We start from the raw sequence: 72,089 nt of genomic DNA, 5'->3' as shown, positions 1-72,089 counted from the left end.
AGGGTTGCTCACCACTTGGTAGGATTTTTTAAACTTAGGCGAGTACTGGACTGCAGCTAAGCCCCCGAGTGGGAGGGTTGCTCACCACTCGGTAGGATTTTTTTAAACTTAGGCGAGTACTGGACTGCAGCTAAGCCCCCGAGTGGGAGGGTTTCTCACCACTCGGTAGGATTTTTAAACTTAGGCAAATCAGGTTCGCAGCTAAACCCCCGAATGGGAGGCATGCTCTCCACTCGGTGGGATTTTAATTGTTGGAACTTAGGCGAATCGGATTCGCGACTAAGCCATCCACTGGGGGATTTTGGACACATGTGTAAGAAATAACAATCATTTAGGAGACTGCAAAACCTTGTATTTGATAAACAAACTGAAAGGTACTTCTTATTACATCTCGACAGTCTGAATGATTAAGTGTTAAAGTGGCGGAGAAGCTCCGCATTCCAGGCGCGTGGCTCGTCTTTCTTGTGTTCCACATCGTACATGTGATATGCACGTGGAGCACTTTGGTGATGATGAAGGGGCCTTCCCAGGCAGGAGCGAGCTTGCGTGGACGTTGCTGGTCCACTCGGAGAACCAGGTCTCCTTCCTGAAATGCTCGACCCCTGACGTTTCTGGCGTGAAAACGCCACAGATCTTGTTGATAGATGGTCGACCGGATCAACGCCATCTCTCTTTGCTCTTCCAGAAGGTCTACAGCATCTTGACGGGCTTGGTCTGCTTCGGCTTCTGAGAAGAGTTCCACTCGCGGGGCATTATGAAGCAAATCAGACGGTAGCATGGCCTCGGCTCCATAAACCAGGAAGAAGGGGGTCCGGCCACTCGACCGATTTGGCGTTGTCCTCAGGCCCCACAGTAGTGATGGTAACTCATCTACCCAGGCATCGGCCACATGCTTGAGATCTTGCATTAACCCAGGCTTCAACCCTTGGAGGATTAGACCATTTGCTCTTGTTCGTTCGACTGCGGGTGAGCGACTGAAGCATAATCGACCCGAGTGCCTTGGGAAGCACAGAAATCTCTGAACTCATCTGAATCAAAGTTTGAACCATTGTCTATGCTGATGCTATGCGGGACTCCAAACCTAAATGTTAACCCCCTGACGAAGCTGACGGTAGTGCTCGAATAGAGGCTTTTGATGGGCTTGGCTTCAATCCATTTAGTGAACTTGTCGACTGCAACAAGTAGGTGAGTGAAACCACTTCTGCCAGTCCTCAAGGGTCCAACCATATCCATCCCCCACACGGCAAATGGCCAGACGAGTGGAATGGTCTTCAGGGCTGAAGCGGGCTTGTGACACATGTTGGAGTAGAACTAGCAACCCTCACACTTGTCGACTATTTCCTTTGCCATTTCATTTGCTCGCGGCCAGTAAAAACTTGCTTGGTATGCTTTGGCCACTATTTTCCGTGAGGACACATGGTGACCACAAGTCCCCGAGTGGATATCATTGAGAATCATTCGACCTTCTTCTGGGGTAATGCATCGCTGAGCAACTCCAGTCACACTTTCTCTGTATAGTCAACCGCTTATCACGGTGAAGGCTTTGGATCGACGGATGATCTGTCGCGCTTCATCTTCGTCTTCTGGCAGCTCTTTCCTGAGAATATATGCGATGTACGATACAGTCCAATTAGGAATGACGGCCAAAACTTTCATGACTAGGTCGACCACAGCTGGGACTTCAACTTCAGTCGGATCAGTGGAACTCTTAGGTTGCGGGGGCTCTCGTGAAGGGACCTTCCTGGACTGATGGTGTGTGAAGATGCTCTAAGAACACATTGCTGGGAATGGGATCTCGCTTAGAACCTATCTTAGCCAGGTCATCTGCTTCCTGGTTCTTCAGTCGGGGAATATGGTGGAGCTCTAGACCTTCAAACTTCTTTTCTAACTTTCTAACTGCATTGCAATAGCCAGTCATAGTCGGGCTTTTGACATCCCACTCTTTCATCACTTGATTAACCACCAAATCCGAGTTGCCGAAGACCATTAGGCGACGGACGCCGAGTGAAATGGCCATTCTCAACCCATACAAAAGAGCTTCGTACTCAGCCTCATTATTGGAGTAATCAAAGTGAATCTGAAAGACATAGCTAAGTTTGTCGCCTCGCGGGGATACCAGAACAACTCCAGCACCAGAACCGCTCAACATTTTGGACCCATCAAAGAACATAGTCCAATGTTCCGACTGGACTTGAGTCGGTTGTTGTTGTTCAATCCACTCGATGAGGAAATCTGCTATTGCTTGGGATTTGATTGCTTTCTTTGCCTCAAACTTTATATCCAATGGAAAGAGTTCAATCGCCCACTTTGACACTCGACCAGTTGCATCTCTGTTGTTCAGAATTTCTGACAATGGAGCGTCGCTGACGACAGTCATGGAGTGATCTGAGAAATAATGTGCCACCTTCTTTGCAGTCAAGTAAATTCCATAGACCAACTTTTGGTAATGCAGATACCTCTGCTTGGATGGAGTTAAGACTTCAGAAATATAGTACACCGGGCGCTGAACTTTATAGGTTTTACCTTCTTCTTCCCGCTCGACCGTGAGTACTGTACTGACAACTTGTCCAGTGGCTGCAATATAAAGCAGAAAAGGCTCCTTGCTAACTGGAGCAGCGAGCACCGGCTGGGTGGAAAGCAGGGTTTTGAGCTCTGCAAACGCTGCATCAGCTTCAGGAGTCCACTCAAACTTATCAGATTTCTTCATCAATCGGTAAAGAGGTAATGCCTTTTCACCGAGACGAGAGATGAACCGACTCAAGGAGGCCAAACAACCAGTAAGCTTCTGGACATCGTGTATGCGCACAGGGAGTGTCGTGGGTTTGTCACGGCAAATGTCCTCGTGAAAGGACTTAGTTGTGGAGCCATCGCAACGGGTTAGCTTAAAGGGGATAAACCGGACAAGGGGACACGGGAGTTTATACTAGTCCGGCCCCTTCGATGAAGGTAAAAGCCTACGTCTAGTTGTGATTGGTATTGCTAGGGTTTCGAAGGCCAGGGAGCGAATCCGCTTTGTCTGGCTTTCGAGTTGTTGTTGTCTGTCCCTAAACCGCGACCGGGTCATCCCTTTATATACATAGGTTGACACCCGTCGGGCTACAGAGTCCCGAAGCCGGTTTATAAACGTATCCGGTTTGGCCTCTCTCTTTCTATCTTACTATACAAGTTACATGACTAGGCCGGTTTACATTTACATACTGTAACTCGCCTTTGGGCCCTCCGTAAAGCGCTAGCATCTTTACATCTTCATGAGCTTCTAATCTTCAAAGAGCCAACCCGGCTACATAAGGCCGGTTTACCTCCAGTAGTAATATCCCCAACATTAGGCCCCAGATTGGTTTGAACTTGTTCATGTCAATCTTCCACACTTTAGAAAAAATCTTCTCTCTTGTCTTCATTTTTGATCTTGTAAACCGCCGTGACGTCATACTTCAAAATTACGATAAACCGTCGTGACGTCATCCATCCATTGATATCGGAGATTTCCTTCATTTAATATATATCCAGTTATCGAGGCGACACCTTTTTTAACTTATCCATTTTTTGGACTCCTCAATTCCCGCACTTGCCATTTTTCACTTCGCCTTATAAATAGGACCGAGGGGTCATTTTCACTGTTTCCCCCCGTGCCTCTTCGCATCGTCTTCCTCGCGCCGCTTAACCTCTGGAACTCCGCCGCCACTGTCGACCGTCGTTTCTGCTCCGACCTCGGCCGCTGCATCGTCCTGAACGCACCAGAGAATTGGGGCGCCCTTCCGCTTCCTCACTAGCTCCGGTAAGTTCTCTGCTTTTTTCACCATAGATCTGTTCTAGGGTTTTGATATTCCTCGCAGTTCTTCCAAAGTTCATCAGTGCTATTCTTCCATGTTCTTCTTTTAATAGATGGACACTTCATGCTTGATACATCTCTTACCGTAGCTTACCTACCATGATCATCACAAATCTTTATGCGCAAAGAACTGATCTGTCTGTCAAAAATTGCTTCAGTTCTGCACCCCTTCAAGATCCAATTATTTTTGCTTTTCTGTCTTATCTCTAGATCCGAAAGTTTTATACATCACTGTGAGATCTATTTCTCCTCACACCAATATAAGCGATTTGACATTGGATAAATAGTCTATGCCATTAGCCCTCTGATAAACCGGAAGAGCATGTTACCTTCATAATTACGCTCTGGTTTAATAGTGTCTGATCAATCCTGCGCTAGCATTACCTTCTTTCTCATTATACTAGTCTCCGGGTTGTACCATTTATTATATTAGTACGTTTCTTACTCCCTTGTCTCTTGTGTATGATCATGCATAATTTATAAACCGGCCTTTCATTTTCAGTTTGTTCGCTTTGCAATGGCCAAACAATTCACTGCCTACAATTGGGCTTGTTCCCAGGTTACTAAGGCTCAACTGGATGAGATGGTTAGCATCGGCTCTCTGCCTAAGAAAACTGAGATCAAATGGCGAGCCCCAGGAACTGAGAATCCTCCAACCCCAAGACAAGGCGAAGTGGTAATCTTTGTTGACCATATAGGCTGTGGTTTCAAACCGCCAGGGTCAAAATTTTATCAAGATGTGCTTGCCAGCTTCCAACTGCATCCACAAGATATTGGTCCCAATTCAGTCTCCAACTTATGCAATTTTCAAGTCTTCTGTGAAGCCTATTTACAGGAAGAACCAACTGCAGAATTGTTCCGGGATTTCTTTCACTTAAACCGGCGCACAGAATTTGTGAATGGCCCGAATATAGAGCTTGGTGGTGTCTCCATTCAAAAGCGGAAAGAAGTGGAATTTCCTCATGCCAAACACCATAGCCACCCAAAGGAATGGAACCAAACATGGTTCTATTGCAGAGACACTTCGCGTGAAGATGAGAATCCCCTTCCCGGCTTCCGAGATCATAGATTATCCAATACTCACCCAATGCCACAATGCCTGAGCTCCTCAGAAAGGGCAAAATACGCTCCTCAAATCGCCAAGCTCCGGGCATTTATGGCAAACGGTTTAACAGGTGTGGATTTTGTACGCTATTGGATATCCTGGAGTATCTTGCTGCTAAGCCGGCGTCCCGGTTTAATGTGCTAATATACCGGTGAGGTTGACGATCCTCAACGCCACTGCAACATCCAATTATCTAAGGAAGAAGTTACTGAAGGGGTAAAGAAAATTCTGAATGAATCAGAACTGGTCTGTAGTCAAACCGGTCTGAATCCCTTCTACACCAAGAACAAACCGCCTGCTGTAAGCATTACACTTCCTCTTCATCTCTAATATCTTTGACTTATACAAGCTGTAACCCTTCTTCTTTATATGTATAGGGTGATGACCCTTTCTGGAAACGAAAATCCATAGAGAAAGCGGCAAAGACAACTGGAGATAAAGTGGCCAAACCAACCCGCCCGAAGACCAAAGCCGTAAAACGGACATCAAAGCGGAAAACGGCTGACCGGATTGCTATGGAACTTGATGATGATACTGATGACCCAGAAGCTGAGGTAGAACTTGACTCACTTGGCTCTCTTTTTATGCATCTTGTTAACAATGATCTTCCTCAGGAGGAGGCCGAAGCTAGTCAGGCTGAGGACGTAGAGGTAATTACCCTTCCCTCCGGTTCAGACTCTATGCCAACACAAAAAACTCGCCAAACAATCCAGAAAGTAAGCTTTTCTCATCCTCTTGCTCACTTGGATCCAACATTTATTTTGAAGACTCAACAGCATGAGGCTCGCCGGATAACTCGGCACAGTGGCCAACAGGTCACCTCTACCGGTTTACCTGATACTCCGGTTCGGAAGCGCCGGTCTGAGGTCTCTCCTACTTATGACCATTCTTACCCCAAGGCAGGTTATTTCAGACAACCTCTTAATCTGTCCGATTCAAATTATCAGGTGACACCTCCTTCCTCTTCTGGTGAATCGACAGCAACTCAACTCCCCCCTTTGAAAACCGTGGCTGGGTGAGTTACGAAAAACCTTTCCTTTCAATGCGCCCTACATCTTTTGAACAGGATGTTAACCCTTTTTATTCCGTTTGCAGGGCCAAATCCAGACCCAGCAAGAAAGCTCGGGTCACCAATCCGCCAGAAGACCCTGTTGCTGAAGAAGAAGAACCAAGAGTTGAACCGGAGCAAACAGGTGAACCGGAAGGCCTCCATCCTGAAACAACTTTTGATGATCCGCCCCTTGACGGCCAACATACTGACGAACCCACAGATGTTGAGCCTGCCGCCCCTAATGCTGAACCGGCAGAACCAAACCAGGCTAATCCAATGGAAGACACTGAAATTCCATCATCATCCGCCCAAAATCCTGAAGGCCAAGGCGATGATGTTATTATTACTCGAGCAGGCCACAGTTCTCCTGGTCATCCCATCATTTTGGCTCAGCATAGTGCCAAAGAAGAGCAAATTTCCAGGGATAAAGGTAAATGGAGCAGCGACTTATCAAACTATGCTCATCTTAACGCTGATGAGCTTCCGGCTTCTTGAACCATCTGCACTCAAACCGGGAGTATGAAGCCGGTTTGGTGAATTTGATGAAAGAACGATATGAGGTAAATTCTTCTCCCTTGCACATTGATTTATAGCTGAAATACTATTCCAAGTAGCCCCCAAGAGCCGTTTTATGATTGTCAATCATAAACCGGGTCTTTGTAACACTTTAAGCATCCCATCATTAATCCTTGCCAAGGCGTGTCTTCAATCATAGATAAAACTCATGTTTGAAAAATTAGATAACATTCTGTAGCATAGCCCCCAAAGGCCGGTTTAACTTGGCAAGTTAATCCGGTTTTTATTCCACACCGTCAGTTTAGAACAAACGTACGTTAGCCCCCAAGTGTCAAGGATAATGCTTGCATTGTTCTGGAGACTTGCATAGAAGGTAGTATTTGAGAGCAAATAAGCATTAGCCCCCAAGTATTAAGTGGATAACTTATTATATGCTTTATACTTAGTGCCTATATATGTTGTTTTGTTGAAGATACCTTCAATGTTGCAGGCTGAACTGAGAAGCAAAGATGCCAAAAACTCTGACTTGCAAAAAAATGTGAAGTCGCAACAAGCCGAAGCTGCAAAAGCCAAAGAGGAGCTGACCCAAGACCTGGCCGGAACAGAAAAATTGAAAGAATCCTTCAATCAAGATCGTGCTACATGGGAAACCGAAAAAGCCGGTTTGACCAAAAGAGCCGTAGATTGCGAGGAAGCCCTGAAACCGGTGGCTGAAGAACTAGCCGGTTTGAAGCGCCAAATCAACGCTATGACCTCTGCTATCTTTGGTAAGTATCTGCTTATGTATGTTGCATCAGTCAATGAAACTTAAAAGTGACCACGATGTTGAAAAAAATCTTTGGCAGGAACTCGGATCACTCATCTTGGTGCAGATATGCGGATGAAGCTCAAAGCGGCATACACATTGGTTGAGCAGCTATACTCTGGATCTCAGCGAGCCATTAGTACAGCAGCTTATAACAAACCGGCGCCAACGTTGATTAAGGAAACCCTTGAGAAGCTGGGCATGTTACCGGTGCGTATTGCCGAGTTGAAAAGAGCTGCTGCAAGAGCCGGAGCATTAACTGCCCTTATTCAAGCCAAGGCCTGGATTCCAGATCTTGAAGCAAAGGATATCATTAAAGGGTATCCAGGCGTGAAAGAAGACGGTTCAAACTTTGACAATGATGATCTTCGGCGGTTGACCAAACAAATGCGGCCAGCGGCCAGCAAATTAGCTGAAGACACCGATATGTCCCATTTTCAACCATTTTATGATGCAGAAGGGAAAAGACAGCCGGCCGAGATCCATGAAGTCGAAGAACTTGTGCCTCCGATTCGTAAGCACACTTATGCCCCTGATATTAACCCTTCTGATCTTATCCATGAAGAAGCAGTATTCCAAGCTTTAACCGGAATCGACTGGTCAACGGCTGATTTCCAGGGGCTGGGGCGGGATGAAGAAGTGTGTACACCAACTGATCCGCAACCGTCAAACGCCGTGATGAAGAGTCCTGATCCGGTCGCCGGTTTATATGGCTACTGTGAAAAACAATGGCACTGTTGAGCCGCTTTAAAGCTTCATGTAATAGGATAGCTGAAACTTTGTTTATCTGTCATGCCATCGAGCATGCTTCATAGCCCTTTGTGACAATCTGTGCCGCCCTTCAGGATATATTTTATGCATAGTCTATGATGACTTGCCTTCCTGGGTACAAAGAACTTAAAAGTGTCTAGCGGTTTACCGCTAAACATGTCATAATATCCAAGAAGTATATAGTACTTGAGCTGAATAATCAAGTGTTTGTACAAAAAATAATGTACAGAACATACCTCATTGAGTGAGCAAACGTGTATACAACAAAGGTGTTTAACACCAACCCGATACGTTTCTTCATAATGCTGGTCTATCTATTAAACCGGACCGGTATACCTACCGGATTTTCTTCATAACACTGGTGATTTAGTCAAACCATACTGGGTTAGTGACCACCAGTTTATAACTGATCATGAGCCAACAGCTGGTGGTTGGAAAGCACGCCGGATCAAGGATGCCGGTTTATCAAAAAATACTTATGATTGTCAACAAACAAAATTCAAATAGGAAAATATGCGAGGCTTTTTATGAGCTGCCAGGCGCCAAATCGAGGCTTTTCATGGGCTGCTAGGCCTCTGAGTTAAACCATTTAACAAAGCCTTTTAAGATGGGCCTCCAATTAACCAATCACCGTTTTAACTATGACAAGTCCAGGGTCTGTAAAAGATTGACTTGTCAAACGTTCGATGGGTCATGCCAGGATTACCTGGATAGGAGTGACTTACTTGATGAAGGTAGGTTAACCCGGGGTTTTAGGTGAATACACCAGGCTTCCAGGCCGTGGCTTGATAGCCAATTACGAGGGTCCTTTCAAACTCTTTGTTGCTTTGCAAAAAAGAGCCCCCAAGTAACTTTGTGAGCGATGCTCAGCGTGTGCCTATGTTTGAGTTTGTACAGTGTACAATACTCTCTTTGGCTCCACAAATTTTTCCTTGTGTAGCTGAAATGCCTATCAAGAGGTGTAGCTGTGGTTCAAACATGACCAAGCCCCCTAGTGATTTTCTTTATCTTTATGCAGTTGCTAAATCCGGTTTAACAAAGACTCCGCTTTGCCTGTTAACTTGTAAAAGCACACATATGATATAAGAAAGAACAGATACCCTGCTTATAACGGAGGCTCTGGTTTTTTATATGGTATATACACTGTCATAAATATGTACAGGTGAAAAAGCCTATGGCTTCAAGTATAGTAAGGCCGAAGGAGAGCTATGTTCCATGGCCGCTTTGTCTCCTCCTCCGATTGACGTGAGTCTTCATGCTCTCGAACATCAATGAGGTAGTAGGATCCGTTGTGCAGATTTTTGCTGACCACAGAGGGTCCTTCCTAAGGGGGGGATAACTTATGCATATCAGTCTGATCCTGGATGAGCCGGAGCACCAAATCACCTTCTTGAAAGGTTCTAGTTTTAACCCGGCGGCTATGATAACGTCGAAGATCTTGTTGATAAATCGCCGAACGTGCTGCTGCAAGATCCCGCTCTTCATCCAACAGGTCCAGAGAATCCTGACGTGCCTTCTCATTATCGGCTTCAACATAAGCTGCCACACGGGGCGAATCGTGACGGATGTCACTAGGAAGAACCGCCTCTGCTCCATAAACCATGAAGAAAGGCGTGTAACCCGTAGACCTATTGGGTGTGGTGTTGATGCTCCATAACACAGAAGGTAGCTCCTCAACCCAACAACCCGGCGTCCTCTTTAAGGGAACCATAAGCCTTGGTTTGATACCCCGCAGAATTTCTTGATTTGCCCTTTCCGCTTAACCATTAGGTTGGGGGTGAGCCACTGATGCTAGATCAAGCCGGATGTGCTCACGTTGACAGAATTCTTCCATCTCTCCTTTTGACAAGTTAGTGCCATTATCTGTTATAATGCTATGTGGAAAGCCAAACTGGAATATCACCTTTTTGATGAATTGAACCGCTGTGGCTGCATTACACTTGCTGACTGGCTCTGCCTCTACCCATTTAGTGAATTTATCAACTGCTACTAACAGATGGGTCTTCTCGTCTTTGGAGCGCTTGAAGGGTCCAACCATATCCAGCCACCAAGTGGCAAACGGCCACATAATTGGAATCATCCGCAACTCTTGAGCCGGAACGTGCGCACGGCGGGCAAACTTTTGACATCCATCACATCTTTTGACTAAATCCTCCGCATCAGCATGCGCCGTCAACCAGTAAAAACCGTGGCGAAAAGCTTTAGCAACCAACGACTTTGAACCGGCGTGATGACTGCAATCCCCTTCATGAATTTCTCGCAAAATCTCACAACCTTCTTGAGGAGAAACGCATCATTGAATCGCTCCTGAAACACTGTAACGATGTAACTCCCCGTTGAGTATGGTCATGGACTTGGAACGCCGGATTATCTGTCGAGCCAACGTTTCCTCAGCTGGTAACTCGCCCCGGTTCATGTAATCCAGATATGGGATCGTCCAATCCGGTATGGCATGCAAAGCTGCCACCAATTGAGCCTCCGGATCAGGAACAACCAAATCTTCTTCGGTTGGTATTTTGACTAACGGATTGTGCAACACATCAAGAAAGACATTGGGCGGAACCGGTTTACGTTGGGAACCAAGACGACTTAAAGAGTCCGCCGCTTCATTCTTCCGCCGGTCTATATGGTCCACCTGATAACCTTTAAAGTGACCAGCCACTGTGTCCACCTCTCGCCGATATGCAGCCATGAGTGGGTCCTTTGAATCCCAAGTGCTAGACACTTGCTGAGCCACTAGATCTGAATCGCCGAAGCACTTAACCCGGCTCGAATTCACCTCTTTAGCCATCCGAAGACCGTGGAGTAAAGCCTCATATTTAGCTGCATTGTTAGTACAAGGGAACATTAAACAGAGGACATAACAAAACTTATCACCTCGTGGGGAAGTTAATACGACTCCAGCCCCCGAACCCTCTAGCTGTCTGGACCCATCAAAATGAATAGTCCAATATGTATTATCTGGTTTCTCCTCAGGTGCCTGTAACTCCGTCCAATCGTTAATGAAATCTACGAGTGCCTGGGACTTGATCGTCGTGCGGGGTATATATCTGAGCCCGTGGGGTCCAAGCTCAATGGCCCACTTGGCAATCCGGCCAGTTGCCTCTCTGTTTTGAATGATGTCACCCAGAGGAGCTGAACTGACTACTGTGATAGGATGGCCCTGAAAATAGTGTTTGAGCTTCCGTCTTGCCATAAACACCCCATACACCAGTTTCTGCCAATGCGGATACCTCTGCTTTGACTCAATGAGCATCTCACTGATATAATAAACCGGCCGTTGAACCGGATACTCTTTGCCAGGCTCTTTGCGCTCTACCACAATGGCTACGCTGACAGCCCAAGCATTAGCAGCCACATATAATAATAAGGGCTCTTTATCGATCGGTGCTGCCAGCACGGGCGGTTCCACGAGCTGTTTCTTCAGATCTTCAAACGCCTTATCAGGTGCTTCACTCCAGATAAAGTTATCCGTTTTCTTGAGCATCTGATATAAGGGAATGGCCTTCTCTCCAAGGCAGCTGATAAACCGGCTCAAGGCTGTAATTCGGCCGGCCAGACGTTGCACATCGTTAATACACGCCGGTTTAGCCAAGGACGTAATCGCTGCAATCTTTTCCGGATTAGCCTCAATGCCTCTGTTTGAAACCAGAAAGCCTAAGAGCTTGCATGCTGGGACACCGAAAACACACTTCTCCGGATTGAGCATCATCTTGTAGACCCGGAGATTGTCAAAAGTTTCCCGTAGATCATCTATCAAAGTCTCCTTCTTTCTGGATTTGACCACAATATCATCTACAAACGCGTGGACATTGCGCCCAATTTGCTTATGAAGGCAATTCTGAACACATCGCTGGTAAGTTGCCTGGGCACTCTTGAGTCCAAAGGGCATGGAAACATAGCAGAAGGCTCCAAAGGGAGTTATAAAGGATGTCTTCTCCTAGTCCTTAACTGCCATTTTGATCTGATGATAACCAGAGTAAGCATCCAAAAAACACAAACGGTCACAACCCGCCGTAGCATCAATTATCAGATCAATGCGAGGGAGAGCAAAGGGGTCTGCAGGGCAAGCCTTGTTTAAATCTGTGTTGTCCACACACATGCGCCAAGTGCCGTTTTTCTTAAGAACCAGCACCAGATTGGCTAACCACTCTGGATGAAAAACTTCAACAATAAACCCAGCAGCCAACAAACGGGTGACCTCTTCACCTATAGCCTTGCGCCTTTCCTCGTTGAAGCGGCGGAGGAACTGTCGGCCTGGTTTGAATTTCGGATCAATGTTGAGTGTGTGCTCAGCGAGTTCTCTCGGTACACCTAGCATGTCAGAAGGTTTCCATGCAAAGATGTCCCGATTCTCACGGATGAACTCGATGAGTGCGCTTTCCTATTTGGGATCCAGGTTAGCGCTGATGCTGAACTGTTTGGATGAATCGCCAGGGACAAAAGTCAACCATCTTAGTGTCTGTAGCTGATTTGAACTTCAATGCTGGATCATGTTCCGTGGTTGGCTTTTTTAAGGAGGTCATGTCTGCCGGATCAACTTGCTCCTTATAGAATGTTAACTCCTCCGTGGCACAAACCGACTCAGCATAAGCCGCATCGCCTTCTTCACACTCCAAAGCAATCTTTCTACTTCCATGTACTGTGATAGTCCCCTTATGACCTGGCATTTTAAGCTGCAGGTAAACATAACATGGCCTTGCCATAAACTTAGCATAAACCGGCCGCCCAAACAGAGCGTGGTACGGACTTTTGATCTTCACCACCTCAAATGTCACCGTTTCTGACCTTGAATCATAGTCATCTCCAAAAGCTACCTCCAAAGCTATCTTACCAACAGGATATGCAAACTTACCAGGCACCACACCATGAAATACCGTATTCGACGGTTTAAGATCCTTATCTGTCAACCCCATACGGCAGAATGTATCATAATACAAAATATTGTTACTACTTCCCCCATCCATGAGCACTTTAGTGAACTTGTATCCCCCAACTTGAGGGGCTACCACCAAGGCCAAATGACCTGGATTATCAACCCGGGGTGGGTGATCCTCTCTGCTCCACAAAATAGGTTGCTCCGACCAGTGTAAATACTGAGGTACTGCCGGCTCAACAGAGTTGACTACCCTTTTGTGAAGCTTCTGATCACGTTTGCACAAACTAGTAGTGAAGACATGATATTGCCTGCTGTTCAGCTGTTTGGGATTGCTCTGATAACCCGACTGCTGATGCTGCTGTTGACTCCCCTGATGGTTATAACCTCCCTGCTTGCCTTGGTGTCCTTGATTGACATGTCCGGTTTGATTGCCTGGAAACCCTGAACCGGAACCACCGTCTCCGTAACCCGGCCCGTGGAAACCTCCTGAACCGTCGGGCAGGCCGTTGTCATATTGGAACATATTGGAATTCTTGAAATCCCGCATGATATAACAATCTTTCCAGAGATGTGATGCCGGTTTCTCCTTTGATCCATGCTTTGGACATGGCCGATTTAACAAACGCTCCAAATTGTTGCCTGGACCTCCACCCCTCTGGGGCTGCTTGCCTTTACGACGCTGGCCATTCTCCTGCGCGTTGGTATTTGCGACAAAGTCCAAACCACTGTCGGCCTTGCACTTACCAGCGTTTCCATGGCCTGCCGGATTGTGTTGCTGGCCTTTGGCATTGCCGGTCTTCTTACCCTTCTCCGGTTTGTCCTCCTCTGAATCTAGATCCTTGGTATTATCTGAATCGGCGTATTTAACCAAAGCAGCCATGAGTGTTGGCATTTCGTTGCAGTGACATTTGAGCCTTCCCAACTTCTGTTTCAATGGTTTGAACCGGCAATTACCCTCTAACGTTAACACTGCGGTGTCTGCGTTGATATGATCTAACGAATGCAAAATCGCCGAGACCCGTTTGACCCAATGGGTCGTGGACTCCCCTTCCTCTTGGACACAAGCGGCCAGATCTACAATTGACATCGGCTGCTTACACGTATCCTTGAAGTTCTGGATAAACCGGTGCTTCAATTCGGCCCATGATCCAATAGAGTTGGTCGGCAAGCTCTTCAACCAAGTGCGAGCTGTTCCTTCCAACATCATGGTGAAATATTTAGCACACACCGCCTCGTCCACATCTAACATCTCCATTGCCATCTTATAGCTCTCCACCCACGCCTCTGGCTGCAAATCGGCGGTATAATTTGGTACCTTACGAGGTCCCTTGAAATCCTTGGGTAGTCGCACATTACGCAAAGCAGGAGATAAACACGGTACCCCTAAGGAACTGAACATCGCCCCTGGCTCCACGGAGGCGGTGGGGTGAACCGGAGTATGCTGTCGTGCCTCGTGTCGAGCTGTCAACTCGGCCTCTCGACGTGCGCGGCCATGATCCACAACATCTTGCGCATTAGCACCTCCCCCAGCCGGGTTGTTCCCTCGTGGCGAATTTCGGCGGCGTGCACTACTGGACACGGCCGGTTCATCTTCCACGTGTCTGCTATAATTCCGGCTTGGGCGGGGAGTGGAGTGAATCCTCTCATGGCTGTGTGAATATGCTTGCTGTTGATTTAGTGCTGTCTGAAGGAGATCCCTGGCCTGACGTGTTTCCGCTGCAACTGGTGACTCGCTGTCGGTTGGGAGGGCCACCAGGCGTGACGCAGCAGCCACAATGTTGTCCAACAGGTTGGAATAATGCCCGGGCGGCGTTGATGGTACAACATTGTTCCGGCGAGGCAGGTCCGTCGTGCGCGGCTGAACCGGCGCTCCTGCTCCCGGCGCCCCCGCCTGGTTTAGTGTGGGTTGGTTACCAGCTCCTGCACCTGGCGTGTTGAAAAGATTCTGCGGCTCATAAATCAACGGGAGACGTGATCGGTACCTTCTTCTCATGACTTCCTCTGAAGCATTCTGATCCAGTCTAATCCGGTAAGCCTGTGCTTCCAACTCGGCCCGCTCCGTAGCCATCCTGGCGTTCTCTGCTGCCAGGTCCGCCTTGGCCTGGGCTATCTGATCTTTCACCTTTGCAATCTTCGCATCGTGCTGATCCGTGGCTGCTGCGTCTACCTCCGCGGACATCAATGTTGCCAGAGCGTCGAACAAATCAGATAAGACTTGGGCCGGAGGTGGCGCCGAGCTTCCTGCCCCTGCTGGTGTGGCCGTTGTTGAACCGGAGAGCATTGCTGCGGCGGTAGATGAATGAGGAGCCGATTGTGTGCCGGCCATGAAGATGGCGGCCCGGTTTGGCAGACTGGGGGAATCCGGAATACTGTTGCCCTCGGATCCTCCCTCAATCCGGCCGTCCTGCAACTGGTAAAGCGATTCGGTTTCTCCAGAAGACTCGTCATCAGAGAAGACTACGGTTTCTCCTTCGGACACCGGTCCGTCCTCGTGCCCTGATCCATGGATGACACCTACGAAAACATGCCTTGCCTCGGGCTGAACCGGCGAAGGACTTGCACGCCGAGCCGTTTCGCTGATGTCGGTGCAGATGTCCGGCTCGGGGGTCGGTTCGCCGATCTTGCCGATGAAGACGTGAATCCCACCAAAGGGGACCCGGTACCCGTATTCGATTGAATCGGCCTCGGGACCCCATCCTGCGTTGTCGATGTAGAGCTTGCCGCGGCGACTCTTCGTCATCCGGCCCACAGCGTATCCCTTAAGTCCATCGAAGCTGCCCTTCAAGAACTCGAAACCATCGTGCGACTGCCCCACGGTGGGCGCCAACTGTCGTGGGTTTGTCATGGCAAATGTCCTCGTGAAAGGACTTAGTTGTGGAGCCATCGCAACGGGTTAGCTTAAAGGGGTTAAATCGGACAAGGGGACACGGGAGTTTATACTAGTTCGGCCCCTTCGATGAAGGTAAAAGCCTACGTCTAGTTGTTATTGGTATTGCTAGGGTTTTGAAGGCCAGGGAGCGAATCCGCTTTGTCTGGCTTTCGAGTTGTTGTTGTCTGTTCCTAAACCGCGGCCGGGTCGTCCCTTTATATACATAGGTTGACGCCCGCCGGGCTACAGAGTCCCGAAGCCAGTTTATAAATGTATCCGGTTCGGCCTCTCTCTTTCTATCTTACTATACAAGTTACATGACTAGGCCGGTTTACATTTACATACTGTAACTCGCCTTTGGGCCCTCCGTAAAGCGCTAGCATCTTTACATCTTCATGAGCTTCTAATCTTCAAAGAGCCAACCCGGCTACATAAGGCCGGTTTACCTCCAGTAGTAATATCCCCAACAGGGAGCTTCATTCGGAGTATTGCACCGACTTTCTCTGGGTTCGCGTCGATACCTCGTTCGAAAACAAGGAAACCGAGTAACTTGCCACCTGGAACTCCAAATATACACTTCGACGGATTAAGCTTGATAACATATCTTCTCAGATTGGCAAATGTTTCAGCGAGGTCAGTCAGTAGGTCGGAACCTTTACGTGACTTAACCATGATGTCATCCATGTACGCCTCCACATTTCGACTAATTTGAGTGAGCAGGCATTTCTGTATCATGCGCATGAATGTGGCGCCAGCATTCTTGAGACCAAAGGGCATGGTAACATAGCAAAAGCACCCGAATGGGGTGACAAAGGCTGTCTTTATTACATCGGGCCCATACAGTCGGATCTGATGATACCCGAAATATGCGTCCAGAAAGGACAGTCGCTCACATCCCGCAGTCGAGTCGACTATTTGATCGATGCGGGGTAGAGGAAAATGATCCTTCGGGCAGGCCTGATTGATATGCTTGAAGTCAATACACATACGGAGTGAATCATCCTTTTTGGGAACCATGACGACATTGGCGAGCCACTCGGAGTGGTAGATCTCTTGGCTGAACTCGGCTGCCAGAAGTCGAGCCACTTCTTCGCCAATCGCCTTTCGCTTCTCCACGACGGACCATCGGAGATACTCTTTCACAGGTTTAACTTTTGGGTCGACTCGCAAACGGTGCTCAGCCAGCTCTTTGGGTACACCTGGCATGTTAGAAGGTTTCCATGCAAAGATGTCCCAGTTCTCACGGAGGAACTGGATGAGCGCTTCTTCCTATTTGTTGTCGAGTGTTGTTGATATATGAGTCGGAGCAGCATTGGGATCAGTCGGGTGAATATGAACTGACTTTGTTTCACCAGTCGACTTAAATGCAGTCTCTGAAGCAGGCTTCTTAGCTCTCAACAAATCACTCGGATCTGCTGTCTTCTTATATTCTTCCATTTCAATTGCTGCCATCTGTTCATCGGCAATCTTTGAGCCGTTCTGAAAGCACTCTTCTGCTCGCTGCCGATTACCAGTGACTGTAATCACGCCCCTAGGGCCAGGCATCTTGATCTTGAGATACACATAACATGGTCGAGCCATGAAATGGGCATACGCAGTTCTGCCCAGGATAGCATGATAGGCACTGTGAAAATCCACGACTTCAAATGTCAACTTTTCCTTCCGGTAATTCTTTGAATCACCGAAAGCCATGTCAAGGGTGATCTGGCCGAGTGAATCTGCCTTCTTCCCTGGTATAACTCCGTGAAACCGGATGTTACTCTCACTGAGCTTCGACATCGGAATGCCCATCCCACGGAGGGTCTCAGCATACAAGATGTTCAATCCGCTGCCACCATCCATCAAAACTTTGGTCAGTCGGGTGCCTCCAACGACCGGGTCGACTACCAACGCTTGCCTCCCAGGGGTGGCAACATGCGGTGGGTGATCTGACTGGTCGAATGTAATAGGAGTCTTTGACCATTTCAGATACATCGGAGTTGCCGGAGCAACCATGTTCACTTCCCTGTTGATGACTTTCAGTCGACTTTTGCTTTCAACATCAGCAAAAACCACCAAAGTGGAATTCATATTGGGAAAACCGTCATCATCCTCTTCATTGTCCTCATCTTTATCAAACTCTTTTTCCTTCTCACTGGTTGCTTTTCTCTGAACTGTTGTATAAGGACTCGGCAATGCCGAGTGGTATGCTTAGGATAGATGAGATTTCCCTCTTCATCCTTCTTGATGTGAATGTGACATGGTAAATCCAACACATCGTTACCGGCTGCATCTTTCACCTTCTTAGGGGTCCAGGGCCCTTTGGATTTTCCTTTAGCTTTTCCTTGGGTTGCGACTGCAACCTCTCTAGGTGCTGCAGGCTCTGCTTTGCGCTTCTGCTTCCGATTGGAATTTCCTCCTCCGGTGTCCTGGCCGACCGGTTTACTCTTGCCACTGCGGAGTCGGTCTTCTTCTTCGCCATTGGCGCACCGAGTGGCTATCTCCATCATTCGAGTCAAAGACATGTCTCCTGTCCGACCGAATTTCAGGTTAAGCTCCCGATACCGAACACCCTCCTTAAAGGCGCAAACTGCTTGATGATGAGACACATTCTCTACAGTGTGGTGTAAAGTGGTCCATCTCTGGGTGTAATCCCTCAAAGTTTCATTCGGCTTTTGCACGCAGTGCTGCAATTCTGTCAATCCTGCCGGCCGTTTGCACGTGCCCTCAAACATTCTGACAAACACTCGGGCCAACTCTTCCCAGCTGAAAATACTGCCTGTAGCCAACTGATTCAACCAAGCTCTAGCTGATCCTTCAAGCATCAGGGGAAGATGCTTCATGGCAACTTCATCATTTCCTCCATTGATCTGCACAGCCACTCGATAATCTTCAAGCCAGGTGTCAGGCTTTGATTCACCAGTAAACTTACTGACCCTAGTCGCCAACCTGAAGTTGGGAGGGATCTCTGCAGCTCTGATGGCTCTGCTAAAACACTCGGGACCAGAAACATGAACCCTGTTTCCAGTCGGGCGATCTCTATCTTGCCCTTCCCTTTGTGCTCGATTCATGTCCACTAGACCTTGCATCAAAATTGACCTTGCGTCAAACCCTGGCTCTCTTGGGTCGACCGGCCTTATCCGCTCTTTGCTGTACGGGCTCCTATCATCATAATGCCGGGGCACGTATGATTCGCCCCTCGAAGGGGGTGTAGGCACTCGACAGCGGCCATCGCGGTCGAGCCGACGATCTTGTTGCTCATGATTCTGACCCAAATACTGCCCTTGACGATGCCCACATCCCTCACGCCGCGGAGGCGATCTTGGGCTGTGAGCCGACTGGACGGTATCAGCCACCATAGATCTGCTATGGATCCTGTTGCGCGACTGAGAAACTGCCGTATTTCGCTCTCCTGCTGCTCAGAGCAGCGCTCTGATCTGCATTAAACCTCTACCAGCTTCTGACTGGGACGGCTGAATAGATTCTGCTATACGGGCCGCAGCAGTGAGATTCTGAATCGGAGTGCGGTATACCTATGGTTCCGGTGGAAATAATTGCCGCTATCGTCGACTGGACTCGGGGATCTGCCGCTGAGCACGTTCATTGAGTGAACGCTGAAGATTCTCCAGTCGAGTGCGCTCAGCCAAAGTGGCTAAATGCACTGCCTCCAAGGCCCGAGCCTCGGAGGTCTCTCCAACAACGGGCGTGTGTAGGGCCTCCATATTGCGGTGGTGAAGTTCCTCCCTCTACTGAGAAGAGAGAGTTTCGGGACGATACTCTTCATGAATACACGACGGCTCGCCGCCGCCATCATTGCTGCCGTTGCGACGCATGCCAGGCGGGCTGTGGGGCGTGTCGATCATCAGGACTTCTCTCGCGGGGTCGCTGCTGTCGCACTAGGACAAGGTCTTGATGGAGCCAGTCGACGGGTCGAACAGGCCATAGATAGATTCGTCAGGCTCAATTGCCGCGACTTGAGGGGTGCCCGACTGACGTGCCACTGCGTGCTTCACCCACCGTTGAAGCCGCGACTGACCGGATCGCTTGCAACGGCGAGCAGCGGGGAGCGAAGGTACTGTGTGAGCCGACCGATACTGGGTCGACGGCTGCCGCAGTAGGACACCGCGAACGCACGCACAAAAGTGCATCGCTCCACGGACAGAGAGCACCTCGACGTCGAGAGGAGCTTCCTGAAGCCAAGCGGAGTCGTCGGCGATGAAGACGAGCGCGCCGAGACGGATCTCACGGCCCTCAGCCAAACCTCCGCTGGAAACCATGATAAAAGAGTCGGAGAAAATTGCAACCTCACCGGAAATTCGCTAAGACACCTGCCCCATGGTGGGCGCCAACTGTCGTAGTTCTAAATCTGACAGTAAAGTAGGGGGATGGGAATGTAGAGGCAAGATCCTAGCTTCGGTGAGATTGTGCACGCAAGATGTACGAGTTCAGGCCCTTCGCGGAGGAAGTAACAGCCCTACGTTTCGGTGCCCGGAGGCTCGGTCGACTGGAATATGCGTGAAGTTATAGGGGGTGCGAACCCTTGTGCCAGAGCAGGAGGGTGGCTTATATAGAGTGCGCCGGACCCCTTCAGCCCTCAGTTACACAGGGTTTAAGGTACATAAAGATGGGCGTTACTGATAACGCCAGCAATAAAGATACATAAATGACTATTAAGTCTATAGGGTAACGCCTGATCGTTGCCATACAGAGTGACTTTAGATCGTCTATCCGTCGAGTTAGTACTCCCTGGTCGAGTGAACTTGAATCTTTCGAGTGGAATGTTTATGGTCGAGTGAATGATGATATCCCTCGAATGCTTCTGACTTTAGGTCAATGTCCTTGGGGAGGGTGTCTAGGTCAGGCCTATGACCCCATCTTAGGTACATGTAGTCGTCAGTGGCCACCACAGAGACGGCGGCGCAGCGGCTGCGCCGCCTCAAAGGGAAGCTTGCCAAGATCGGTGAAAAGTGGACTCTCGGTGAGACTAACGTTGCCGTCGTCGTCGCCGCCACCAACGCTGCTGGTAAGGGCAAGGACAAGGTTGTCCGACCATCATTGGCGTTGGCCGCAGCGGGCCTCCACACGGCGCAGGAGGAAGCAGAGCGGCTTCTTCGCGAGGGCCAGCCAGTGGCCAAGCAGGGGTGCCACGGGCCCGCGCCCTTCAGCCGCTAGAAGAACCACTCCGGCGACGACGACAATGCACGAACGGCGATGGAGGTCCCACTGGCCAGGCCGACCACGCGTATGAGGTCATCGTCTGCTACAAGACGGTGTATTTTTTTAGGTTTTAGTTGAACGGATTAAATATCGTTCGCTTTATGTCAACTATTTCTGAACTTTAATGAATTCCGTCATGTTTGCATGAAATCTATTTGGTACATTTAAACTTACTTTGAAATATATGCGGACATCATTGAATGGTCGGGTGCCACATCATTGTCCGCGGACACGCCTGGATGCGTCCACAGGCAAATATACTGTGCTGTTTTACTGGTTCCGTTGAAGATTTCCTTATTATTTCTTTTTGAATCGAAGATGTCTTTAATTCACATGGTATATTTTCGCTTCTTCCTCAAGCTAATTTAGCTTTGTTTTCTATTGACAAGAGGCAAAGTTAGGCCCAGTTCTAGAATTAGTTTCGTCTGAGTGAATGTAGTACCACTTGCAAGTTGCCTACATCTAAGAAAAGATCTTGGATCGATCGCATTGTAACATCAATCATGGTGTTTTTTCTCTTCATGGTTTGCGCAAAAAAACTTGTGTTGCACGAAGTAGAGGACCAGCGATCTTTGGACCTCTTGGGGCCAGGAGGCTGGCCAACAATTATGCCATGCCATGCAAGTGTGCCAGCGTTGGAAACAATAATAAAGGGGCTCCTTTATATCCATCGATCTTATTCGAGAACATTCTGTAATACGGTTTCCATGTTAAAACGTAGTTGTAAGGGCATCTAAGGAGACCCTCAAAGCTTCGGTATATGTCTAGATTGTAGCATTTGAATAATATGTATCAACTTTTGTCATTCAATGGAGACATCCATTGATCAGCAAGATGGTCTGGATGTCTGGTAAATCGAAGACAAACATGTGGGAACTACACGAGTGTCCGGATATCTACTTGACCAACAACAAGTCATCATGTGGTTTTTTTCTCTCTCCACACATGCAAAGTCTTCTCTCCTCTCTCTCCTCTCAACAAGACAAATAAAGATTAACTTGTGAAAAGGATTGGACGACTCTTTCTCATATCATGTCCATGGGCCATGTCCAGACATAAAAACAGACATATACAAGAGCCATTTGTGTGTCAGTTTTGAAGATGCCCTATCAACGATGCTCCATCAACAGACGAATTGGTTTTCCTCTGGTTTGCAGGTCTGAAATACTACAGGGTAGGACGAAGGTAGTGAGCAAGCAGACAGCGTGATGGAGCATACTGCGTACACATATACCCCACCTAACTAAACGCCGGGTACACCCAATTATTCGTCTCCCTCGTCCGAGTTCATGCATCTGACAAGATTGTAGGTCTCCTCTTCCTGAGTCTATCATTGCGCCACGTACACCAATTAAGCTCCGTCATGGATTGGTAGATCGGCGACAGGGTAGGCAGAGTCAGACATTATCATTTTGCCCAGAAGAACCATACAATGACACTTCTTTCATTTTTTTAGTCTACATATAAAATTTGGTTAAAGTCAAAGTTTGTTAACTTTGACTAAGTTTATAGAAAAATATATTAAGATTCAAAATATGAAATCAATATTGTTAGATGCATCATGAAATTAATTTCCATACCATATAGATTTAGTATTGTAGATGTTGATATTTTTTCTATAAAATTGGTCAAACTTTACAAAATTTGACTTTGATCAAATCTTATATGCAGACTAAAAAGAAACTGAGAAAGTACACACATGGGAGGATGGGGGGGAGGGGGGGCTATAGTGTAAAAAATGCACTTTGGATCTGTACAGAAGAGCGTCATGGCAACTGTTGCCTACATCTCATTTCCGGTTGGTATTAACATGGTGTACAGAACAAAATTTAGAACGCATCGTAATGACACTGCTACTGGAAGATCGGAAAGAGAAGGCCTGTCAAGTGCCGGCCATCAGCGTAGCGTCCAGTGCAACACGAGCCAAACAGGAGGGCGGTCTGCAACTTGATCGGTCTTGTGCTGATCCGAACGCCGGCCGTGGATGATTCGTCGGCACGGCCAGACCACCTGCCCGAACCCGGATTGAACACGCCTTTCACCTTTGGCCAGGGCAGCACTGCAGCAGTGAAGGGGACGAGGGCATCCTGGGAGCTTGGGACCCGAGTACCTGATGAATCGTTACGAGCCCCTATCCTTTGTCGCGCCTTCACTGAAAGAAATATGTCCTAGAGGCAATAATAAAGTTATTATTTATTTTCTTATATCATGATAAATGTTTATTATTCATGCTAGAATTGTATTAACCGGAAACATAATACATGTGTGAATACATAGACAAACATAGTGTCACTAGTATGCCTCTACTTGACTAGCTCGTTGATCAAAGATGGTTATGTTTCCTAACCATAGGCATGAGTTGTCATTTGATTAACGGAATCACATCATTAGGAGAATGATGTGATTGACTTGACCCATTCCGTTAGCATAGCACTTGATCGTTTAGTTTGTTGCTATTGCTTTCTTCATGACTTATACATGTTCCTATGACTATGAGATTATGCAACTCCCGTTTATCGGAGGAACACTTTGTGTGCCACCAAACGTCGCAACGTAACTGGGTGATTATAAAGGTGCTCTACAGGTGTCTCCGAAGGTACTTGTTGGGTTGGCGTATTTCGAGATTAGGATTTGTCACTCCGATTGTCGGAGAGGTATCTCTGGGCCCTCTCGGTAATGCACATCACATAAGCCTTGCAAGCACTGCAACTAATAAGTTAGTTGCGGGATGATGTATTACGGAACGAGTAAAGAGACTTGCCGGTAACGAGATTGAATTAGGTATTGAGATACCGACGATCAAATCTCAGGCAAGTAACATACCGATGACAAAAGGAACAACGTATGTTGTTATGTGGTCTGAACGATAAAAGATCTTCGTAGAATATGTGGGAGCCAATATGAGCATCTAGGTTCCGCTATTGGTTATTGACCGGAGACGTGTCTCGGTCATGTCTACATTGTTCTCGAACCCGTAGGGTCCGCACGCTTAACGTTACGATGACAGTTTCATTATGAGTTTATATATTTTGATGTACCGAAGGTTGTTCGGAGTCTCGGATATGATCACGGACATGACGAGGAGTCTCGAAGTGGTCGAGACATAAAGATCGATATATTGGACGGCTATATTCGGACACCGGAAGTGTTTCGGGTGATTTCGGAGAAAACCGGAGTGCCGGAAGGGTTACCGGAACCCCCCGGGAAAGTATTGGGCCTTAGTGGGCCTGAGGGGAGAGAGAGGGCAGCAGCCCAGGAGGTGGCGCGCCCCCTCCCATGGGGAGTCCGAATTGGACTAGGGGAGGGGGGCGCGGCCCCTCTTTCCCTCTCCCTCTCTTTCCTTCCCCCTTCCCTCTTCCTAGTTAGACTAGGAAAGGGGAGTCCTACTCCTACTAGGAGGAGGACTCCCCCTCCTTGGCGCGCCTCAAGGGCCGGCCAGCCTCCCCCCTTGCTCCTTTATATACAGGGGCAGGGGGGCACCTCTAGACACACAAGTTGATCTTCATGATCGTTCTCTTAGCCGTGTGCGGTGCCCCCCTCCACCATAATCCTCGATAATATTGTAGCGGTGCTTAGGCGAAGCCCTGCGACGGTAGAACATCAAGATCGTCACCACGCCGTCGTGCTGACGGAACTCTTCCCCGACACTTTGTTGGATCGGAGTCCGGGGATCGTCATCGAGCTGAACGTGTGCTAGAACTCGGAGGTGTCGTAGTTTCGGTGCTTGATCGGTCGGGCCGTGAAGACGTACGACTATATCAACCGCGTTGTGCTAACGCTTCCACTTCCGGTCTACGAGGGTACGTAGACAACACTCTCCCCTCTTGTTGCATGTGCGTAGGAATTTTTTTGAAATTACTACGTTCCCCAACAGTGGCATCCGAGCCTAAGTTTTATGCGTTGATGTTGTGCACGAGTAGAACACAAGTGAGTTGTGGGCGATATAAGTCATACTGCTTACCGGCATGTCATACTTTGGTTCGGCGGTATTGTTGGATGAAGCGGCCCGGACCGACATTACACGTACGCTTACGCGAGACTGGTTCTACCGACGTGCTTTGCACACAGGTGGCTGGCGGGTGTCAGTTTCTCCAACTTTAGTTGAACCAAGTGTGGCTACGCCCGGTCCTTGCGAAGGTTAAAACAGCACCAACTTGACAAACTATCGTTGTGGTTTTGATGCGTAGGTAAGAACGGTTCTTGCTAAGCCCGTAGCAGCCACGTAAAACTTGCAACAACAAAGTAGAGGACGTCTAACTTGTTTTTGCAGGGCATGTTTTGATGTGATATGGTCAAGAAATGATGCTAAATTTTATTGTATGAGATGATCATGTTTTGTAACCGAGTTATCGGCAACTGGCAGGAGCCATATGGTTGTCGCTTTATTGTATGCAATGCAATTGCGCTGTAATGCTTTACTTTATCACTAAGCGGTAGCGATAGTCGTGGAAGCATAAGATTGGCGAGACGACAACGATGCTACGATGGTGATCAAGGTGTTGCGCCGGTGACGATGGTGATCATGACGGTGTTTTGAAGATGGAGATCACAAGCACAAGATGATGATGGCCATATCATATCACTTATATTGATTGCATGTGATGTTTATCTTTTATGCATCTTATCTTGCTTTGATTGACGGTAGCATTATAAGATGATCCCTCACTAAATTATCAAAGTATAAGTGTTCTCCCTGAGTATGCACCGTTGCGAAAGTTCTTCGTGCCGAGACACCACGTGATGATCGGGTGTGATAGGATCTACGTTCAAATACAACGGGTGCAAAACAGTTGCACACGCGGAATACTCAGGTTTAACTTGACGAGCCTAGCATATAACAGATATGGCCTCCGTACACGGAGACCGAAAGGTCGAGCGTGATTCATATAGTAGATATGATCAACATATTGATGTTCACCATTGATACTACTCCATCTCACGTGATGATCAGACATGGTTTAGTTGATTTGGATCACGTGATCACTTAGAAGATTAGAGGGATATCTTTCTAAGTGGGAGTTCTTAAGTAATATGATTAACTGAACTTAAATTTATCATGAACTTAGTACCTGATAGTATCTTGCTTGTCTATGTTTGATTGTAGATAGATGGCTCGTGCTGTTGTTCCGTTGAATTTTAATGCGTTCCTTGAGAAATCAAAGTTGAAAGATGATGGTAGCAATTACACGGACTGGGTCCGTAACTTGAGGATTATCCTCATTGCTGCACAGAAGAATTACGTCCTGGAAGCACCGCTAAGTGCCAAGCCTGCTACAGGAGCAACACCAGATGCTATGAACGTCTAGCAGAGCAAAGCTGATGACTACTCGATAGTTCAGTGTACCATGCTTTACGGCTTAGAACCGGGTCTTCAACGACGTTTTCAACGTCATGGAGCATATGAGATGTTCCAGGAGTTGAAGTTAATATTTCAAGCAAATTCCCGGATTGAGAGATATGAAGTCTCCAATAAATTCTATAGCTGCAAGATGGAGGAGAATAGTTCTGTCAGTGAGCATATACTCAAAATGCCTGGGTCTCATAATCACTTGACTCAACCGGGAGTTAATCTTCCTGTTGATAGTGTCATTGATAGAGTTCTTCAATCACTGCCACCAAGCTACAAAAGCTTCGTGATGAACTATAATATGCAAGGGAAGAATAAGACAATTCCCGAGCTCTTCGCGATGCTAAAGGCTGCGGAGGTAGAAATCAAAAGGAGCATCAAGTGTTGATGGTTAACAAAACCACCAGTTTTAAGAAAAAGGGTAAAGGGAAGAAGAAGGGGAACTTCAAGAAGAACGACAAACAAGTTGCTGCTCAGGCGAAGAAACCCAAGTTCGGACCAAAGCCTGAGACTGAGTGCTTCTACTGCAAACAGACTGGTCACTGGAAACGGAACTGCCCCAAGTATTTGGTGGATAAGAAGGATGGCAAGGTGAACAAACGTATGTGATATACATGTTATTGATGTGTACCTTACCAGAGCTCGCAGTAGCACCTGGGTATTTGATACTGGTTCTATTGCTAACATTTTTAACTCGAAACAGGGGCTACGGATCAAGCGAAGATTGACTAAGGACGAGGTGACGATGCGCGTGGGAAATGGTTCCAAAGTCGATGTGATCGCGGTCGGCACGCTACCTCTACATCTACCTTCGGGATTAGTATTAGACCTAAATAATTGTTATTTGGTGCCAGCGTTGAGCATGAACATTATATCTGGATCTTGTTTGATGTGAGACGGTTATTTATTTAAATCAGAGAATAATGGTTGTTCTATTTATATGAGTAATATTTTTTATGGTCATGCACCCTTGAAGAGTGGTCTATTTTTAATGAATCTCGATATTAGTGATTGTTGGGTTTCGTAGTAATTTCAAAAAATTTCCTACGCACACGCAAGATCATGTGATGCATAGCAACGATAGGGGAGAGTGTTGTCTACGTACCCAACGCAGACCGACTGCGGCAGCGCTGACACGACGTAGAGGAAGTAGTCGTACGTCTTCATGATCCAACCGATCAAGCACCGAAACTACGGCACCTCCGAGTTCGAGCACACGTTCAGCCCGATGACGATCCCCGGACTCCGATCCAGCAAAGTGTCGGGGAAGAGTTCCGTCAGCACGACGGCGTGGTGACGATTTTGATGAACTACAGCAGCAGGGCTTCGCCTAAACTCCGCTACAATATTATCGAGGAATATGGTGGCAGGGGGCACCGCACACGGCTAAGGAATAGATCACGTGGATCAACTTGTGTGTTTCTGGGGTGCCTCTGCCTCAGTATATAAAGGAGCCAAGGGGGAGGGGGGCGCCGGCCTAGGAGGAGGGCGCAGGAGGAGTCCTACTCCTTCCGGGAGTAGGACTCCCCCCCAATCCTATTCCAACTAGGATTCCCAAGGGGGAAAGAGGGAGAGGGGTGGCCGGCCACCTCTCCTAGTCCTAATAGGACTAGGGGAGGGGGGAGGCGCGCAGCCCTTATGGGCAGCCCTTTCACCTTTCCACTAAGGCCCATTAAGGCCCATATGTCTCCCGGGGGGTTCCGGTAACCTCCCAGTACTCCGGTAAAATCCCGATTTCACCCGGAACACTTCCAATATCCAAACATAGGCTTCCAATATATCAATCTTTACGTCTCGACCATTTAGAGACTCCTCGTCATGTCCGTGATCACATCCGGGACTCCGAACAACCTTCGGTACATCAAAATGCATAAACTCGTAATATAACTGTCATCGTAACCTTAAGCGTGCGGACCCTACGGGTTCGAGAACAATGTAGACATGACCGAGACACGTCTCTGGTCAATAACCAATAGCGGGACCTGGATGCCCATATTGGCTCCTACATATTCTACGAAGATCTTTATCGGTCAGACCGCATAACAACATACGTTGTTCCCTTTGTCATCGGTATGTTACTTGCCTGAGATTCGATCGTCGGTATCCAATACCTAGTTCAATCTCGTTACCGGTCAAGTCTCTTTACTCGTTCCGTAATACATCATCTCACAACTAACATATTAGTTGTAATGCTTGCAAGGCTTATGTGATGTGTATTACCGAGAGGGCCCAGAGATACCTCTCCGACAATCGGAGTGACAAATCCTAATCTCGAAATACGCCAACCCAACATCTACCTTTGGAGACACCTGTAATGCTCCTTTATAATCACCCAGTTACGTTGTGACGTTTGGTAGCACCCAAAGTGTTCCTCCGGCAAACGGGAGTTGCATAATCTCATAGTCATAGGAACATGTATAAGTCATGAAGAAAGCAATAGCAACATACTAAACGATCGGGTGCTAAGCTAATGGAATGGGTCATGTCAATCAGATCATTCAACTAATGATGTGACCTCGTTAATCAAATAACAACTCATTGTTCATGGTCAGGAAACATAACCATCTTTGATTAACGAGCTAGTCAAGTAGAGGCATACTAGTGAAACTTTGTTTGTCTATGTATTCACACATGTATTATGTTTCCGGTTAATACAATTCTAGCATGAATAATAAATATTTATCATGATTATAAGGAAATAAATAATAACTTTATTATTGCCTCTAGGGCATATTTCCTTCAGTCTCCCACTTGCACTAGAGTCAATAATCTAGATTACACTGTAATGATTCTAACACCCATGGAGCCTTGGTGCTGATCATGTTTTGCTCGTGGAAGAGGCTTAGTAAACGGGTCTGCAACATTCAAATCCGTATGTATCTTGCAAATCTCTATGTCTCCCACCTGGACTAGATCCCGGATGGAGTTGAAGCGTCTCTTGATTTGGTCCTTTAGTGAAATCTGGATTCCTTTGCCAAGGCAATTGCACCAGTATTGTCACAAAAGATTTTCATTGGACCCGATGCATTAGGTATGACACCTAGATCGGATATGAACTCCTTCATCCAGACTCCTTCGTTCGCTGCTTCCGAAGCAGCTATGTACTCCGCTTCACATGTAGATCCTGCTACGACGCTTTGTTTAGAACTGCACCAACTGACAGCTCCACCGTTTAATGTAAACACGTATCCGGTTTGCGATTTAGAATCGTCCGGATCAGTGTCAAAGCTTGCATCAACGTAACCTTTTACGGTGAGCTCTTTGTCACCTCCATATACGAGAAACATATCCTTAGTCCTTTTCAGGTATTTCAGGATGTTCTTGACCGCTGTCCAGTGATCCACTCCTGGATTACTTTGGTACCTCCCTGCTAAACTTATAGTAAGGCACACATCAGGTCTGGTACACAGCATTGCATACATGATAGATCCTATGGCTGATGCATAGGGAACATCTTTCATATTCTCTCTATCTTCTGCAGTGGTCGGGCATTGAGTCTTACTCAACTTCACACCTTGTAACACAGGCAAGAACCCTTTCTTTGCTTGATCCATTTTGAACTTCTTCAAAATTTTGTCAAGGTATGTGCTTTATGAAAGTCCAATTAAGCGTCTTGATCTATCTCTATAGATCTTAATGCCTAATATGTAAGCAGCTTCACCGAGGTCTTTCATAGAAAAACTCTTATTCAAGTATCCCTTTATGCTATCCAGAAATTCTATATCATTTCCAATCAGCAATATGTCATCCACATATAATATCAGAAATGCTACAGAGCTCCCACTCACTTTCTTGTAAATACAGACTTCTCCAAAAGTCTGTATAAAACCAAATGCTTTGATCACACTATCAAAACGTTTATTCCAACTCCGAGAGGCTTGCACCAGTCCATAAATGGATCGCTGGAGCTTGCACACTTTGTTAGCTCCCTTTGGATCGACAAAACCTTCCGGTTGCATCATATACAACTCTTCTTCCAGAAATCCATTCAGGAATGCAGTTTTGACATCCATCTGCCAAATTTCATAATCATAAAATGCGGCAATCGCTAACATGATTCGGATGGACTTAAGCATCGCTACGGGTGAGAAGGTCTCATCGTAGTCAATCCCTTGAACTTGCCGAAAACCTTTTGCGACAAGTCGAGCTTTGTAGACAGTAACATTACCATCAGCGTCAGTCTTCTTCTTAAAGATCCATTTATTCTCAATTGCTTGCCGATCATCGGGCAAGTCAACCAAAGTCCATACTTTGTTCTCATACATGGATCCCATCTCAGATTTCATGGCTTCAAGCCACTTTGCGGAATCTGGGCTCACCATCGCTTCTTCATAGTTCGTAGGTTCATCATGATCTAGTATCATGACTTCCAGAACAGGATTACCGTACCACTCTGGTGCGGATCTCACTATGGTTGATCTACGAGGTTCAGTAGTATCTTGATCTGAAGTTTCATGATCATTATCATTGGCTTCCTCACTAACTGGTATAGGTGTCACTGAAACAGTTTTCTGTGATGAACTACTTTCCAGTAAGGGAGAAGGTACAGTTACCTCGTCAAGTTCTACTTTCCTCCCACTCACTTCTTTCGAGAGAAACTCTTTCTTTAGAAAGGATCCATTTTTAGCAACGAATGTCTTGCCTTCGGATCTGTGATAGAAGGTGTACCCAACAGTTTCCTTTGGGTATCCTATGAAGACACATTTCTCCGATTTGGGTTCGAGCTTATCAGGTTGAAGCTTTTTCACATAAGCATCGCAGCCCCAAACTTTAACAAACGACAACTTTGGTTTCTTGCCAAACCACAGTTCATAAGGCGTCGTCTCAACGGATTTTGATGGTGCCCTATTTAACGTGAATGCAGCCGTCTCTAGAGCATAACCCCAAAACGATAGCGGTAAATCAGTAAGAGACATCATAGATCGCACCATATCTAGTAAAGTACGATTACGACGTTCGGACACACCATTACGCTGTGGTGTTCCGGGTGGCTTGAGTTGCGAAACTATTCCACAGTTTTTCAAATGTACACCAAACTCGTAACTCAAATATTCTCCTCCACGATCAGATCGTAGAAACTTTATTTTCTTGTTACGATGATTTTCAACTTCACTCTGAAATTCTTTGAACTTTTCAAATGTTTCAGACTTATGTTTCATTAAGTAGATATATCCATATCTGCTTAAATCATCTGTGAAGGTGAGAAAATAACGATATCCGTCACGAGCCTCAATATTCATTGGACCACATACATCGGTATGTATGATTTCCAACAAATCTGTTGCTCTCTCCATAGTACCGGAGAACGGTGTTTTAGTCATCTTGCCGATGAGGCACGGTTCGCAAGTACCAAGTGATTCATAATCAAGTGGTTCCAAAAGTCCATCAGTATGGATTTTCTTCATGCGCTTTACACCGATATGACCTAAACGACAGTGCCACAAATAAGTTGCACTTTCATTATCAACTCTGCATCTTTTGGCTTCAACATTATGAATATGTGTATTACTACTATCGAGATTCAATAAAAATAGACCACTCTTCAAGGGTGCATGACCATAAAAGATATTACTCATATAAATAGAACAACCATTATTCTCTGATTTAAATGAATAACCGTCTCGCATTAAACAAGATCCAGATATAATGTTCATGCTCAACGCTGGCACCAAATAACAATTATTTAGGTCTAATATTAATCCCGAAGGTAGATGTAGAGGTAGCGTGCCGACCGCGATCACATCGACTTTGGAACCGTTTCCCACATGCATCGTCACCTCGTCCTTTGCCAGTGCCCGCTTATTCCGTAGTCCCTGTTTCGAGTTGCAAATATTAGCAACAGAACCAGTATCAAATACACAGGTGCTACTGCGAGCTCTAGTAAGGTACACATCAATAACATGTATATCACATATACCTTTGTTCACCTTGCCATCCTTCTTATCCGCCAAATACTTGGGGCAGTTCCGCTTCCAGTGACCAGTCTGCTTGCAATAGAAGCACTCAGTTTCAAGCTTAGGTCCAGACTTGGGTTTCTTCTCCTGAGCAGCAACTTGCTTGCCGTTCTTCTTGAAGTTCCCTTTCTTCTTCCCTTTGCCCTTTTTCTTGAAACTAGTGGTCTTGTTAACCATCAACACTTGATGCTCCTTCTTGATTTCTACCTCCGCAGCTTTCAGCATTGCGAAGAGCTCGGGAATAGTCTTGTTCATCCCTTGCATATTATAGTTCATCACGAAGCTCTTGTAGCTTGGTGGCAGTGATTGGAGAATTCTGTCAATGACGCAATCATCCGGAAGATTAACTCCCAATTGAATCAAGTGATTATTATACCCAGACATTTTGAGTATATGCTCACTGACAGAACTGTTCTCCTCCATTTTGCAGCTATAGAACTTATTGGAGACTTCATATCTCTCAATTCGGGCATTTGCTCGAAATATTAACTTCAACTCCTGGAACATCTCATATGCTCCATGACGTTCAAAACGTCGTTGAAGTCCCGATTCTAAGCCGTAAAGCATGGCACACTGAACTATCGAGTAGTCATCAGCTTTGCTCTGCCAGACGTTCATAGCATCTGGTGTTGCTCCAGCAGCAGGCCTGGCACCCGGCGGTGCTTTCAGGACGTAATTCTTCTGAGCAGCAATGAGGATAATCCTCAAGTTACGGACCCAGTCCGTGTAATTGCTACCATCATCTTTCAACTTTGCTTTCTCAAGGAACGCATTAAAATTCAACGGAACAACAGCACGAGCCATCTATCTACAATCAACACAAACAAGCAAGATACTATCAAGGACTAAGTTCATGATAAGTTTAAGTTCAATTAATCAAATTACTTAAGAACTCCCACTTAGATAGACATCCCTCTAATCTTCTAAGTGATTACGTGATCCAAATCAACTAAACCATAACCGATCATCACGTGAGATGGAGTAGTTTTCAATGGTGAACATCGTTATGTTGATCATATCTACTATATGATTCACGCTCGACCTTTCGGTCTCCGTGTTCCGAGGCCATATCTGCATATGCTAGGCTCGTCAAGTTTAACCTGAGTATTCTGCGTGTGCAAAACTGGCTTGCACCCGTTGTAGATGGACGTAGAGCTTATCACACCCGATCATCACGTGGTGTCTGGGCACGACGAACTTTGGCAACGGTGCATACTCAGGGAGAACACTTCTTGATAATTTTAGTGAGAGATCATCTTGTAATGCTATCGTCAATCAAAGCAAGATAAGATGCATAAAAGGATAAACATCACATGCAATCAATTTAAGTGATATGATATGGCCATCATCATCTTGTGCTTGTGATCTCCATCTCTGAAGCACCGTCATGATCACCATCGTCACCGGCGCGACACCTTGATCTCCATCGTAGCATCATTGTCGTCTCGCCAATCTTATGCTTCCACGACTATCACTACCGTTTAGTAATAAAGTAAAGCATTACATCGCGATTGCATTGCATACAATAAAGCGACAACCATATGGCTCCTGCCAGTTGCCGATAACTCGGTTACAAAACATGATCATCTCATACAATAAAATTCAGCATCATGCCTTGACCATATCACATCACAACATGCCCTACAAAAACAAGTTAGACGTCCTCTACTTTGTTGTTGCAAGTTTTACGTGGCTGCTACGGGCTTAAGTAAGAACCAATCTCACCTACGCATCAAAACCACAACGATAGTTTGTCAAATAGACTCCGTTTTAACCTTCGCAAGGACCGGGCGTAGCCATACTTGGTTCAACTAAAGTTGGAGAGACAGTCGCCCGCAAGCCATCTATGTGGAAAGCACGTCGAGGGAACCGGTCTCGCGTAAGCGTACGCGTAAGGTTGGTCCGGGTCGTCTCGTCCAACAATGCCGCCGAACCAAAGTATGACATGCTGGTAGGCAGTATGACTTATATCGCCCACAACTCACTTGTGTTCTACTCGTGCATATAACATCAACATAAATAACCTAGGCTCGGATGCCACTGTTGGGTTTCATAGTAATTTCAAAAAAATTCCTACGCACACGCAAGATCATGTGATGCATAGCAACGAGAGGGGAGAGTGTTGTCTACGTACCCAACATAGACCGACTGCGGAAGCGTTGACGCAATGTAGAGGAAGTAGTCGTACGTCTTCACGATCCAACCGATCAAGCACCGAAACTACGGCACCTCCGAGTTCGAGCACACGTTCAGCCCGATGACGATCCCCGGACTCCGATCCAGCAAAGTGTCGGGGAAGAGTTCCGTCAGCACGACGGCGTGGTGACGATTTTGATGAACTACAGCAGCAGGGCTTCGCCTAAACTCCACTACAGTATTATCGAGGAATATGGTGGCAGGGGGCACCGCACACGGCTAAGGAATAGATCACGTGGATCAACTTGTGTGTTTCTGGGGTGCCTCTGCCTCAGTATATAAAGGAGCCAAGGGGGAGGGGGGCGCCGGCCTAGGAGGAGGGCGCAGGAGGAGTCCTACTCCTTCCGGGAGTAGGACTCCCCCCCCCCCAATCCTATTCCAACTAGGATTCCCAAGGGGGAAAGAGGGAGAGGGGTGGCCGGCCACCTCTCCTAGTCCTAATAGGACTAGGGGAGGGGGGAGGCGCGCAGCCCTTATGGGCAGCCCTTTCACCTTTCCACTAAGGCCCATTAAGGTCCATATGTCTCCCGGGGGGTTCCGGTAACCTCCCGGTACTCCGGTAAAATCCCGATTTCACCCGGAACACTTCTGATATCCAAACATAGGCTTCCAATATATCAATCTTTATGTCTCGACCATTTTGAGACTCCTCGTCATGTCCGTAATCACATCCGGGACTCCGAACAACCTTCGGTACATCAAAATGCATAAACTCATAATATAACTGTCATCGTAACCTTAAGCGTGCGGACCCTACGGGTTCGAGAACAATGTAGACATGACCGAGACACGTCTCCGGTCAATAACCAATAGCGGGACCTGGATGCCCATATTGGCTCCTACATATTCTACGAAGATCTTTATCGGTCAGACCGCATAACAACATACGTTGTTCCCTTTGTCATCGGTATGTTACTTGCCTGAGATTCGATCGTTGATATCCAATACCTAGTTCAATATCATTACCGGTCAAGTCTCTTTACTCGTTCCGTAATACATCATCTCACAACTAACATATTAGTTGTAATGCTTGCAAGGCTTATGTGATGTGTATTACCGAGAGGGCCCAGAGATACCTCTCCGACAATCGGAGTGACAAATCCTAATCTCGAAATACGCCAACCCAACATCTACCTTTGGAGACACCTGTAATGCTCCTTTATAATCACCCAGTTACGTTGTGACGTTTGGTAGCACCCAAAGTGTTCCTCCGGCAAACGGGAGTTGCATAATCTCATAGTCATAGGAACATGTATAAGTCATGAAGAAAGCAATAGCAACATACTAAATGATCGGGTGCTAAGCTAATGGAATGGGTCATGTCAATCAGATCATTCAACTAATGATGTGACCTCGTTAATCAAATAACAACTCATTGTTCATGGTCAGGAAACATAACCATCTTTGATTAACGAGCTAGTCAAGTAGAGGCATACTAGTGACACTTTGTTTGTCTATGTATTCACACATGTATTATGTTTCCAGTTAATACAATTCTAGCATGAATAATAAACATTTATCATGATTATAAGGAAATAAATAATAACTTTATTATTGCCTCTAGGGCATATTTCCTTCAGTGATACACATATTCATAATGTTGAAATCAAAAGATGCGGAGTTGATAATGATAGTGCAACTTATTTGTGGCACTGTCGTTTAGGTCATATCGGTATAAAGCGCATGAAGAAACTCCACACTGATGGACTTTTAGAACCACTTGATTATGAATCACTTGGTACTTGCAAACCGTGCCTCATGGGTAAGATGACTAAAACGTCGTTCTCCGGTACTATGGAGAGAGCAACAGATTTGTTGGAAATCATGCATACAGATGTATGTGGTCCAATGAATGTTGAGGCTCATGGCGGATATCGTTATTTTCTCACCTTCACAGATGATTTAAGCAGATATGGGTATATCTACTTAATGAAACATAAGTCTGAAACATTTGAAAGGTTCAAAGAATTTCAGAGTGAAGTTGAAAATCATCGTAACAAGAAAATAAAGTTTCTACGATCTGATCGTGGAGGAGAATATTTGAGTTACGAGTTTGGTCTACATTTGAAACAATGCGGAATAGTTTCGCAACTCACGCCACCCGGAACACCACAGCGTAATGATGTGACCGAACGTCGTAATCGTACCTTATTAGATATGGTGCGATCTATGATGTCTCTTACTGATTTACCATTATCATTTTGGGGTTATGCTTTAGAGACGGCTGCATTCACGTTAAATAGGACACCATCGAAATCCGTTGAGATGACGCCTTATGAACTGTGGTTTGGCAAGAAACCAAAGTTGTCGTTTCTGAAAGTTTGGGACTGCGATGCTTATGTGAAAAAGCTTCAACCTGATAAGCTCGAACCCAAATCGGAGAAATGTGTCTTCATAGGATACCCAAAGGAGACTGTTGGGTACACCTTCTATCACAGATTCGAAGGCAAGACTTTTGTTGCTAAATTCGGAGTTTTTCTAGAGGCGGAGTTTTTCTAGAGAAGGAGTTTCTCTCGAAAGAAGTGAGTGGGAGAAAAGTAGAATTTGATGAGGTAACTGTACCTACTCCCTTATTGGAAAGCAGTACATCACAGAAACCGGTTTCTGTGACACCTACACCAATTAGTGAGGAAGCTAATGATAATGATCATGAAACTTCAGATCAAGTTACTACCGAACCTCGTAGATCAACCAGAGTAAGATCCGCACCAGAGTGGTACGGTAATCCTGTTCTAGAAGTCATGCTACTAGATCATGATGAACCTACGAACTATGAAGAAGCGATGGTGAGCCCAGATTCCGCAAAATGGCTAGAAGCCATGAAATCTGAGATGGGATCCATGTATGAGAACAAAGTGTGGACTTTGGTTGACTTGCCCGTTGATCGGCAAGCAATTGAGAATAAATGGATCTTCAAGAAGAAGACTGACGTTGACGGTAATGTTACTGTCTATAAAGCTCGACTTGTTGCAAAAGGTTTTTGACAAGTTCAAGGGATTGACTACGATGAGACCTTCTCACCCGTAGCGATGCTTAAGTCTGTCCGAATCATGTTAGCAATTGCCGCATTTTATGATTATGAAATTAGGCAAATGGATGTCAAAACTGCATTCCTGAATGGATTTATGGAAGAAGAGTTGTATATGATGCAACCAGAAGGTTTTGTCGATCCAAAGGGAGCTAACAAAGTGTGCAAGCTCCAGCGATCCATTTATGGACTGGTGCAAGCCTCTCGAAGTTGGAATAAACGCTTTCATAGTGTGATCAAAGCATTTGGTTTTGTACAGACTTTTGGAGAAGTCTGTATTTACAAGAAAGTGAGTGGGAGCTTTGTAGCATTTCTGATATTATATGTGGATGACATATTATTGATTGGAAATGATATAGAATTTCTGAATAGCATAAAGGGATACTTGAATAAGAGTTTTTCAATGAAAGACCTCGGTGAAGCTGCTTACATATTGGGCATTAAGATCTGTAGAGATAGATCAAGACGCTTAATTGGACTTTCACAAAGCACATACCTTGACAAAGTTTTGAAGAAGTTCAAAATGGATCAAGCAAATAAAGGGTTCTTGCCTGTGTTACAAGGTGTGAAATTGAGTAAGACTCAATGTTCGACCACCGCAGAAGATAGAGAGAAAATGAAAGATGTTCCCTATGCTTCAGCCATAGGCTCTATCATGTATGCAATGTTGTGTACCAGACCTGATGTGTGCCTTGCTATAAGTCTAGCAGGGAGGTACCAAAGTAATCCAGGAGTGGATCACTGGACAGCGGTCAAGAACATCCTGAAATACCTGAAAAGGACTAAGGATATGTTTCTCATATATGGAGGTGACAAAGAGCTCATCGTAAATGGTTACGTTGATGCAAGTTTTGACACTGATCCGGACGATTCTAAATCGCAAACCAGATACGTGTTTTTACTAAACGGTGGAGCTGTCAGTTGGTGCAGTTCTAAACAAAGCGTCGTGGCGGGATCTACATGTGAAGCCGAGTACATAGCTGCTTTGGAAGCAGCAAATGAAGGAGTCTGGATGAAGGAGTTCATATCCGATCTAGGTGTCATACCTAGTGCATGGGGTCTAATAAAAATATTTTGTGACAATACTGTTGCAATTGCCTTGGCAAAGGAATCCAGATTTCACAAGAGAACCAAGCACATCAAGAGAAGCTTCAATTCCATTCGGGATTTAGTCCAAGTGGGAGAAATAGAAATTTGCAAGATACATGCGGATCTGAATGTTGCAGACCCGCTGACTAAGCCTCTACCACGAGCAAAACATGATTAGCACCAAGGCTCCATGGGTGTCAGAATCATTACTGTGTAATCTAGATTATTGACTCTAGTGCAAGTGGGAGACTGAAGGAAATATGCCCTTGAGGCAATAATAAAGTTATTATTTATTTCCTTATATCATGGTAAATGTTTATTATTCATGTTAACCGGAAACATAATACATGTGTGAATACATAGACAAACATAGTGTCACTAGTATGCCTCTACTTGACTAGCTCGTTGATCAAAGATGGTTATGTTTCCTAACCATAGACATGAGTTGTCGTTTGATTAATGGGATCACATCATTAGGAGAATGATGTGATTGACTTGACCCATTCCGTTAGCATAGCACTTGATCGTTTAGTTTGTTGCTATTGCTTTCTTCATGACTTATACATGTTCCTATGACTATGAGATTATGCAACTCCCGTTTACCGGAGGAACACTTTGTGTGCCACCAAACGTCACAACGTAACTGGGTGATTATAAAGGTGCTCTACAGGTGTCTCCGAAGGTACTTGTTGGGTTGGCGTATTTCGAGATTAGGATTTGTCACTCCGATTGTCGGAGAGGTATCTCTGGGCCCTCTCGGTAATGCACATCACATAAGCCTTGCAAGCACTGCAACTAATAAGTTAGTTGCGGGATGATGTATTACGGAACGAGTAAAGAGACTTGCCGGTAACGAGATTGAACTAGGTATTGAGATACCGACGATCAAATCTCGGGCAAGTAACATACCGATAACAAAGGGAACAACGTATGTTGTTATGCGGTCTGACCGATAAAAGATCTTCGTAGAATATGTGGGAACCAATATGAGCATCCAGGTTCCGCTATTGGTTATTGACCGGAGACGTGTCTTGGTCATGTCTACATTGTTCTTGAACCCGTAGGGTCCGCACGCTTAACGTTACGATGACAGTTTCATTATAAGTTTATATATTTTTATGTACCGAAGGTTGTTCGGAGTCCCGGATATGATCACGGACATGACGAGGAGTCTCGAAATGGTCGAGACATAAAGATCGATATATTGGACGGCTATATTCGGACACCGAAAGTGTTTCGGGTGATTTCGGAGAAAACCGGAGTGCCGGAAGGGTTACCGGAACCCCCCGGGGAAGTATTGGGCCTTAGTGGGCCTGAGGGGAGAGAGAGGGCAGCAGCCCAGGAGGTGGCACGCCCCCTCCCATGGGGAGTTTGAATTGGACTAGGGGAGGGGGGCGCGGCCCCTCTTTCCCTCTCCCTCTCCCTCTCTTTCCTTCCCCCTTCCCTCTTCCTAGTTGGACTAGGAAAGGGGAGTCCTACTCCTGCTAGGAGGAGGACTCCCCCCTCCTTGGCGCGCCTCAAGGGCCGGCCGGCCTCCCCCCCTTGCTCCTTTATATACAGGGGCAGGGGGCACCTCTAGACACACAAGTTGATCTTCGTGATCGTTCTCTTAGCCGTGTGCGGTGCCCCCCTCCACCATAATCCTCGATAATATTGTAGCGGTGCTTAGGCGAAGCCCTGCGACGGTAGAACATCAAGATCGTCACCACGCCGTCGTGCTGACGGAACTCTTCCCTGACACTTTGCTGGATCGGAGTCCGGGGATCGTCATCGAGCTGAACGTGTGCTAGAACTCGGAGGTGCCGTAGTTTCGGTGCTTGATCGGTCGGGCCGTGAAGACGTACGACTACATCAACCGCGTTGTGCTAACGCTTCCGCTTCTGGTCTACGAGGGTACATAGACAACACTCTCCCCTCTCGTTGCTATGCATCACCATGATCTTGCGTGTGCGTAGGAAATTTTTTGAAATTACTACGTTCCCCAACATTCACTCCTAGTGATCTTGTAGGCAGTGGCCGTGTCCTATGACCGAGCTTCTTGTCCTTGCATGTATGCACGTCCAGCTGCTTATTGTCGGCAGTATCACTATGGGCGTATTTGGTTGCCATAGTCTATAGTAGCTGCACTCAATAGCCTTTTCAACTCAGCTTCGCTATGCAAATGCAGTCTCAAATGCATTATCTGCAACTTGTTTGGTTGTCTGCATGTTCTCTTTGTTTGCATGGCTGAACCACACTGCCTGGTGTTTGGTTGTCTGCAAGGCTGAACCACACTGTCTGGTGTTTGGTTGCCTGCATGTTGGTGGACAAATCCAAGGCATGGTGTTTGGTTGTATGCAACGTCTGGTGTGTGGTAACCTCTTTGGCTAGTTGGTGAGGTTACCAACATACTTCGGCACAACCATGTACCACACATCATAAGCAGAGCAGAGCATAACAAAGTATCAACTACTTAACAACATAGTTTAGATAACATAGTACCACACATCATAACGATAGATCAAACAATTCAACGCGTAAACCATAAAGCAGACTCAATAGTACTTAGGAAGGACGTGCCCCGGCCCTAGTCCCTGGTGGCGAAAGCTTCGTCGTGCTTCTCGCACTTGTTGACCACCTCAATGTCATCGTCGTCGAAGACGATGACTTTGAGCGTGTCGACAGTCAGGAGCTTGAACGTCACCATGTAGCCGATCTTGATCTAATGAACGGCGGCGAAGGTGGCCCAACCTTGATCTAGGATCATCCTGTCGTCCAACATCTTCACCGTCATCCTCTAGGAGCAGCCGATTTTGTCCCTCAGCTTGAACTCCGTCGGCACCGCGGCGAAGTGCTTGGTGAAGTCTAGGGGCATGAGGATGCACTCAAGCTTCAGTGTCAGGATGACCTTGCAGAAGTGAGTTGGGCCACCCTCCTCGTGGTAGTGGTCGTAGTTGCGGTGCTTGCTGCTGGGGGGCTCCTCCATGCGCTCGTCGTCGCCAACCATTGGCGTCTTCGGTTCTTCCTCGGCGGTGGGCGGCAGCACCACCTCGGGCATTAGATGAACCACCTCCTTGCCCTTCTTGTCAACGGCCGGGAGCACCTCCGGGCCCATCTCATTGCTCTCCTCGAAATGCACCCAATTCATGGAGTCAGGCACAACACGGAGTTCATGGCTTATTGAAGAGCACGTAGTTAAATGACATGATTGTCACTCTTCGTCCTCTCCATCGCGCCTATATGTACTCACCCTGACCACCACTACTTACCCACCCCCCTCTTCTCTCACTATCAACCTTCCTCTTCTCCATCGCCATGAGCTCCAGCTCCAGCTCCAACGCCAACCCCTTCCCTTGGGGTATTGGCTGGAGGGCCTTCTTCCTCGGGTGGTCGGCTGGTGACCGCACCAAGTTCGAGAAAACCATGGAGGTGTGCTCGAATTTCGGCTCCATGCTTGACATGCAGAAGAAATCTGATGCAGTGCTCATGAGGGCCACTTCACAAGAGTTGAAGACGTTGATTCCTAAGCCAGCGAAAGGTGCGATGGCAGTCGACATCATTCGTTGGGCCAAGAATTAGGCCGTCTCCGACGACGTTAAACAGAGGAAGAAGTGATCCAAGTACAAGAACTACTGGGCTCCTAATGACCGCCGTGCTCCAATGTACAGCTGGGAGGCGGCAATCGTGCCGCCGACGGTCATCGGTGGGGAGCCTAAGGAGGAGGAAGAACCGGCGCAGATGCCAGTGACGGCGCCGGAGCCAGGCCGTCGTACCTGGCAGATCGACCTCAACTCCGCTGAGAACGACGATGACCCGCCGCCCTGCACGGCGATGGACAAGAAGATGAAGGCCAGCCACTCGACCCGCCGCTCCGCACGCCTCAACGGCCGCCGCTCCGCATATCTCAACGGCCACCGCGGTTAGCCAGTGTATGTTGTGTACCCCCAATCCCCCAATTCCCCTTCAACTCCATCCGCATCTATCTCTATTCCGATCTTGCATGAACTAGTATGAACTCGTATGAACTAGTATGAACTGCCATGCTTATCTACCTCTATTCCCCATTCCCCTCTCCGCCGTGGATCGAATCTACCGCCGGATCGAACACGAAAAAGTAGTGCATGACGAACAGAAAAGTGCTTACCGCCATTGCCGCGGGCCAGGTGATGATCCGCTCGCCAGTGATGGAGTCCGGTGGTCTTCTTGCTCTCCTTTGATCCGCCGCCGCCGGTGTGAGTTGGGAGAGTGGGGAGAGGGAGCGGTGAGGCTAATAACTGTCGACGCTTCGGGAAGCAACGCGGCTTCTCGAGCGTGGCCGCGCGCGTGCAGCCGCCGCTGCCCACGTGCACCGCTCGGGCCTGGCTCTGGAGAAGCTGCCGATTCGAGCGTTCCCAGAGAGCTAGGCCCAGGAATGCTTTAAACAACGTGCCATGCAGACCTGTATGCAGCCAATCAAACAATCTGTTTTCTTCCCGCATATGTCTGGTTGGGCCTCACGCAGACAACCAGACACGCTCTATCAGATCCGACATACGTTTCGAGTGACCTGGGTGAATTATCCAAGAAGCTGCTGGTCAAGGGCTCAAGATGAGTTGACCACACAGTAAACGTACCACCAACGAATAATCCGTGGCGAAGTAGAAGAGGGAGCAATAAACACATGAATAAGAGGACAATCCACAAGACGAGGCATATATATTACACACGAATTGAACGTGACAAGGAGCAAACCCAAGAAATAATCTACCACACCGGTCCTTATTTATCATACATTCCAGACGCCCCCATCTTCCCTATCTCCGGTCATCTTACGCTGGCGATCGACGTATACACGGACGACGGTCCAATGCTAGCTTGCTGGATGGACATGTGGACTACATGGAGCACTCGGCGGGGACGCCCTTGGCGACGCGTTTGGGGTCGGTGCAATAGTTGTAGATCATGTAGTTGCTCTGCACCCACCGCATCCGCTGCTGCCGAGTCAGGTCCAGCTCCTGGTTGTACCACTCGCCGGCCGCGCCGGTGCCGGGGGCGACCTCCGTGCCCACGCTGGCGCCGCAGCGCGGCCGGCCGCCCACGGTCACCACGCACGCGTCGGCCTTGAAGCCGCGGTAGGAAGCGGAGAATGGCGCGTGGGACCAGTCCGTCTTGATGCGGCCGCCCTGCGTGGCCCAGTCGTCGGCGTTCCAGAGGCTGGAGTAGAGGCGCATAGGCTGGTTCTTGGGGAAGGCGATCCCCTTTCCCTCAAGGTTCTTGAAGTCCCTGATCGGCATATCATCCACCATGAAGCTGCATTATTCACACCAATTTGATCGGTCGGTCCATGTGCTGCAGTACCTAGATGGCCGGCGTTCTTGAAGCAAAAAAGAAGGTTGAGCAATGGCGATGGACCAACTTACATGATGTGCTTTGGGTTCCAGAGGATGGAGTAGGTGTGGAAGTCATTGGTGGGATCGAACCAAAGGCGGAACTGCTGCTCCCGTTGGCCCTGCCCCTGCGTGAACACGTTGGTGTGCAGCGTGTAGGGCTCGCCGGTGACGTTGCCCAGGAACTCGAAGTCGATCTCGTCGTGCGTCGGCCCCTGCGACGACAGCTGCACATTCATACGCCAAACCAAACCCAGTTAGGCAAGCGTGTCATCCGATCGAGAAGAAGCAGAGGAATGAATGGATGTTGGGCCGCTTACGTAGTAGGCGGTGACGGTGCCGGCGGAGTTGCCGGGGACGAGCTTGAGCTGCATATCGATCTTGCCGAAGAGGTACTCGTGCTTGGATTGGAACCCGGAGCCGGAGACCTTGTCCAGCCCCAGCGTGAGGAGCTGGCCATTGTTCGTGATCTTCCCTCGCCCGTCGCCCCAGGTGATGTCGAACTCGTCGTCGAAGCTCGCCGCCGCCAGGGCACACGAGGCGAGCAGGATGGCCAGCACCGAAACCGCCATGCGAGCCATGCGTTTCGTGCTCCCAAAACTAAGCTCACTCCCAGTTACTAGAAGAAGGTTAACGAGGAGGAGAGCTGGATGGAAGCTTGTGTTTGTGTGAGTGGAACGAGCAGGGCATGAGGGGTTTATATAGTGGCCAGGAGACGAGCGTGGCGTGCCTGCTGGATGGTTCTCCGAACTTTGCCAGCCCGGTGAGTTGGCGCCAGAGGAGAGGAGATAGGGCGGGCAGGACGGCCCTGTACGTAGCGCGTGATGGACAATGAGAAGGTTGGCGCGGAGATGCCACAGGCAGACAGCCTCGCGTACGTACAGTAACACATTAAAATCGATCGAGACGTGCAGCAGATTTCTGGATGCAACGGCGTTTGAGCTGGCCCTGTGTTTTGCAGGCAAATTGCATGGCACTTCCAAGCACTTAAGCAGGGGGTGGATGATCAGCCTTTTCTTCTTCCCTCCGGTATGTGAAGTTTCTAGAACCGTGGAGAACGTGTTGGTTCTGTCACTCTGTGTGCCGGCTTCACAAACCGTGACTATTTTTCAGTCTGGCGGTATTTTGTTATTTTCTAGGTACCAACACATGGTGGTTTCATTCCTCATGCGCTTCCACATTTTTTGCATTTATTGGCAAGTGCCTCTTTCATGAGAAACTATCAAGTGTAGAAACTTAATTCACTTTAAATATATATAAGTGCTTGTATTTTTTAAATTTGGGTTAGTTGAGTTTTGTGTCTATTGATTGCTGCTTCAAGATTCGTGCTCCTTTTTTTCTTCAAATTTTGTGTTTTTTCACTGGTCGCTTTTTTGGGTCAGTCGATTCCTTAAACGGGCTGATCCTCATTACCCATTTATTCATGTGCCCTCCTCTCTCTAGCCCACCAAGGTGCATCATCCTTTTCTTCTCTATCTCTGTTATAAAAGTTGTTGTTTATGGGTAAATTGTGTGCAAATTTTGTCTTATTTTCTATTTTTCTTTTTTTTGGTAATACCAATGCCACCAATTCATTATTCCTTAAAAAGCTTCATTTTTTATTTTTATTTTAGTATATTACTATACAAGATTTTATGTTATGTTATGTTACACATAGTTGGGTAATATTATTTCCCTTTCCAAATTTGTGTTTTCTTCATTTAGCGTTAATCCACTCTCATGATTCATTTTGCCTTACAAAACATTTTGCTCCACTAATGCGAAGAATCATTAGTCTAGAGAAACACACACATTCACCGGTCACCACGCACAAGCAAGGTACGTGAACCAATTCACCGTCTGTGCACATCCAATCGAGCTGCACCTCCACAAATGCGTCCTTTCTGCCTTTGTTTCTCACCGTGCTCCGTGCAGCTGAGATTCTGTTGGACACGGCAAAAACAGTGACTGGCCCAATTGGAACTTCAGGGGATTCCTTATTAGTCGGTTCCAAACCTAATCGCATGACATAGATTTTTCAGAGGAAACTGCATGCAAGTAAAAAAAAGGATTTTTATAGTACATCGTACTACTGTTGGGACCAGGTAGTCTTGAACTATCTTGACCACTGATTAGCTGGGTAGTTTGGTCATTTGTTTGTTTCATTATATGTAAAATCTCTCGTCTGAGACCACCCTCGTGAGGCACTCAGGCCTCATCGTTGCCGTCGTCGGTCATCTGCGGCGACTGTCCAACAATCAATCACACTTCAGAGCTCACGCCATCCGTTGGCCCTAATGGCGTTGACGCTGGAGCTGCAGTCATTCTGGACACCATTGTCGCCACTACCGGCGACGAAGACGACACTGCAGCACCTACATTCCGCTTCTTTGCCGGGGTACGTTGTACGTCAGGTCTTCCGCCTAGGCAAGTATATCGTGAGACGATAGTTCACGTTTGCAAGGAGTTCTGCTTCCTGTATCGGCAACTAAGCATCACTGAGAGCTCAACGGTTGTGACAACGGGATCATCTGACGTGTTCGGCCGAAATTTGATCGGCGTCCCTGCCCTGCTTTTGTGCAGCGGCTGCAGCTGCCGGTTTGATCCTCGAAAACGATCGGCCGATCACGTACTCGTACTGGTGCATCTGGGCATGATCAATCAACAAAGGAAGGTAGCTTGGCTAGCTTTGTATACGGTGATTTCCTCGGTGCCAAAAGTACTGCCCGGCAAGGGTCGATCCACTACCTACGCCAGAAGCGGATGAATGGCGTCCGGTTAGAACAGGAGAAGAAAACACAGGAGCTTCTGCAAGTAGAGTTTTGGTATTTGTTTTGTACGTAGGGTTCAGTTGGGACCTGAGGCCAACTCCACCGCGCGACCCTATCCTGTTCGCCTTCGTCTGTTTGAGGTAAAACGGACAAACGAGACGGCTCAGTGCGCCTTTTGTCTGCTTTGTGTCCGCTTTCGACCCATCCCCGGTCCAAGTTTGCGCCGGTTTTGGGGTGAAACGGACAGCGCGCGGACGGGCAGGACGCGCGCGCTTGTCCTTCCCTGGCCGCCTGTCGGTGGAAGAAACCAAAACCCACCCACGCCCATTTGCCGCCATTTTCCCCAAACCCTTCCACGTCCCTCCCGCCGCCCCTCTCTCCCCCGGCAATGGCCGACGCCCCGCCGAGTTCCGGCAGCCTGGCCGTCGACCCGCCCACAAAGGTGAAGAAGAAGGCGCTAAGGAAGCCGTGGTCGGAGTGCACGCCGGAGGAGATCGCCAAGTTGGACGTGGAATCGACGAAGAGGAGGGAACGGAGAGCGGCCGTCAAGGTCAATGCCGCCGCGGCCAAGTTCGCTGCCCAACGCGAGGAGCTGGAGGCCGCGCGGCAAAGGCAGCTCGACATCGAGGCCGACAACGTCAAGGCCAGGCACAGGCAGCTCGACATCGAGGCCACGAACGCCGCCACCAAAGCGAAGGAGGTGGCCCTTGCGATCATGAGCGTGGACTTGTCGAATATGAGCGACAAGACGAGGGCCTGGTTCGAGGCCAAGCAGAAGGAGATGCTCAAAGCCGAAGGCCTGAATTAGGTCGTCCGATCGGCCGTGGCCGTTCTTTTTTGAGGCTGGCATGGGTGCCGCCCGCCCGCTGGGCCGCTGGCTGGTGCCGACGAGAAAACATTCATTTTGGTGGCCGGCTGTGTTGCCGGCCGCTGGCTGTGTTGCCGGCGAGGACAACTAATCATTTTGGAGGCTGGCTGTGTTGCCGGCCGCTGGCTGATGCCGGCGATGGACATGTAGACCGCTGGCTCTGTTGCCGGCGTGATGAACCGGGGCCACTGGCCCGAACTAGGGTTTGGCATTTGAAACGTTGCTACTGGTTTTTTAAATAGACGCGGACAGGATGGGGCAAATGGATGCGGTCACATGTTGGATGCACGGCCACCGTATTTCAGGACACGTCCGGATACAACCTCAAATCGTATCTAAATGGACAGAATTTGGATAAAATGAACGTTTGTTTAGGGTCGTGCGATGAAGTTGGCCTGACGAATCATTACGAAGGGAGGCCATTGTCCTTTCCTCTGTCGCGCTTCGTGTCGCCTTGCGGTCAGTGGCCGTGCGCCCATGCCCTGCACTGACCGACCTCCCTTCATCTTACACGTGCCGTATAGGTGTGGCTATGCATGCACCGTACTCCATTCATTCATGGATAGGTCTTTTTTCATCGGACAATCACCCCGATGGTGAGCGAAACTAGATCTGTATTATTTCACACGTATTAGGCTGGTTGTAATAGAGAGTATCATGTACTGATATTATATATATGATATTAGTGTATGATACTACATCCGTAATGCTTAGTTTTATATATTGATATCATAAATGATTATATTTATTACTCCATCCATTTTTAAATATAAGTCTTTTTAGAATTTTAAATGGACTACAACACACGAATGTATGTAGACATATTTTAGAGTATAAATTCACTTATTTTGCTTCGTATGTAGTCATTTGTTAAAATATCTAAAAAGACTTATATTTTGGAACGGAGGGAATACCATGCATGACACGGAGTAACACATCATTTAATATGATACGGTATCATGATATGATATTCAACCATCTTTTGCTTCATTTAATTCTATGTCATCTCATCAAATTGCTTATTTAGTATGTATAATATTACTTATGATACTTTCATTACAGGCAGCTTATGTCAAGATGTAAAGGAAGCACAGATTCATATGACGTTGTTCCAAATTAGAGCAGAGAGCAGCATACAGGTGATGAACGTACGTACGAGGAGGCAATAGATTACACACGAAACGATCGTGATCACGACTAGAAGAACTGGGCGTAAATGACATAGAAGAATCTACCACCGACTACTTTACACATCTCCTCATTACCAATCATTACTGATATCGGTTTATACAGACACACTAGTAGAAAATAGGGCTTTGATTCGAGCCTGCCAAACCCATTAGTCTTGGTTCAGTCACGACCCGGGACCCATGGGGGCATACATCCCGGTTCGTGCGTCCAGGGGCCCGGCCGGGCCTCGGGAGGCATTCATTCCGGTTTATGCGGACCCATTTATCTCGGTTCTAGGCACGAACCAGGACCAATAAGCATCGCTCCTGGCCCACAACCATTGGTCCCGATTCGTGCCTAGAACCGGTACAAAAGGGGGGCCTTTAGTCCCGGTTTCTGCCACAAACCGGGACAAATGAGTTGCCTATATATACCCTCTCGCCGGCGAGCAGAGCAGTCCACACTGCTCTGTTTTTTTGGCCGGCGAGGGGAGCGCATTTGGGTGCTCTAGCTCACCTCCTATGCACATGAGGTGTTCGATGAAATGCCCGAGCCACGCTAGTTAAGTTTTGTCCTCTCGAAGCTCGACATCCGAACTCCATATTCCCGAGATTTGTCTAGGTTTAGCGGTCCGTCACGCCCCGTCCCCGTCTTCACCGCCGTCGATCGCCCATGCCGATCTCGTCGCCGGCACCACCATGGTGAGCCTCTTGTTCTTATCTTCTTTCTGAAAGAAAAAATAATCTTACTTTAGATAGATACGTGTCTGATTTTCTTACTTTTGACACACATAATTATATATAATGCACGTGGATGAACCGACAATGGATGTACTGTGACAGACACACCTCCGAGTACATTATGGGCGTGCATTAATTTCTCGAAGTGGCTGAGGCAAACAAGCAGAATGATTTTATGTGTTGTCCATGACCTAAATGTGGGAATACGATGTCTTACTCTAACCGGAAAATCCTGCACACCCACCTGCTTTACAACGGTTTCATGCCACATTATAATGTTTGGACGAGGCACGAAGAAATAGGGGTTATGACGGAAGACGTCGAAGTAGAAGAGGGCGATGACAACTATGTGCCCCTGAATACGGTGATGCTGCAACGGGGGGAACTGCTGAAAATCAAGATGAACCAGACGATGTGCCCGATGATGCTGCAACGGGGGAAGCTGCTGAAGATTAAGAGGAACCAGACGATGTGTCCGATGATGATGATCTCCCCCGGGTCATTGTCGATGCAAAGACGCAATGCGAAAGTCAAAAGGATAAACTGAAGTTCGATCGCATGTTAGAGGATCACAAAAAAGGGTTATACCCGAATTGCGAAGATGGCAATACAAAGCTCGGTACCATACTGGAATTGCTGGAGTGGAAGGCAGAGAATGCTGTGCCTGACAAAGAATTTGAGAAGCTACTGAAAATATTGAAGAAGTTTCCAAAGGATAATGAATTGCCCAATAGTATGTACGTAGCAAAGAAGGTCGTATGCCCTCTAGGATTGGAGGTGCAGAAGATACATGCATGCCCTAATGACTGCATCCTCTACCGTGGTGCGTACAAGGATTTGAATGCATGCCCGATATGCGGTGCATTGCGGTATAAGATCAGACGAAATGACCATGGTGATGTTGACGGTGAGCCCCGCAGGAAGAGGGTTCCTGCGATGGTGATGTGGTATGCTCCTATAATACCACGGTTGAAACGACTGTTCAGAAACAAAGAGCATGCCAAGTTGATGCGATGGCACAGTGAGGACCGTAAGAACGACGGGAAGTTGAGAGCACCCGCTGACGGGTCGTAGTGGAGAAAAATCGAGAGAAAATACCGGGCTGAGTTTGCAGGTGACCCAAGGAACGTATGGTTTGCTTTAAGCGCGGATGGCATTAATCCTTTCGGGGAGCAGAGCAGCAAGCACAACACCTGACCCGTGACTCTATGTATGTATAACCTTCCTCCTTGGATGTGCATGAAGCGGAAGTTCATTATGATGCCAGTTCTCATCCAAGACCCTAAGCAACCCGGCAACGACATTGATGTGTACCTAAGGCCATTAGTTGAAGAACTTCTACAGCTGTGGAATGAAAACGGTGTACGTGCGTGGGATGAGCACAAACAACAGGAATTTAGCCTGCACGCGTTGTTGTTTGTAACCATCAACGATTGGCCCGCTCTCAGTAACCTTTCAGGACAGACAAACAAGGGATATCACGCATGCACGCACTGTTTAGCTGACACCGAAAGTATATACCTGGACAAATGCAGGAAGAATGTGTACCTAGGACATCGTCGATTTCTTTCGACCAACCATCAATGTCGAAAGAAAGGCAAGCATTTCAAAGGCGAGGCAGATCACCGGAAGAAGCCCGCCATGCATACCGGTGATCACGTACTTGCTATGGTCAATGATTTACACGTAATCTTTGGAAAGGGTCCCGGCGGACAAGCGAAGAAAAAGTGAAGACTTTCTCTCCACAACTATTATGATGATACCATGTCAACTTTCAACATTTTCGTAGTTCATTTAAAATGTCTGTTGTAACAGACAAGTTTCCGTATGAAATCCTGATACTTCGAAAGAGATTGTCCGTTTTGTACACGAAGTGCATCCAGTTTTTGCCGTAACCCTCTCAACTTTCTTGCACATGCTATGTGGATGAAATGATGATACCATGCCAAATTTCCACCTTTTCAGTGTTCATTTGAAATGCTTTTCAATTTTAGGGTCTTATAGCTCAAAATAATCAGTAAACATGAAAGATAACAAATGAAGTCAGAAAGGGTTGAAAATTGATGATGTGGCTTTGAATGGTGCATTTTGAACACACAAAAAGTCAGGAGTTCACAAAATTTTCATAAAGAACTTTTTTGTTACAAACTTTAATAGCAAAAAGAATTATCATAAAATAAATTAAATAAGTAATTAGAAACAAAATAATATAAACTTTAATAAAATATATATGTAGAAACAAAATAAAATAAAATAAACTTTAATAACATAAATAAAATTTATGAAACTAAAATTATCAGAGTATTTTCTGTTCAAAACATTATAAGCAACCTCTAGTATTATTGAAACTAAAATTACATATAAAATTGATGCAACTAAAATTATCAAAGTATTTTCTGTTCAAAATCATTAAAAGTAAAAATAATTTTCATAAAGAACTTTTTTTGTTAGAAACTTTAATAGCAAAAAGAATTATCATGAAGTAAAATAAGTAAGTAATTAGAAACAAAATAAAATAAAATAAATAAGTTTTTTATTGTAAGTAGAAACAAAACAAAATAAATAAAGCAAAAAAGAAAAAAAAACAGGGAAAAATAAAAAATATGCCACCTACTGGGCCTCCACGACCTGAATACGACTAGAAACTCATTCATGGGCCAGGATTCAAGCTCACAGAAGGCCCAATAGGCCCATCAGGCATACCAGTGACAATTAGGCCCGAAAGCCTACAATGGAGAGGAGCTCGAGAGGGGTGCAGCAGTGGGGCTTATAAACCAATGCGCGCCCCTCTCAGCTAGCGAGGTGGAACAAAACATTTGGGCACGGGCAGCACGAGGCCTTTGGTCCCTGTTGATGCCACCAACCGGGACTAAAGGGGGGCATTGGAACCGCTTCGTGGCACCAACCGGTACGAATGCCCCCCTTTGGTACCGGTTGGTGTCACCAACCAGAACCAAAGGTCGTTGTTTCCCGCCCTTTGGTCTGCCGAAAACTGACCTTTGGTCCCGGTTCGTGGCACCAACCGGTACTAAAGGGGGGCATTGGTCCCGGTTTTTGCCATGAACCGGAACCAATGCTTTGGGTATATAAGCTGGACTTGTGAAAATTTCACAATTTCATCGTCAGTTGCCCCCCGCCCTCCGCCGCCCCCGAGCCGTCCCCCGTCGCCGTCGCCCTCCGCCGCCCCCCGAGCCGCCCCCGTCGCCGTCGTCGTCGCCCTCCGCCCCCCGCCGCCGCCCTCCGCCGCCCCCGCCGTCGCCCTCCGCCCCCGTCGCCGTCGTCGTCGCCCTCCGCCGCCCCTGCCGTCGCCCTCGCCGGCCGCCCCCGATGTGAGCCCCTGTTTTTTTTCATATATGTATTAATTTTTTATTTAGATTGTTAGTAGATGTCGATTTTAGTTTAGTGCATTTTAGGTTAGTGTAGAGGAAAAAGTAAAATAAGGAAAAGGAAGAAAAGATGAAGAAGGAAAGAAGGAAGAAGAAGAAGAAAAAGAAGTAGGAGAGGAAGAAGGAGAAGAAGAAGGAGAAGAAGAGGAAGAAATAGGAGAAGAAGAAAAATAGTATTTTTTTTCTTCTTCTCCTCTATTCCTTTCTTCTTCTTCTCTTTTTTTCTTCTTTTTTTTCTTCGATGTTCTCCTCTGTTAATCCTTTCTTCTTCTCCTCTTTTTCTTCTTCTTCCGGACACCGTGGAGGTGGTTAATTAGTAGTTGAACTAGTTAGACTAGTTTATTTATAGTAAATGCTTAATTAGTAGTTGAACTAGTTGATTTAAAAAAACTATTTTATTTATAGTAAGTGCTTAATTAATTAGTAGTTGAACTAGTTGATTTAATAAAACTACTTTATTTTACTATATATGGAAGTAGTTTATTTTTAGTAAGTACTACTTTATTCTATTTATAGTAAGTGCTTAGTAGTTGAACTACTTGATTTAATAAAACTAGTTTATTTTACTATAGAAGTAGTTTATTTTTAGCAAGAAAATTAATAGAACTAGTTTATTTTTTTAGTTAAAGCAATTATTCCCGCATCGACATCGACGATGCCTATCCCGCATCCTCGTCGTCGACTCGGCGGAGGAGGCCGGCTTGATCAGAGGGCCATGTCCGGGACTGGGCTCCGCCGGGCTGGTTTTGGGAGGTGCTACCTTCCGGGGGCGTAGGTTGGTGAGGAGCCAGCCCGTCGTTGACCCTATCCTTGTTTGGTGGCGATCGCATGGGCCAGTGACGGTGCCGAGGCTTCCGGACACCGCGTAGGTGGTACGTCACCGTGTCAGCGAGGAGGACGAGCACGTCCGTCACTACATGGTTGCGTTGGAGGCCACGTTCGACAATACCTGGCAGGTTCTTCAGGGATCTCACTGGAGCGATCCTGTGGTGATTCCTTCTCTTTGGGTGTGCACCGCCCGTGCCGATACCCGTCGGGCGCTACGGTTCTAGCTGTACTAGCGATGTTATATGTATGATAGTATTCGAGGTGTATTAGTGATAATATTCGACGATGTACGGACGCAAGAGATGATGTAGTTTTGCTTATAATTGAATGCATCCTAATTTGAATACTACTTTATTTTGCGATTTGATTTTGCTTATTGAATGCTCAAATTGGAAAACTACTCCTGCTTTGAATGCTAAAATTGGAGAGCACTATGCAAGATGTATGCATATGATTAGTTGATAGCTTATAGGGTTTTTGTTTTCGCAGAAATTTAGGAGCCCCCCTCCATCATCCCCGCCATCGTCCCCGTCACCGACCCCTCCGACCTCGAGGTGAGACCAACCAAATCCTTTTTAGAAAGATAATTAAATGATATTTCGGGTTGACTTTAAGTCTGTCGAGTCTCCACTATATATGAGAGGACGAAGAAGCCCGACTGTTGTCGTGGGGGTCGTTTCTCCTTCTTCTCCGGGTGCTAGACCTTTGTTATGCACTAGGGGAAGAAGGAGTAACGACCATCACCGATGGTCGCAAATGTCAGAGAGGAATCAGTGAGGGAGAGTTCCACCATATATATATGAGAGGACGAAGAATCCTGACTGTTGTCGTGGGGGTCACTTCTCCTTTGTTCCCGTGTGTTGGACATTTTTTGTGTAATGCACTCGGGGACGAAGTGAGGAGCGACCATCACTGAGAGTCGAATATATACACCACGTGAGCTGAGAGTTTTCAAGAAAAGACTCGACAGACCAATAGTCAGCCCGTGATGAATAATAATGATCTAATTTAATTTTTGTAGTACATATATTTAATTGTACAAGTTTAATCTTTGAATTATGAACATAGGAAATGTCGTCATCAGACGACGAAAGTCTCCCGGGGGAGTGCAACTGGTGCCACGACGATCAAGGTCTGTGCGACAGACCTCACCTGGATGATATTCGGCGCTTCAGCATTAAGCTCGAGGAGACCTTCGATGTTGAAACGGTACGCAACGACGATAAGTGTTTTTTCGTAATTAAGCATGACTACAACTATTTCAACGTGTAATTTTCATCTTTTACAATTCGAGTAGCTTATCCATGCCATGCAAGACGCTATGTCTTGGAGAGGAAGGATTTTGAAGACCATGAAAGTTTTGAAACAAAGAAAAATCACCTAAGGACTCATCATGATGTGGATTTTGAAGTAAAGTTGTACAATTCTGAGAGCGTAACCCATTTTGGTTGCAAAAAATGGGAAGCACTTTGCAAGATGTATGGTTTTGATGAGGGTATGCTTGTCACCATGGATCTTGGTGATCCTGAAATCGAGCAAGACAATATGGACATTTGGGTCCTTGTTGATACGCCTCCAATTCTACCACTATGTGAGTTTCTCAAACATAGTTATTAGCTAATTTATATTGTTTATTTCAAAATAGTTGACAGCTTATTTCCATTGACAGCTTATTTTCATTCTTCAAAGAATGTGCAGGAGATCGTAGACAAAACCCACTACACCGATGGCTCCGAATTAACTTACGAGGAGAAAAAATCATCTGGTCGGATTTTGTACTGTTATTGAGAATTACAATATCTACAATCAAATTCCTCAACATTATGGCCAATACGTGCCACTAGTGCACGTGTTGAACTACGGTAACTACCATGGAGATACCCTGGTAAGATTTTTTACTATTACGACATCCGTGCATCTTTTGCATACTTCTAAAACTAGTACATCATTGCTAACTATGAAGTTATTACTATGTTTTTCAACAGATAATCCCAGAGAATTGTGTGCCTCATTTGATGTATTAGAAAGGTAGCCTTAATGTTTTGAACAAACAGCCAGGTCATCCTACGAATCTCAACTGTCCATATCAAATTTCTAAAAGGAATGGAGACATGCAAATCAAAGGATGGAAAAAATGTATGGACAGTCGTAAGGAGGTTCTTGGAAGAAAAAGGAAGTGAAGCGCAAGAATTGGAGACAGGATGATCTCCATTCTCCATAATGGAGAGTCAGGGTCTATATTGTTTTATGCTATTTTACCTTAAAGAGGGTATTTAGGTCCTACCTAATACTGATCATCATGTGCTAAGAACAATTAAGTAGGGTTAGTTCGATGACTATGAGGATGATGATCGTATGACTTGTTATTAATAACAAGTAGAAGTTGTATGATGATGATTAGTAGACTTGTTATTATATATGATGATGCATGATGCGAGCATGAAGAGTTATTATACATCAGCGGGTGAAATGAATATAGATTGGATTGAAGTGAAGGAAACATGCATGAGGTGCATGTCGAAAGTAGTACAATCCAAACTTGATCAAGTTAGGATTAGTATTACTTTCGACATGCACCACATGTTGCCTTCACTTCAATCTAAGCCATGTTTAGGCATAGCAGTAGCGTTGGTAAACCAAGCACGGAGATATAAGAGAGGACACTTCTCTCTATTAGCTAGCTAATAACAACCTAAATTAACCCCCAAAACCCCTAAACCAGCCCCTTAAAAAAACAAAAACCTCAGCTCCAGCCAGCTGCTGACGCGTGGATGCCTTTTGGTCCCGGTTGGTGTCACCAACCGGGGCCAAAGGCCCCCCTGCCTGGGCTGGCCGCAACGGCCACGTGGAGACCCATCTGCCTCGGTTTGTGTAAGAATCGAGACTAAAGGCCAAGGACATTAGTAACGACCTTTTAGTCTCGGTTCCAAAATCGGGACAGAAGGCCCTTACGAACCGGGACAGATGGGCCTTTTTCTACTAGTGACACCCCATCTTCCCTATGTCCGGCCGTCTTCCACCGGCGATCGACAAACATGGACTACATGGAGCACTTGGCAGGGACGCCCTGGGCGAAGCGCTTGGGGTCGATGCAGTAGTTGTAGATCATGTAATTGCTCTGCACCCACCGCATCCGCTGCTGCCGACTCGGGTCCAACTCCTGGTTGTACCACTCTCCGGCCGCACCGGTGCCGGGGGCGACCTCCGTGTCCACGCTGGCACCGCAGCGCGTCCGGCCGCCCGCGGTCACGACGCACGTGTCGGCCTTCAAACCGCGGTATGAGGCAGAGAACGGCGCGTGGGATCAGTCTGTCTTGACGCGGCCGTCCTGCATGGCCCAGTCGTCAGCGTTCCAAAGGCTGGAGTAGAGGCGCATCTCGGTTGGTTCTTGGGGAACGCGATCCCCTTTCCCTCCAGGTTCCTGAAGTCCCTGATCGGCATGTCGTCCACCATGAAGCTGCATTTAAGGGCCCGTTCGGAACTTCTCCTGCTCCGGGCTTCTCCAAGTCCACGCGCGGAGCTGGACCGAACGGATTACCTCCGCGGAGTGGGCTTCTCGAAGCACTGCGTTTCTCTAGTGCAAAAAGGTGGAGCAGCTCAAGCCCAGCTTCAGAAAACGCAGAAGCGAGGAGTTCGACGTAATTACAAGAGGATGCCACCGCCAAGTCGAAAAAAAATGTTTCGCACCACTCGTATTTGACGCCTCTTCCCTCTTCCCTCGACATCTCATCCCCTCGTAACCTAACCAGCACCGCCAGTGGCCGCCGCCGCGCCTGATTCCAACCCCTCGCCGGCCAGCGAGCCTATCTGCTGGTAGTTTCGACTAGTCCAGCCCCGTTCCTATCGGATCCCGTCCCGAAGGATCACTTCCCCGCCGCCAGCCAGGAGCAGCAACCCCACCGGCAGGAGACGACCACCTTGACGCCATTGATGCCAGTGTCACCATGTCCTCCTCTGAGCCAGCCTCCTCGCCCTCGCCCCCTCTCCCCAATCCAAGGTGAGTTTGCCTTTGCTCCATCCCTATGGCAGATTGGCAGTCATGGTGATGCTACTGTAACATGTGCTGGGAGAAGCCATCAAGAGAGCAGAACACATCGAAATAGCCAGGTGAAGTGAGAAGCTAGCTCAAGAAGCTGGATTTGTGAAGTTTTGAGAAGCTAGAGAGTTTCAGAACACGTCCTAAGTACACCATGATTGGTCAATGCTGCGCAAGGCGATGAGAAACGAAGGTTTGGCAATGGCGATCAACAAACTTACATGATGTGCTTTGGGTTCCAGAGGATGGAGTAGGTGTGGAAGTCGTTGGTGGGATCGAACCAGAGGCGGAACTGCTGCTCCCGCTGGCCCTGCCCCTGCGTGAACACGTTGGTGTGCAGAGTGTAGGGCTCGCCGGTGACGTTTCCCAGGAACTCAAAGCCGATCTCATCGTGCATCGGCCCCTGCGACGACAGCTGCACATTCATGCACACCAAACCGAACAGAGTTAGGCAACCGTGTCATTTGATCAGACCGAGAAGCAGAGGAAAGAATGAATTTGGAAAACATTTAAGAGATATTTGATAAATGTTCGAAACTTTTATTAGTAAAAGTTTTCAATCATGTATTTTAAATATGTTAAACGCATATAGAAATGTTTTACATGTGTAGAAAAATGTACAGTGTGTGTGAAAAATAGACCTCAAAAAGATATATTGGAAAATATTACTCGTGTATTTGAAAATGTTCTGCTGTAATTGAAAATATAAAATGTGTAAGAAAATATTAGATGTGTGTTGAAAAAAGGAGAAAAGGGAAAAGAAAACAAGGAAACTGAAGGAGAAAAATAAATATGAAAAGGAAAACTGTCGAAAACAAAAAAAACAGAGAAAAGCCAAAGAGAACGATGGTAAAACATTGGAAAACCCAAAAAAATGAAGAAAAAAACGTAGCTCACGAGCTCAATAGCACCTAATAGGAAATAGTACGTGCTAAACATAGCTCATGCGATGCTCAAAACTAAAACATAGCTTGCGCGTATTCCACCGGCTTCTTCCTCTTTTTGTTCTAGACCGTAATACATCACTGAAACTTAAGCCATAATAAAAGAAGCCAATAAAAAACATTTGATCAAAATTGAATCTTTTGCCCCACTTTACTTTTTCATTTGATAATTTGCCCCCTGAAAGGCTGCCGGATGGGGCCGGGGCCACAGGTCATTGAAACAACGCTGAGGCAAATCATCAAACCCGTTATAAAGTGGGGCAAATCATCCAATCCCATGTCCTCCACAAGGAATCGGCAATAGTGAGTGTCTTTCGTTCAACACAATACAAAAAGAAGCCGTCTGCATCTAAGAAAACATAGGTCATTTTCTTATCATCTTGATGAAGATGCCCTGAACTGTAGAGCCATAAAGTGACCTTCTCCCGAAGCTGAAACCGAGAGAATCACACGACAGAGATATATGTTCCACGAGAATCTGTCGGCAGCAGCATCCTGCCGTGCGGAGTCGCTGCATCCATCCGTTCTCTCCTCTCTGAGGCCAACTCCACCGCGCGATCCTATCCTGTCCGTCCCCGTCCGTTTGGGGTAAAAGGCACAAACGAGACGGACCAGCGCGCGGCCGCAAATGGACTTTTGTCCGCTTTGTGTCCGCTTTCGACCCATCCGCAGCCCAAGTTTGCGCCGCTTTTGGGGTGAAACAGACACCACGCAGATGCGCGGGTCGTCTGCGCGTGTTCTCCCCTGGCCCGCCCGTCGGTGGCACAACGCGGGCCTTTTTCTATCTGCCCCCTCCCTCCCTCCGGCCGCACCCCCTCCATTCTTCCCCACTCTTCCCCTCGTCGTCGCCGCCGCCGCCGCTGCCATTACAGCCGTGCAGTTCGGACGCGAGCTCGCCCAACCCCTTCCCCTCGGCGCCGCCGAGCTACCCAACCACGGCCACCTGGTTTGCGCATCCGCTGACCAGTTTTGGGGCGGATCCGGTCGGTCTTGAGCTCGGCCGGCTGTGGGAGGCCGGGTCGCGCCATGGACTGGCCGGGCACCTCGCCGGAAGGCCCTAGCAGGGCCGCAAGGCCACATGCAGGCAGTGGCTCCTCCTCTAGCCGCTCGGATCTGCACCGTCGGTGGTGTCGTGGTTCTAAGCCTGACAGTAATGTAGGAGGGTAGGTATGAAGAGGCAAGATCTTAGCTATGGAGTAGTTGTAAGCACACGAGGTTTACGAGTTCAGGCCCTTCTCGGAGGAAGTAATAGCCCTACGTCTCGGAGCCCGGAGGCGGTCGACTGGATTATCTGTGTATGAATTACAGGGGTGCGAACCCTTTACACTGAGGAGGGGTGGCTTATATAGAGTTCGCCGGACCCCTCCGGCCCTCAGTTGTGTAGGGTTTTAAATGCATTAAGGTGGGGCATTACTGGTAACGCCCCTAATAAAGTGCTATGATGACCATAAAAGCTACTTAATAACCGACCATTAGCGTGCGGAGTGCCTTTAGGTCTCCTGGCCGTCGAGTGGTTGGGTCATGGTCGAGTGATTGCTTCTTGGTCGAGTGTCTTCGAGTATGTCGAGTGGAACACCTCCAAGTCGATTGAAAGGTGATTTCTTCTAGAGATGTCCTTGGGTAGGGCAGTTGGGATAGGTCCATGACCCTACCCTAGGTACATAGCTTCATCATTAGCCCCGGAATGGATCGAGGTTTGAGTGGGGAAGGAGTTGAGAATTTCTTCGACTCATTTTCCATGCCATGAGCATATCTTGTTTCGGATCAACGAACCTGAGTGATGACAGCAACTTCCTTTTCAGTCGCCTTGATCCATTCTTAGTTTTTTGTCGAGTGAGTTTCTTTACTTGAAAGGCTCCGAGTGACGGCATGGAGGAGATCCTCCGTCTGACAAGTTGTTCTGCTGCCCGCAGATTTCGCGGGATTCGGATTTTGGGAAGCGCGTGGGACGGGGGAGGCCGCAGTAATCGGATGGGATAGGGCGGAGCCGCCTCGATCTCCATGCCACCTTTTTCACCACGTATCGCGCGCGCGATTGTTACAGGATTTGACAGGACCGCCCAGGCCTACCAGTCAGCCACTCGGAAGCGACCTCATATAAGGCGTTGGACGGGGGTTTCTTGAACAGTGCGTTCCCATTCCCTCTTCTCCTCTTCAAGCTTATTCGTCGCGCTCGCTCTCGCCCCAGCACCGCCGCTCCGTACGCGTCTCGCCGGCGATGATGGGCGAAGAAGGCGACGACAAAGGCAAAGGGGAAGGCGACCAGTCGGGGTGGATCTTCCTCGCGAGCTGGCCTGCCAAAGGGCTGAATCCAGTGCGACTGGATCCGCTCAGCGATCCGCCAAGAAGACCTCGATGACCTAGCCGAAGGAGGGCTGATCCCCCATGGATCGACGCGGCTTCTGGGGAAGGAGTCCGAGCCACAACCTCGGGAGGGTGAGCGCGTTCTCCTTGCCACCCACATCGACCGTCGATTTTCCTTGCCTCCTCACCCTTTCTTTCGGGGGTTTCTGAATTTCTTTGGGGCACAACTCCACCACTTCACTCCCAACACAATCGTGTATCTCGCTGCTTTCGTGTCTTTGTGCGAGAATTTCTTGGGTTGTCGGCCTCACTGGGGTCTTTTCAAGCACATTTTCACCTGTCGTTCCCAGACGGTGAAAAAGGCCAATCCGAGTGACGAGAGAACACAAGTGATTCAGATGTGTGGGGGTCTTGGTGTTCAGATGAGAGGAAAAAGTTCCTTTCCAGCCATGATTCTTCCCGACTCGGTTCGCGGATGGCAGACGACCTGGTTTTACTGCAAAGACCAGTCGACGCCAGGCCAGTCGACTGGCCTCCCTCCTTTTACCATGGACCGAGTGAGGAAACCCTCCTCTTTGAAGGTGCTCCCGGAGGAGAAGGCGCAGGTTAGGGTGCTGGTCGAACGAGTGGTCCAGCTTATCCGTGACGGGGTCACCGGTATGGATCTCTTGGAGGTTTTCCTTCAGCGGCACATCCAGCCTCTTCAAGCTCGAGACCATCCGATGTGGATGTATTCGGGTCTTGACGACACCACTCGGATTCACCCGGAGGAGGTCGATGATGACACACTGGAGAAGTGGCTGTCGGGCATGACCGGCAACAAGGACAACCCCAGGGGAGCCAGGAGAGTTCCTCCATTCGACCAGTCCCATGTACCAGAGAAGGTCCGATTCTGAGCTTTTGATTGTAATCTGAATTCACTCGCGCAGCTGCCTATACTGCGTCGACTGACTTTGTTCTCCCTGCTTTCTTTCAGGCCCTTATCGAAATGTATTCAATGCCCAACGGAGAGCAAGAGCAGGACCCGGAAGGAGAGGCGAGCGGCGGCGACAGTGGCGAATGGAATTCTGACGGTGAAGGGGACGAAGAAAGCGATGACCCAAGTGACGAAGAAGAAGTCGAGTCGCCTCCTCGCAGGGAGAGACGGTCCATGCTTGACCAAGAATGACTGAGCGCCCGTGAAAAGGCGATTGCTCAGGCTGGTCAGCCTTCAAAGCGTCCTCGGACCTCTTCGCCAACTCCGACTGAAAAAGCGTCAAAGCATCCCAAAGTTGCAGAGCCGAAGCTTTGGAAGGCGTTGCCGAAGATTAAGATTGACATCCCCGTCGCTTCTGCGTGAGTGTCTCCCTTTGTATTCACTCGACGCCCCGTGCTGTTTGTTTTTCTTGTTTTAACCGGACGAACTTTGGAACTGGCAGCGCTGCTACTTCCGGGACCTCAGCTTACAGGGACGATGATGAGGTAATGGAGGATGCGGTCACTTCCAATCTGGGTATGATTTCTGCCATTCTGTCTTTATTTGGTCGACTCAACTGCAATGTGTACCATTGGGTGATGTGATTTTGGCGATTGAACTTTGAACAGCTCCTAACATTATTGACCTCCCCGATGATGATGATGATGAAGAGCCCGAGAGGCCTTTGACGAGGAAAAATAGGCAAGCTCCTGCAAGCAAGGTGCCACAGTCGATGCCGAGGGCGGAACCAGTCGTTCAGGACGCTGGTGATGCCAATCGGGGTTCTGTTACCTTCGCCGTGCCATTGTCGAGTGCCTTGCCTTCTTCGTCAACTGCTCAGGCCCCTGTCAACCCACCTTCAGTTTTTGTGACCCATCATGTCCCAGAGGACAAAGTGAATGCAGCCAAGGAAGCCATACGCCAGGCGGGCATTATGATGGAGAAGATGAAGACGGTGTGGGACGCCAGTCAGGCCGCCTACGACGCCAGCTCGGCTCTCCAAAGCAACGTTCAGGTTAGTTGGTCACCGCTTGTTCTGTTAGGATATGCTATCTGAAGACTCTCTTTCTGAAAATCTTTGCATCTGTACACCCACTGGGTGCGTCGATTGAATTTTTGAACCAGTGGGGGCACGCTGAGTGCACCCAGTGGGTGTAGTCCCCGAGACTACGGTGGACTGCTGGCAGTCGACTGTAGTCTTTGTATTTTGATTCTTTCGCTCGATGTGGTCTGCCGCGTCGAGTGTAAACCGAACTGGTAGTTTGTCTCTTCTGCTCGGTCTGGGCGAGTGGGATCAGAACCGGTGGGGGCACGCCAAGTGCACCCACTGGGTGTAGTCCCCGAGACCGCGGTCGTCTGCTGGCAGTCGACTGTGGTCTGAGTTCTTCTTTCTCTCCCTTTTTTTAACTCCCTGCACTCGACTCCGGCGAGCCGGTCGAGTGGGATCATAACCGGTGGGGGCACGCAAAGTGCACCCACTGGGTGTAGTCCCCGAGACTATGGTGGACTGCGGGAAGTCGACCGTAGTCTTAGTATTTGTTGTCTTTGTCGTTTTTCGCTGTAAAATAACTTCTCCTCCCTGATTGCAGAAATCTTGTGATCTTGGAGCTCGCTTTGCTGACTTGGAGAAACAGCAGATCCAGCTGAACCTTGACTTGGAATTGGCCAAGACAGAGCTGCAAAAGGCCAAGGACGACGCCAATGGTAAGACGAGCTTGTCGACTGGTTTGTCTTAGGCTTGAGTACCCTTCTACTCTTTCTGAATCAAGCACCATTTCTTTGCAGAAAAACTGAGAGAAGCTCTGGCGAAGAAGGATCAGGATTTGGCTGATGCTCAAAAGGAAGCTGACGACAGAACCGCTCTGGCTGAACAGAAACTGGCTTCGGTCGGCCAGTTGGAAGAAGAGAACACCAAGATGAAATCTGCTCTGAATGAAGCCAACAAGGAGTGCACGCGCTTGAAGAAGGACAATCTCAACCTGTACGAGAAGATGGAAGGCATCGCTCGCAGGAGGGACGATCTGGAGAGCTATCTGAGGTGCCTTGCCAAGAAGTTGTTCATCAAGCTTGAAGGTACACATTTTGTTCCGACTGATGTTTTTTGTCGACTCAGCGTACGAAAATTGACTTATCCTTGGATCGTGAATGCAGAGTTTTGCCAGAACTTCGAGGAGGAGACTGGGCGGATTGAGCCAGGTTTGGACCCAATCAATTCTCCCGTGAAAGATGAAACGGCCATGAATCTGCTCCGACTAGAATCCCGCACCGACGGTGTTGTGGACTACTTGGCTCGACTGAAGGTCGCCATGTCACGGATCGACATGGCACTTTGGCCAGAGGCCACGCTCCAGAATGATCTTGAGTCCCTGATGACTCGACTCAACGAGATCCCTGATCGAGTGCAGGAGTGGAAGAAATCTTCTGCCCGGTGTGTGCTGATGTGGCTCTGTCTTTGGTTCGTGTCCACTGCAAGGAGGTGCGACAAGATAAGTTGGCAGCAATCAAGGTCGCCAACACCCAGAAGCATGACTTCCGAACTTTTATGGAGACTTTCATCGCTACAGCCACTCGGATCGCCGACGGCGTCGACCTGGACGAGTTCGTCGAGCCTGCCAGTCCTCCTCCTGCGGAGTGAACAAGCTTTTATGCCCCACCTTAAATTTGCCTCGGAATGCCGAGTAGTTTTTGTAATCGTTAAACTCTTTCGGGATGAATGCCCAAGCACTTCGATCTGTGGTCCGGAACCTTTAGGATTTATCTGAACTTGGTTTATCATTGAATATCTTCATGAATCCTCCGTCGAGTGGAACTCGTTCTTCACTCGAGACAACTTTTGTCTTTGTGGCGCAGCTCCGAAGGAGAAGGTAGCAGTCGACCTACACCTCGTCGTCCTTGCGGGTCGGCGATGGAGCGCACATTGTATTTGTGGCGAAGCTCCCAAGGAGAAGGTGGCAGTAGACCTGCACCTCGTCGTCCTTATGGAGTGGGATGGAGCGCACATTGTATTTGTGGCGAAGCTCCCAAGGAGAAGGTGGCAGTCGACCTGCACCTCGTCGCCCTTGTGGATTGAGATGTGTTTCGTACTTAGGCGAGTACTGGACTGCAGCTAAGCCCCCGAGTGGGAGGCTGGCTCACCACTTGGTAGGATTTTCAAATACTTAGGCGAGTACTGGACTGCAGCTAAGCCCCCGAGTGGGAGGGTCGCTCACCACTCGGTAGGATTTTCAAATACTTAGGCGAGTACTGGACTGTAGCTAAGCCCCCGAGTGGGAGGGTCGCTCACCACTCGGTAGGATTTTCGAATACTTAGGCGAGTACTGGACTGCAGCTAAGCCCCCGAGTGGGAGGGTCGCTCACCACTCGGTAGGATTTTCAAATACTTAGGCGAGTACTGTATTGCAGCTAAGCCCCCGAGTGGGAGGGTCGCTCACCACTCGGTAGGATTTTTCAAATACTTAGGCGAGTACTGGACTGCAGCTAAGCCCCCGAGTGGGAGGTTGGCTCACCACTCGGTAGGATTTTCGAATACTTAGGCGAGTACTGGACTGCAACTAAGCCCCCGAGTGGGAGGGTCGCTCACCACTCGGTAGGATTTTCAAATACTTAGGCGAGTACTGGACTGCAGCTAAGCCCCCGAGTGGGAGGGTCGCTCACCACTCGGTAGGATTTTCGAATACTTAGGCGAGTACTGGACTGCAGCTAAGCCCCCGAGTGGGAGGGTCGCTCACCACTCGGTAGGATTTTCGAATACTTAGGCGAGCACTGGACTGCAGCTAAGCCCCCGAGTGGGAGGGTCGCTCACCACTCGGTAGGATTTTCAAATACTTAGGCGAGTACTGGACTGTAGCTAAGCCGCCGAGTGGGAGGGTCGCTCACCACTCGGTAGGATTTTTCAAATACTTAGGCGAGTACTGGACTGCAGCTAAGCCCCCGAGTGGGAGGCTGGCTCACCACTCGGTAGGATTTTCGAATACTTAGGCGAAACGGGTTCGCACCTAAGCCCCCGAGTGGAAGGCTGGCTCACCACTCGGTAGGAGATTATTTTTACAAACTTAGGCGAAACGGATTCGCAGCTAAGCCACCCGCTGGGGGATTTCCCATGTAAACAAAAACAATAACAATCACTGGGAAAATTATAACGCTCTTGTCTTTGATAAATAAACTACAGAAGTTTTTCTTATTACATCTCATCCGAGTGAGAATTCAAGTATAAAAGGGGCGGAGCAGCTCCGCATTCCAGGCTCGTGGCTCATCAATCTGGCGATCGACATTATAAAGATGGTACGCTCCATTGTGGAGGACTCTGGTGACTATGAAGGGACCTTCCCAAGTAGGAGCGAGTTTGTGTGGTTTCTGTTGATCCACTCGGAGGACCAAGTCTCCTTCTTGGAAGGCTCGACTTTTCACATTTCTGGCATGGAATCGACGCAAGTCTTGCTGATAGATGGTCGATCGGATCATGGCCATTTCTCTTTCTTCTTCCAGGAGGTCGACTGCGTCCTGCCGGGCTTGTTCTGCTTCATCTTCAAAGTAGAGCTCGACTCGGGGTGCGTTGTGAAGCAGGTCACTCAGCAAAACTGCTTCGGCCCCGTAGACCAGAAAGAATGGGGTTCTTCCGGTCGATCGGTTCGGGGTTGTCCTCAATCCCCAAAGAACTGATGGAAGTTCGTCGACCCATGCACCTGCTGCGTGCTTGAGATCGCGCATCAATCGAGGTTTCAGTCCTTTGAGAATTAAGCCGTTTGCTCTTTCTGCTTGTCCATTTGACTGGGGGTGAGCGACCGAAGCGTAGTCGACTCGTGTGCCCTGAGAGGCGCAAAAGGCCCTGAATTTGTCGGAATCGAAGTTTGACCCATTGTCAGTGATGATGGTGTGCGGAACTCCATATCTGAATATCAACTCTCTGATGAAACTGATAGCAGTGCAAGCATCAAGATTCTTGATAGGCTTAGCTTCAATCCATTTGGTGAACTTGTCGACTGCTACTAGCACATGAGTGAAGCCGCTCCTGCCCATTCTCAGTGGTCCAACCATGTCCAGCCCCCAAACAACGAAGGGCCAGACGAGTGGAATGGTTTTTAGGGCTGACGCAGGCTTGTGCGACACATTGGAGTAAAACTGACATCCTTCACACTTGTCGACTATCTCTTTCGCCATTTCATTAGCTCTTGGCCTGTAGAATCCCGCTCGGTATGCTTTAGCCACAATGGTCCGAGAGGACGCATGATGACCACAGGTTCCCGAGTGGATATCATCAAGGATCATCTGACCTTCTTCTGGCGTTATACACTTCTGACTGACTCCAGTCGCGCTTTCTTTATACAACTGTCCCTTTATGACTGTAAAGGCTTTGGATCGACGGACGATCTGTCGAGCCTCTTCTTCGTCCTCTGGGAGTTCTTTCCTTAGGATGTACGCAATGTACGGTATTGTCCAGTCGGGAGTGATGACCAAGACTTCCATGATCAGGTCGACCATAGCTGGAACTTCAACTTCAGTCGGATCCGTGGCACTTTTTGGCTGCGGGGCCTCTTCGGTGAAGGGATCCTCCTGAACTGATGGTGTGTAGATGTGTTCCAAAAACACATTGCTGGGAATGGCTTCTCTTTTGGAACCTATTTTTGCCAAATCATCAGCTGCTTGATTTTTCAGTCGGGGTATGTGATGAAGTTCTAATCCCTCGAATTTCTTCTCCAGCTTTCTCACCGCATTGCAATAACCAGTCATGGCTGGACTTCTGACGTCCCACTCCTTCATCACCTGATTAACCACCAAATCTAAGTCGCCATAGACCATGAGGCGACGGACGCCGAGTGAAATGGCCATGCGCAACCCATATAAAAGTGCTTCATATTCTGCCTCGTTATTGGAGGAATCAAAGTGGATTTGAAGAACATATCTGAGCTTATCTCCTTGGGAGGAGACCAATACCATCCCAGCACCGGAACCATTCAGCATTTTGGAACCATCGAAGAACATGGTTCAATGCTCCGAGTGAACCTGAGTCGGCAGTTGCTGTTCAATCCACTCGGCGACGAAGTCTGCTATTGCCTGGGACTTGATAGCTTTCTTTGCCTCAAACTTGATATCTAGAGGAAGGAGTTCAATCACCCATTTTGCCACTCGACCAGTTGCATCTCTGTTATGCAGGATCTCTGACAATGGAGCGTCGCTGACGACTGTAATGGAATGATCAGAGAAGTAGTGAGCAACCTTCTTTGTGGTCATATAAATCCCATATACAAGCTTCTGATAATGAGGATATCTTTGCTTCGACGGGGTCAAAACTTCAGAAATATAATATACTAGGCGCTGAACTTTGAAGGCTTTTCCTTCTTCTTCCCGCTCGACCGTAAGTACCGTACTGACGACTTGTCCCGTGGCTGCGATGTAAAGCAGCAAAGGCTCTTTGCTGATTGGGGCAGCAAGCACCGGCTGGGTGGAGAGCAGAGTTTTGAGCTCTGCAAATGCTGCATCAGCTTCAGGAGTCCACTCGAACTTGTGGGACTTCTTCATCAATCGGTAAAGAGGCAATGTCTTTTCACCGAGACGAGAGATGAATCGACTTAAAGCGGCCAAGCAACCAGTAAGCTTCTGGACGTCGTGCACTCACACAGGACTTTTCATTCGGAGTATAGTACCGACTTTTTCTGGATTGGCGCCGATTCCCCGTTCGGAAACGAGAAAACCGAGTAGCTTTCCGCCAGGAACTCTGAATATGCACTTTGATGGATTAAGCTTGATATCATACCTCCTGAGGTTGGCAAAGGTTTCAGGAAGGTCAGTCAGCAGGTCGGAACCCTTCCGTGACTTGACCACAATATCATCCATGTATGCTTCCACATTCCGACTGATTTGAGTGAGCAAACACTTCTGAATCATCCTCATAAATGTGGCTCCGGATTCTTGAGGCCGAACGGCATGGTAACATAATAGAAGCACCCGAATGGAGTGATGAAAGCTGTTTTGATTTCGTCAGGTCCATATAGACGGATCTGATGGTACCCGGAATAGGCATCTAAAAAAGACAGCCGCTCACATCCCGCAATCGAGTCGACTATCTGGTCGATGCGGGGGAGAGGAAAATGATCTTTCGGGCAGGCCCGATTGATATGTTTAAAGTCAATACACATGCGAAGTGACTTGTCCTTCTTCGGGACCATGACAACGTTGGCGAGCCACTCGAAGTGGTAGATCTCTCGGATGAACTCTGCTGCTAAGAGCCGAGCCACCTCCTCACCAATAGCCTTTCTCTTCTGGACGGCAGACCGTCGGAGATGCTCTTTGACAGGTTTTACTTTTGAGTCGACTCGTAGGCGGTGCTCAGCCAGCCCCCTGGGAACACCCAGCATGTCAGAAGGCTTCCATGCAAAAATGTCCCAGTTCTCACGGAGGAACTGGATGAGCGCTTCTTCCTATTTGGAGTCGAGTGTTGTTGAGATATGAGTCGGAGCAGCACTGGGATCGGTCGGGTGAATGTGAGCCGGCTTCGTTTCGCCAGATGACTGAAAAGCCGATTCTGTAGTGGGCTTCTTGGCTCGCAACAAATCACTCGGGTCTGCAGTCTTCTGGTATTCCTGCAGCTCCACCACTACCATCTGAGCATCAGCGATCTTTGAACCTTTCTGAAAACACTCTTTTGCTTTCTTCCGATTGCCCGTAACAGTGATCACACCTTTGGGACCAGGCATCTTCAATTTGAGATACACATAACATGGTCGAGCCATGAAGCGTGCATAAGCCGGCGTGCCCAAAATAGCGTGATAAGCACTCTGGAAATCTACAACTTCGAACGTCAACTTTTCTTTGCGGTAATTCTTGAAATCACCGAAAACCACATCAAGAGCAATCTGGCCGAGTGACTCAGCCTTCTTCCCAGGAATGACTCCATGGAAACTCATGTTGCCGGTACTGAGTCTGGACATCGGAATGCCCATCCCTTTCAGTGTCTCAGCATACAGTATGTTCAAACCACTGTCGCCATCCATCAAGACTTTGGTCAGTCGAGTGCCTTCGACAACTGGGTCGACCACCAAAGCTTGCCTCCCAGGGGTGGCAATGTGCGTTGGGTGATCGGACTGGTCGAATGTGATGGCAATCTGAGACCACTTCAAATAACTGGGTGTTGCCAGAGCAACCATATTCACCTCACGGTTGATAACTTTTAGTCGACTTTTGCTTTCAACATCAGCAAAAATCATCAGGGTGGAATTGACCTGGGGGTATCCATCATCACTGTCTTTCTTGTCCTCAACTTTGTCCGACTCCTTTTCCTTATCTTTGGGCTGCTTGCCCTGGAACTGCTGGATCAAGAGCCGACACTGTCGAGTGGTATGTTTCGCGTAAATGAACTTACCCTCTTCATCTTTCTTGGTGTGGATGTGACATGGCAAATCCAACACATCATTTTCGTCTTGGTCTTTAACTTTCTTGGGGTTCCAAGGTCCTTTGGGTTTCCCCTTAAACTTTCCTTGAGTTACAGCCAAGGCTTCCCCAGGAGCAGCTGGCTCGGCTTTTCGCTTCTGTTTCCGATTGGAATTTCCTCCAGTTTCTTGAGCGACTGACTTGAGCTTGCCACTCCTGAGTCGATCCTCATCTTCACCATTAGCGTACTTGGTGGCAATATCCATCATCCGATTCAGAGACATATCTCCGGTTTGACCGAATTTCAGATTCAGTTCTCTATACTTGACGCCTTCTTTGAAGGCACAGACTGCTTGGTGGTCAGGCACATTCTCTACCGTGTGATGTAACGTGATCCATCTCTGGATGTAATCCCTCAAAGTTTCATTCGGCTTCTGCACGCAAGACCGCAGTTCCGTCAGCCCTGCCGGTCGCTTGCATGTTCCTTCAAATGTGGTGACAAACACTCGGACGAGATCTTCCCAAGTGTAAATTCTACTGGGTGCTAACTGATTCAGCCATGCTCTGGCCGAGCCCTCCAACATGAGAGGCAGGTGCTTCATGGCTACTTCATCATTGCCACCGCCTATCTGGACGGCCACTCGGTAGTCTTCAAGCCAAGTATCGGGCTTGGACTCACCAGTGAACTTACTGACTCCAGTCGCCAACCTGAAGTTGGGAGGAATCACAGCGGCCCTGATGGCTCTACTAAAGCACTCTGGCCCCGAAACATGTAATCTGCTGCTGGTAGGTGCATCTCTGTCGTGACCTTCTCGGTGAGCTCTGTTCCTGTCGACCAAACCTTGAACGAGAATGGATCCCGCATCAAAGCCTGGTTCCCTGGGGTCGACTGGAATCCTTCGTCCAACACTATGAGGGCGCCTGTCATCCTGCTGTCGAGGCACATACGACCCGCTCCTCGGGGGAGGGGTGGGCACTCGACGTCGATCGTCACGATCGAATCGGTGATCATACTACTCACGGTTCCCGTACTGATTACGCCGGTCCTCACGTCCCTCACGCCTCGGGGGCGATCTTGGGCTATGAGCCGTGGACCGTGTCTGCAGCAATGGATCTGCTATGAATCCTGTTCCGCGACTGAGAAACATCGGAATTTTGGTCTCCTGCTGCCCGGAGTAACGCTCTGATCTGCAGCAAGCCTCTGCCAGCCTCCGACTGGGAAGGCTGAATCGACTCTGCTATATGGGCTGCAGCTGCTAAATTCTGAATCGGAGTTCGATATACCTGCGGGGGCGGAAAGAGCTGGTGTCGACTGGATTCTGGAACCCGTTGTCGCGCACGCTCGTCGAGTGCTCGCTGGAGGTTCTCCAGTCGAGTGCGCTCGGCCAAGTTTGCCAGGCGCGCGTCCTCCAAGGCACGAGCCTCGCGGGTTTCTCCAACGATAAGAGTGTGCAGTGCATCCATGTTCCGGCGACGAAATTCTTCTCTCTGCAGCGACGTGAGAGGCTCGGGGAGATATTCCTCATGGGGACGCGACGGGTCGCCTCCACCTGTGCCTCCGTCGGTGCGGGGAAAACCGGGAGGACTGGGCGGTCCATCGACCATCAGAATCTCCGTCGTCGGATCACTGTTGTCGCACTCGGATGCGGTCTCTGCGGAGCCGGTCGACGGGTTGAACAGGCCGTAGAGGGATTCGTTGGGCTCGATCGCCGCGACTTGAGGGATGGCCGACTGGCGTGCCGCCGCGTGTCTCACCCACCGCTG

General features: G+C 48.0%; 1 protein-coding gene and 2 pseudogenes across 2 annotated transcripts; 1 reads left to right on the top strand and 2 right to left on the bottom strand.

Annotated features, from left to right (window-relative positions):
• The first annotated feature begins 42,037 nt into the window (after window positions 1-42,037).
• LOC147960762 (uncharacterized) lies at window positions 42,038-42,538 on the top strand (annotated as a pseudogene).
• Window positions 42,539-43,281: 743 nt separating this feature from the next.
• LOC125520725 (putative xyloglucan endotransglucosylase/hydrolase protein 23) lies at window positions 43,282-44,672 on the bottom strand. 2 transcript variants are annotated; one of them, XM_048685715.2, is made up of 3 exons: window positions 44,301-44,672; window positions 44,014-44,207; window positions 43,282-43,903 (listed from the first exon to the last, which is right to left on the bottom strand). In XM_048685715.2, exons 1-3 carry the CDS (start codon window positions 44,559-44,561, stop codon window positions 43,489-43,491), a joined length of 870 nt encoding a protein of 289 aa, XP_048541672.1. In that variant the 5' UTR covers window positions 44,562-44,672; the 3' UTR covers window positions 43,282-43,488. The 2 variants fall into 2 exon arrangements, with proteins under 2 accessions (XP_048541672.1, XP_048541673.1); XM_048685716.2 differs by having other exon boundaries at window positions 43,282-43,876.
• A 12,090-nt stretch (window positions 44,673-56,762) lies between these two features.
• LOC125519174 (putative xyloglucan endotransglucosylase/hydrolase protein 23) lies at window positions 56,763-58,185 on the bottom strand (annotated as a pseudogene).
• Window positions 58,186-72,089: the final 13,904 nt, after the last annotated feature.

Source organism: Triticum urartu, chromosome 7A (genome assembly GCF_056163025.1).
Source record: "Triticum urartu cultivar PI428250 chromosome 7A, HENAU_Tu73, whole genome shotgun sequence".
NCBI lineage: Eukaryota > Viridiplantae > Streptophyta > Magnoliopsida > Poales > Poaceae > Triticum > Triticum urartu.
The sequence above is the reverse complement of the archived record's forward strand: the minus strand, read 5'-3'. Positions and strand labels throughout refer to the sequence as shown.

What these genes read in the sequence shown, in the direction of transcription:
- LOC125520725 (XM_048685715.2), bottom strand. Translation starts at nt 44,561, where the DNA reads ATGGCTCGCATGGCGGTTTCGGTGCTGGCCATCCTGCTCGCCTCGTGT. An exon ending in GCACCGTCACCGCCTACTAC is followed by an intron (nt 44,208 to 44,300) that starts GTAAGCGGCCCA and finishes ATGAATGTGCAG; the next exon opens with CTGTCGTCGCAGGGGCCGAC. An exon ending in TGGAACCCAAAGCACATCAT is followed by an intron (nt 43,904 to 44,013) that starts GTAAGTTGGTCC and finishes TGAATAATGCAG; the next exon opens with CTTCATGGTGGATGATATGC.